This window comes from Ambystoma mexicanum, chromosome 1p (assembly GCF_040938575.1).
Source record: "Ambystoma mexicanum isolate Mex_15411 chromosome 1p, UKY_AmexF1_1, whole genome shotgun sequence".
NCBI lineage: Eukaryota > Metazoa > Chordata > Amphibia > Caudata > Ambystomatidae > Ambystoma > Ambystoma mexicanum.
The window spans coordinates 1,332,537,807-1,332,609,895 of NC_090921.1; the positions used below are offsets into that span (position 1 = coordinate 1,332,537,807).

The 72,089-nt window shown below is 46.6% G+C and overlaps 1 protein-coding gene across 2 annotated transcripts; it reads left to right on the forward strand.

Moving 5' to 3' along the window:
- The first annotated feature begins 17,189 nt into the window (after window positions 1-17,189).
- Window positions 17,190-30,295, forward strand: U2AF2 (U2 small nuclear RNA auxiliary factor 2). Of its 2 annotated transcripts, none has more exons than XM_069606856.1 (12): window positions 17,190-17,418; window positions 22,827-22,962; window positions 23,308-23,349; window positions 23,465-23,568; window positions 24,069-24,220; window positions 25,340-25,456; window positions 26,036-26,174; window positions 26,262-26,341; window positions 27,804-27,926; window positions 29,009-29,095; window positions 29,440-29,688; window positions 29,785-30,295. In XM_069606856.1, exons 1-12 carry the CDS (start codon window positions 17,370-17,372, stop codon window positions 29,917-29,919), a joined length of 1,413 nt encoding a protein of 470 aa, XP_069462957.1. In that variant the 5' UTR covers window positions 17,190-17,369; the 3' UTR covers window positions 29,920-30,295. The 2 variants fall into 2 exon arrangements, with proteins under 2 accessions (XP_069462957.1, XP_069462950.1); XM_069606849.1 differs by having other exon boundaries at window positions 17,207-17,418; window positions 27,804-27,929.
- The last annotated feature ends 41,794 nt before the right edge of the window (window positions 30,296-72,089 follow it).

Below are 72,089 nucleotides of genomic sequence, written 5' to 3' on the forward strand. Positions count from 1 at the left end.
AGGTTTCTTACATGCTCCACAGCTCCGGCTGTGAGCACACGACCAAGGAGGCTCTGGCAGTGCTGACCCTCTCATGGCCCGCTTGGGCCCTGGCATCGCAGTCTCTCCTTCACAATTGCCAGTGTCCTGTCATCCAGGTAGGACCCTCCTCGGCAGCCTCCTTCATAGCAGGATTTATTCCCTCTACGGCCTGTAACAACCGCCCTGGCTTCTATCCTGCTGCTCTCCCTCTCTCATCTGGTGACTACACCTTTTATGTACCTGTGATCTGTTAACAGGTTGGAGGTGCGAGCCCTTCCACTCAATAGCTTGACTCTAATTACTTATGTTCTTGTGACATGCCTGACATGTAATAGTTTCTAAGACTTTTCCTCATTTCATTACCAGAGTGGTGTAATTGAGTGTTAGTGTGCACAACTCCCAGCTGCCTCTTCCTCGTCCCAGTAATAGAGTGGTGTGCCTGAATGTCAGTGTAATGCTCCAAGTCGTCAATTCCTCGTCCCAGTACTAGAATGGTGTGACTGAGGGGAAGTAAGAGGACGTGATTGGCAACAGCCTATAAAGGAAGGTGGAGGGTATGGTTTGGTTTAATAAAGGAAAAGAAGATACCCTGCCTCGCTCCCAGACATCCTGCTATTCAACCTCTTCCTAGAGTCAATATTTTATGGCATTTTCTAGGATTATCCTGGAAGGAAGAAAATGGAAAAGGGTAACAATATCTCATGAAGGCTGCTGTGATTGAAGGTTCATCATGGAATGGAAATGGGGGATACCATGTCTCACCCAAGCACACTCCTCCTTTTCATTCCCCAAGTCTCCTCTACTCGGGTGATCCTCCCTCACATATCCACCCACAGAGTCGGATCGGAATGTGATGGTCCATCCCTAGCCACCTGAGCAGAGGATATTGGGGAGAAGGAAGTGAGGACGCCCTCAGGTTCATCAGATATCCTTCCCCTATAAATATGGCCTCCCGCACAAGGGACACATGTTGTTAGTCTTTCAGGGGGTAGTCATTTTGTGACTCTTCAGGAATCGATTTCCAGTTCCATACAGAGGTGGTAGGTACAAAAATGGATCAGCCTGCCAGGTCTTCAATGGTGAAAATTTAGACCGGCCTTGGTTGAATTCTTGTAATAATGCTGGAAAATTGGGGAAGCCTGTACCGATAATTGTTTCTGCTGGATGACCTGGTTGGCAGAAGGGAAATTGGTGGTGGTCCTTTGTACGTGCATGGGGATAGCTACCTTAGGATATACTTCTTGGTCCCCATGGACACAGTTGATCTTTACTGAGGATGCTCCATGTAGGTGTAAGAGCTGCTCTTATGGCGGTTTGTATGCTTCCAGAAACTATTAGGGCCTGAACCGGGATCCCATTTACAAGAATTGGTCTGTAAGTGGATTTTGATGATGTTCCACAAAAACAGTTACTGTGTTTCTACCAGTTCATATGAGTCTGGATCTTCCCACTCATCTCCTACCATACACCCGCTTTCCATCGGCTCCTCTCTTTTATTCTGGGGACAATTTCAGGCTAAGTGTCCTGGTTCTTTGCATGAAAAACAAATCGTGTTATAGGTTTTGTTGGTTTACTATCGTCTCTCCTCATTTCTTCTTTGTGCTTGGGGCCTGATCTTCTTTCTATCTTTCCCCTCTCCCCACTATTAAGGTCCCTTAATCGATTGGAAAAGTTGGTTCATTATTTTGGGAATTATTTTGTCGAAGAGCCCCCTTATTGTCTTTCTTTTCTTTTGTCCGATGTAACATATGAAAGTGTTTGTTATATCGGCAAAGTTCTACGCTGTCTCAATGGCTAGAGCAAGGGTGGGTTTATTTAGTTGTAAAACTGCTTGCTGAATTGTGGGGGGTAGGGAATGAATACATAGTTGTATACTTAGAGTCTCCAACCACAGAGATAGTGTATTCTTAACTCACTCTCCCAATTCCACTGGTGTTTCCCCAGGATTCAATTTCAAGCTTCTTCATTTTTTAATGTAAAAGTTGCAAGTTTGACCTATATGCTGTAAGAGTTCCTCTTTGATGTCATTAAAAGAGGCTGTTACAGGAAGATTTAATAACTGGTAAGAAGTCTGTAATTCTCCTTTGAGTAAGGGACCTAGGTAACCCAATTTTAGTTCATCCCTCATCGGAACTGACTGGAAAGGATATGGTGTCACTTGAACTTCTGTCAGAGTTAGACATAGAAAATAATGTTTATCTGACCTCCACTTCAACTAAACTGATAGATGTTAGTTCTCCTTCACTACTTACCTCTTTCACTAACTCTAAGGGAGAGGGAGGGGAAGAGGCAGATGAGCACCTCTGTTCCAAACTTATGGGACCTAAAGCCCCAGGTCTAATAAAGGTTTGTGATTTTCTAACTGATAAAAAACATGTGTTCCTGTGCTTCAAATGACAGGTGGCCATGGGAAGGGTATCAAGGTGGATCTCGGATATATAGAATAAATCTTGACACTTATCTGAGATATGTAGTTTCAGGGAAATTGATCTCTTTAGTGTTGAAACTCGATCTTGATCCTGAACCTTTACAATTGTATCCTTCCCTGAAGTTTGTTGAACTACCAACCACATAGGGATGCCTCAGTTTGTATCATTTGAGTGCATCCCACTCCTGCCACCATTTGTGAAGGCATCATGAAGCAAGACACAGACAACAGATTCAAAGTTCAAACAAAATATATTTATTAACTTAAATGTCAGGATGGTGTAAGGCCTAACCTGCACTATGCTAAGGTTGGATTTCCCTACCTAAAGAAACTAAGGATAGTCTGAGTCAGTAAGTTTAACTTAAAAGTATGTCTGTGTCCAAAACATATACTTGCCCTTACAACTAAAGCTAAACACTGTGTAGGGATGTTGGCAACAAAAGAAGTAGTGTTCCATCTGCATGGTTAATGTGTGCTCGCCTGGGCTTTTTAAAACATTTTTAAATAAATGGAATGATGGAGACCAACCTCAGGAAAATGTGTGGGGATAATCCACACACATTTTCATATGCTCATGTCACAACCAAAGCATAGACCTGTGTACTCCAGGCTGGACAATGCCTACAGGCAAAATTTGCCCCTGTCATATTTAGTTGGAATGTGACAGCCAATGAGGGCACAGTGTCATCTCAGGAAGGGGAAGGCCAAACTTCCCCCTGCCATGGACAGCCTGATTAACTGGCAAAGGCTCAGTGGAACCGCCCTGCTCTTTTGTTAGGCCTGGCAGCTGGTGGCAGTGATTAACATACCAACAGAGGGTACTTCAAACAGACCCCAGGGGGGCCTGGCTGCAGAGGATAACAAAGGAGACAGGAAACCCAACAACCTTTCATGTGCAAATGTGTTAGCCTGAACCCAGCTCCCGCCTCTCAGTATCAAGGGCCGTGAACTGTCATGTCTGGGTCTGTTGTTTACAGTAGGCCTCCCCGCCAGGGGGGACCCCATTCATAAGGTATGAGAATGTGGTTTGCAGTAGGCAGAGAGTATGGTCTCGCTGCAGCTTCAAGGGAGACCTCCCACTTTACCAGGAACAGCACACTGAGAACCATTAACAAGAGAGACTCTTTGAACACACCAGACAGGAAGATGGGTGGGACTTAGCACAAGGGAGTTAGCCCAGAGCTCTTTCTGTTGAGAGGAGGTTTCCACCATCTTGGTTCTGGGACATCTGGGATCTTGTTCCACCCATTTACCTTTTCCTGTTGCAAAGCACTCTGGTTATGACCTCACGCTTAGAGAAAATGTTTGGTAGGGCCCCAAGATTGGTACACTAAGGCACACTGTGAGGACTGGAGTCCCTATTTAAGCAGATCATCTGCAGACTTCACAAGAAGTAAGAAAGAACTGTAACTTGGACCCTGGCTGACAGTACAGTATGCCTTACATCTTCTGCAAGTGAAGGAAGGCCAGGATATCCAAAGAGCAGAGCAAGATACCTCCCCTAAACATCTCCCAGAGAACAGAGGGCGATAGAGAACTCAGAGGACTCTCCAGTTGCTACAGAGTCGGTACCCAGCCAGCACACAGCATGCCCTAGTAGGCTCTGCAGCACATTTCCAGTCTAGGAAGTTCTCTGAACCTACAACCAAGGACAGGGCAGCTGCCTGCAACACACTCCACGGCTGTGGGCCTTCCACCTTAAACGACGGCACAAGCCAGTTGAAGAAGCTGGGACTTGACAAGTATATACCGACGTCCGCCTAAAGGACATCTTCAAGCTAGTCGAGTTCCTCGATCCATAACAAACAGCAAGGCTTACTGTTGTCAAGCCGCTGTCGCTAAAAGTCATCTGAGACGTCTCGAACAGTGCTTCAGAACCGCCAATCAGCACTGAGTCAACAATTCCTGACCCAGAGTCACTGTGTAGGCCAGCCTGCAGCCATTCGTCCAGCTTTGGTCGCCGAACCGGCTTGCCGTATGATACCTGCAGCTGACTCCTGTCTTGAACTCTGTCACAGAAGCCTGCAAAACACCCGGAAGTCGACTCGACACCAATAACACCTACAGCACAAGGTACATTGTGGTTCTGTTCCCCTGATTCTTCCCAGAAGGCCCCTAGAGACATTTTAAGACCCTTTGCTCCTTTGTGCTGCAGCCAAGAAAGCATAACAAATTGTAGTCGAAAGAAGGACGGAGAATGGAACAGATCAAAAGTGTATTACCAACCTCCTGATCATTGTTCCATTGTTTCATTTAATTGAGCCATTTTCCCTTGTAAAAGCGAGAAAAATACATTTGAGATGCTAGTAAATTGCAATTGCTGTATTATTTTTTCAGATTCCTTCATACTAAATGTTCCTTTGGCATACATGCCAACATCCAGATGCACCTGGGAGGGAGATTTCCACAGGAAATCGGGAGATGTACATTTCCCCTTAGGAATGCATTGGGGCTACAGTTATTTTCGGTGTCTAAATAGGGAGGGTTGGCATGTATGCTTTGGCATGAGAGTGTGTACATATGCCCGCTCTGTTAACCTAGGGTGGGGTGCCTACGCTGGTGATACGCATGCGCGAGTGGCAACGAGACTCGCGCATGCGCTGTGTGCAATAAAGACGGTCACCCGGCAGTTCGAGCCGGGGACCCGAGCAGAACACATGCGTCCTGCGTGGTTCCTTGCGTGTGTGTGCTGGCGTGCGTGTGAGTGCCGGTGGGGGCCCTGGGCAGCCCCCACCATCTAACACTGGTGACGAGGAGGCGCAGGAGCATTCCATCACCGTTCCGACGGCATCGGAGTCGGAATTGATGCTCCGTGTCAATTCGAAGTCGCGTGTACGGCCGGTGGCCATTTTGTATCATTAAGGATTGCAGCTGTTGCGGCCCAGGAGTCTGCTCGTGCGTCGGCTGCGATCCTCATTGCATTACAAACAATTTTTGGACCCTCCCACAGCCCTAGCTCACTGCAGGGCTGTGGCTTCAAAAAAAAAAAAGAAAAACATTGCCTTGAAGAGAAGAAGATCTACAAGGGTGCAAAGGACTTTCCAGGCTTGGCATCTACAGGCCTTCCAGGTGCAGTCACTGGTGTTTAGAGTAACATCATCCCCTCTGGTGCCTGGATCACACCTACACTGTCAAGTACCATCAACCTGTGAGTAATCTGCCTGATCATCAGCATGGGCGAGGAAGGAGAGGTGGAAGGTGCCGTTGCGCCCATCCCAGGCAGGATGCACAGCACACTGGCCCCCATGCCTGAATTTGACACCACGGGTCCACCATCCCAGTTGGGGCCGAAATGGCTCCTGTGGGTCAAGAAACTAGAAATGTTTTTCAGGGCCTCTGGGGAGGAGGATGATGACGCCAAAATTGCCATCATGGTGTACTCCGCAGGCACGGAGGTGCACAGAATTTATGACTCTCTCAATATCCCGGTGGTCACGCATGACGCTGTGAAGCAGGGCCTACGAGATCATTTTCTGCCCATGGCCAACGTGGATTTTGACAGATTTGTCATGTGCGCGGAAAGGCAGCAAGAAGAGGAATCGCTGGAACAGTTCTGTGCGCGGCTGAGACATCTGGCAACCTCCTGCAGGTGGGTGAATGAGGAAGAGATGGTCTGAAACCAGCTACTGCAAGGGTGCAGTTCAGGAAAGCTAAGGAGGCAAGTACTGAGAGAGCCTGGTCTGACTCTACAGTAAATCCTGGACACGGGGAGAGCTTACGAGCTGGCGGAGGCCAGGGGGGCGAAGATGGATGCAGCCACACACTCTGGCAAGGGCGAAGAGGCATTTGCCATTGGACGCTCTACTCCAGGGAGGGCGAGATGGACACCAAAGAGAGGAGATGGCCCTCCAGCGCCTGGTGCTGCTCAGTCGTGCCCCTACTGCGGGTATGACCTGCCACACGTGGGGGAGTGCCCAGCAAAGTCGAGGGTCTGCGGCCGGTCTGGCACACCAGGACATTACGCGAGGGTGTGCAGGGCAACTGTCATGATCCGTCGGTCATGCCCTTTCTGGTCTTCCTGGTCCCTGGCACATCAGGGGTTACTCGCTGTAGTACACCCAACATGGCCGTATACACGGAACGCGGTCTATCGACCTTTACGTCCTATGCAGCACGTTCTATAAATTAGCCACTCCCCTGCGGTTCCGCGTGTCTCAACGCTAACGACAGCTGTGGCCTGACGTGCTCCGTAGTTCGTTCTCCTGAACTGTGTTGCTCCCTGGTTCCCGGACCTTCCTCCTTCTCCTTCCCTACTACCTTCCTTGATTCTGTTTCTTCTGCGTTCCGCGCAGACCGCCTCCGTGTGCTGCCTCCATTTCCAAGCTTCCTGGAGTTTCCATTGATCCCGGACGAAGAAGCTGAACGAATCCTGGAATCCGAAGACGGCCAAGCGGGCTTGTACAAGACCTGAACTGCTAGGAAGAAAACCCTGACAAAGGACTCTGTAAAACAGAGAAAACAGGTGAGAAAAGGGGAAACCTGTGATAGAACCTGTGACAGATTGAGATGCCACCTGACCATTCTCGATACAGACATGGAAGCGGCCGTCCAGGATCTTATGCGTGGCATGCAAGAGCTGACGACCGAAGTGCAAAACTTAAATGCGGAAAATGCTGCGTTAAAACAATTGGTGTTATCCCGTGATTCCGCCACAAAGGAGAGTGTAATTCTAGGCGGTGTCGTTCACAATTACGACGGTTCAGCAAAGAGCCTTCGTGGATTCCTAGATTCTTGTTTGGTCCACTTTACATTTAAGCCTTATTATTTTTCTACGCCCAGGGCTAAAGTGGGCTTTATTATTTCGCATCTTTCCGGGAATGCCTTGACCTGGGCCACCCCATTGGTTAACTCTGGTGATGCTCTCCTGGATGATTACGACGGCTTTATAGAGGCCCTCAAGACCATGTTCGAACTTCCGGAACAAGTTTACAGTGCCCAGGAACGTTTACTCGACTTTCATCAGGGTACCCAGGATTTGCTCACGTATGTCACACGCTTCAACCAGCTGGCTAAGGAAGCAGATTGGTCCTCTGAAGCTTCTTTTACTTTATTTCGAAGAGGGTTAAACGAAGAGATTAAGGACGAACTAGCCAGAGTGGCACGCCTGGGTTCCTATCAAGCCCTAATGGATCTCGCTCTACAGATTGACTTTCGCATTCAGGAGAGAAAGGCAGAAAAAAAGAAAACCAAGTTACCACTCCAGAAAAACCCCATTGGAACCCCTTCGAGCTCAGAAGGCATTTCTACTCCAAGCAATGTGCCTGAACCTATGCAATTAGGGGCCTTCCGTGGACCCATTACTCCCCAAGAGAGGGTTCGAAGGATTCATACTGGATTATGTATGTATTGTGCATCCGACAAACATTTAGTAAGAGAATGTCCGATTGCCCCCCCATGGCGCTCGGGAAACGCCAGCTCCCGATCCTAAACGGAGCGCAGGTTCGGGAGAGAGATGTCTGCTCCACCTCTATTCCATCCTTCAACTCTCCTGGACAAAATTCCTTGGTAATCTTACAGGCCTTCTTGACAACATCCAAGAACGAAATATACCCCATCCTGGCACTGGTCGACTGTGGAGCTATGGGGGTATTCATAGATCATGAATGGGTCCTAAAACACCATATTCCTTACGAATCCCGGACTATCATGCAACCTGTAGAAGCAATTGATGGAAGACCCCTTTCTTCTGGACCTATAACCCTACAGACCAAGGAAATCAAGCTTGCTATACATCAACATCGAGAAAGGATAAGATTTGACATCATCAAGTCAGCCCGTTACCCCATGGTTTTGGGAATGCCCTGGCTTCAAAGACACAACCCCTATATCAATTGGGCAGCGGGATCCTTGTTCCTGGGTTCTGAGTTCTGTATGTCCCACTGCTTACATCCAGACCTTGATCCTACGCCATCGAAAGGACTTCCTACAACTCATCAAAACACAATCTCAGTCTCAAACATCATCCGGGTTCCGGAGGCTTACCAGGAATATTCCGATGTTTTCTCCTCTGCCATTGTTCAAGCCTTACCTCCCCCACAGACCTGAAGATTGTGCTATTGAAACGGAACCTTCCGCAGTGATTCCCTTTGGAAGGATGTTCATCCTATCAGAACCTGAAAAGAAAGCCCTTCGTGAATACCTGGATACAAATCTCGCAAATGGCACCATACGACCATCTAAATCTCCATCAGGGGCCTCCCTGTTCTTCGTTCTTAAGAAAGACACTAAAGAACTCAGACCGTGCCTGGATTATCGAGGTCTAAATCAATGTACTCTCAAGGACCGTTATCCGTTGCCCTTGATCTCAGACATCCTGGAGGCAGTAAGAGGCGCAGTTGTATTCATCAAGCTGGATCTCAGGGGCGCCTATCATCTGGTTTGGATCAAGGCAGGTGACGATCGGAAAACAGCCTTTAGAACACCCTTTGGGCATTTTGAATACTTAGTCATGCCCTTTGCACTTGCTAATGCCCCAGCGGTGTTCCAACGTTTCATGGATCGAGTGTTCTCGGACATGCTGTTCCTTTTTGTGATTGTCTATCTGGACGATATTCTAATATTTTCGAAGGACCCTCTCAAGCATGAAGAACATGTTAAAGCAGTATTACAACGCTTATGCGAAAATAAACTCCTGGTGAAGCCCGAGAAATGCATCTTCCATACTTCTACTGTTCACTACCTAGGGTTTGCCCTTACTCCCGATGGTATCGGTATGGATCAATCCAAGGTTAAGGCTATTTTATCCTGGCCTAGCCCCGCCTCGGTGAAACAGATACAATCCTTCCTGGGCTTGGCTAATTTCTATAGGAAATTCATGCCTTCCTTTTCCGAGATTGTCCAACCACTAATTGCCTTATTGAAAAAAGATGTTCCCTTCCTTTGGACCATGGCCCAAGAGAAAGCCTTCCAACAGTTAAAGTCTGAATTTACACAAGCTCCCATTCTTGCTCAGCCTGATGTTAATCGACCATTCATAGTGGAGACAGACGCCTCCAATTACGCCATTGGAGCCGTCCTAAAACAGCAATTCGAGGATAGCTTGGAACATCCCATCGCCTACCTTTCTCGGACATTAACTCCTAGTGAAACCCATTACTCCGTCCTAGAAAAGGAGCTGCTAGCCATCCGTCAAGCCTTCACAGAATGGCGTCATTTACTTCTAGGAGCCAAATTTCCGGTCCACGTCCGCACGGATCATCGAAACCTACAAGTGTTGCAAGCCCTGGAATGTAGGAATAGTCGCCAAGCTTGGTGGGCCTTCTTTTTTGCCCAATATCAGTTTCAGATTCACCACGTCCCTGGAACCCAAAATGTAATAGCTGATGCACTTTCTCGTCGTCCAGACTATGAACCTCCGGAATATCGGACGTATCCCAAGATGTTTCCTCATTCCATATTCGCAGCTCAAGCAAACAACCTCCTGGAAGAGATTTGTATGCAAACTCAGTCTTCGGAACTTTTGAAAGGAATTTCAGAAAGGAATCAATGGGGCTTGAGAGTCAAGGACGGATACTTGTGAAAAGATACCAATCTGGTCATTCCTACACAAAAATTACAACAAAGAATAATAAATCTCTGCCATGATACTCTTCATTCTGGTCATCGTGGTATTTCCAACACCCTCTGTCTAATACAAAGACAATTTTGGTGGCCCAAGATGAAGACTGATGTACAACTGTATATTCAATCTTGTTCCGTCTGTAATCAGAACAAACATGATAACCAGAAACCAGCAGGTCTCTTATTACAGCCTACACCACCAACCAGACCTTGGGAAATCATTGCTACAGACTTCATTGTGGAATTGCCGCCTTCTAGAGGTTATACCACTATCATGGTCACCATTGATCTATTCACTCATATGGCTCACTTTACTCCTCTGTATAAATTACCATCCCCCTCAGAACCTGCTGGTATTTTCCTGGAACACATCTTCCGACTGCATGGACTTCCTTCCAAGATCATATCGGACAGAGGACCCCAGTATATCTCTCAGTTCTGGAAACATCTCTGCAGGATACTAGGGATTCAACGAGCTCTCTCCTTGGGATATCATCCCCAAACCAACAGTGTCACAGAACGAGTCAATCAAACCCTTGAACAATATCTTCGTTGTTTCTCTACCAAAGTCCAGGATGATTGGTCACTTTTAGTACCAGTAGCCGAATTAGCTTACAATAATTCGGACCATTCGGCCATTAAGACCAGCCCTTTTTTCTGCAGCCAAGGATTTCACCCTTCGGTCTTACCTTCTGTTCTTCCACACCCTACACCTGTTCCTACTGTCGATTTCTGGATTGAAACACTCATAAATGTTCAGAGAGAAGCCAATGAACATCTCAAAAGAGCGTGATTCCAAACCAAACACTATGCAGATTCAAGGAGAAGACCAGGGCCTTCTTACTCCATTGGGGATAAAGTATGGCTATCCTCAAAACTTCTACCCCGACATCTCATACCGAATAAGTTGGCTCCCCGGTATTATGGACCCTTCTCTATAAAAGAGATCATCAATCCTGTGGCCTTTCGACTCCAACTCCCGGACTCCTGGAAGAAGATACATCCAGTTTTTCACAAATCCCTGTTGAAGCCTTTCATCCAAACTACCCGGACTACTCTTAGACCTAGTCCTGTGCTTGTCAATGACCAGCTGGAATATGAAGTTTCTCGTATTTGTGATCCCCGATATAGACGAGGCAAACTTCAATACCTGGTGGAATGGAAAGGTTATCCACCCAGCGAACGTACCTGGGAACCAGTCTCAAATTTGAACTCCCCCAGATTGCTCAGAAGGTTCCACCGAATACATCCAGGTAAACCCGGTGGAACGGGTTTTAGAAGGGGGCATGCTGTCATGATCCGTCGATCACGCCCTTTCTGGTCTTCCTGGTGCCTGGCACATCGGGGGTTACTTGCTGTAGTACACCCAACATGACCGTATACACGGAATGTGGTCTATCGACCTTTAAGTCCTATGCAGAACGTTCTATAAATTAGCCACTCCCCTGCAGTTCCGCGCATCTCAACGCTACCGACAGCTGTGGCCTGACGTGCTCCGTAGTTCGTTCTCCTGAACTGTGTTGCTCCCTGGTTCCCGGACCTTCCACCTTCTCCTTCCCTTCTACCTTCCTTGATCCTGTTTCTTCTGCGTTCCGCGCAGACCGCCTCTGTGTGCTGCCTCCATTTCCAAGCTTCCTGGAGTTTCCATTGATCCCAGACGAAGAAGCTGAATGAATCCTGGAATCTGAAGACGGCCGAGCGGGCTTGTACAAGACCCGAACTGCTCGGAAGAAAACCCTGACAAAGGACTCCGTAAAACAGAGAAAACAGGTGACAAAAGGGAAAACCTGAGACAGAACCTGTGACAGCAACCACAACGGTAGCAGCCTCGAGAGGACCAGCAAGAGTTGGGGGGAGCAATACCCAGAGGATGAGGGGTGTGTCAGCTGTCGAGCAAGGCCTGCAGGACCTAAATATCGCAGAAGAGGAGGAGGAAGAGGAGGAAATCTTTATTTCAAGCATTGCCACAGGCCCCGGAGGAAGCCGACAACCAACATGCATGGTAAACATCGGAGAAGTTCCCACCCCGGTCCTCATAGATACGGGGGCGTCTGTCTGTGTGCTAGTGACTGAACATTATGAAGCACTCCCAGGCCCTCCCGAATTGGCAGAATCCAAGGCGTGGATATATCCCTTCGGGGGAGACACGCTACTCCCCATCCGAGGGGTGTTTGTGGCACCTGTGTCTCATGGACTGAGCAAGATAAAAGCAAGATTCTTCGTCACAAGCGTGAGCCCACACTCCCTCCTGAGTTGTGCTGCCTCTGAAGCGCTGAACATGGTGCACTTCACGTTCGCTGTATATCACACAGACCTGGAACGCCTGCTCCAACGCTTTGACATGATCTTCCAAGGGATAGGGAAGTTAAAGGCCGACCCCATACGGTTCCACATCGATGGGTCGGTGAGACCAACAGCACTCAAGCATCGCTGCTTCCCGTTCCACCTGCAGGCACAGGTGGAGAAGGAGTTACAGACACTGGTCGACTTAGTCATTATCGAGAGGGTGGAAGGCCCTACCCCCTGGGTCTCCCCGATCGTGGTCGCCCCAAAGCCCAAAAAGCCAGGTGCAGTCCGCATCTGCATGGACATGAGGTTTCCAAACATGGCGATCAAAAGGGAACGTCACCTCACGCCCACCCTTGATGACATTGTTGGCGAGCTACAAGGGGCGAGAGTTTTCTCTAAACTGGATCTGAGGTCTGGCTACCACCAGCTGGAGCTTCACCCCGAGTCAAGATACATTACCACCTTTACGACTCACGAGGGGTTATACCAGTTTAAGAGGCTCAGCTTTGGGGTCTCGTCGGCAGCGGAAGTCTTCCAAAATGCCATCAGCGGGGCCCTGTCGGGACTCAAAGGGGTAATAAACATGTCGGACGACATTCTGGTGTTCGCAAGGTCAGAAGCGGAACACCTGAAGCGCATGGAGAACACCCTGGAAAGACTCTGCAGCCTAGGACTGACCCTGCACAAACAAAAATGTGAGTTCTTGAAGGACCGACTGGAATTCTTTGGGTTTGTGTTTCACGCCGGGGGCATCTCCCCGGATCCGGAGAAGGTGAAGGACATTCAGGAGGCCACCCCACCGGGGTCCCACGCGGAAATAAGGAGCTTCCTGGGGATGGTCAATTACTGTGGAAGATTTATTCGCGATTTGGCCTCCCTGTCGGAACCCTTGCGGGCACTCACTAGAAATGACGTGGCCTGGACCTGGACCGGGAAGGAACAGAGGGCGTTCACTGCCATCAAGAACGTCCTGTCGGGGCAAGAGACTATGGCCTACTTCAATCCTGATCGGGAATCAGAGATCGTGGTTGACACAAGCCCGGTAGGGCTGGGTGCGGTCCTAATGCAGGCGGATCCTCAGGGGACCATGCGGACCATTGCTTACGCTAGCAAGGCTCTCACCGAAACTGAGAAGCGCTATTCCCAAATTGAGCGTGAAGCCTTGGCCATCTTATGGGGCTGCAAGCATATTCGGATTTACATCATGGGGAAGCCTGTAGTTGTTGTGACGGATCACAAGCCCCTGATCCCGATCATGTGGGGGCATCGTCCAAGCCACTGCCTCGCATCGAGAGATGGATGCTCTCGCTCATGGAGTACGGGGTCAAGTTGCTGTATCGGCCTGGCACGCACAACCTAGCGGATTATCTGTCCCGTCATCTGGGAGCTGGGCGGCCCAGGGACTTGGAGGAGGTGGCGGACTGCGTGGAAGCTGTGCACCTGGTGGTGGAATCGGCGCTGCCCGTCGCCCTGGCGCGCCACGAGATTGAATCAAATGCTGACGAGGTATTCCTGAGAATAAAAGAAGCTGTGGCCAGCGGGGAATGGCGCTAAATCCTCGAGAACAATGCCCGGAGGGATGACGGCGCACAAAAGGACTTGCAGGCTCTCTGGAGGGCACGTCACAGAGGACGGTCTCCTGCTGAGGGGCCACCAAATCGGGATCCCACGGACACTGGTGGGCAGAGTGCTGCAGCTCGCCCACAAAGGGCACCAGGGGACGGCAAAGACGAAGGCACGCCTATGGTTAAAAGTTTGGTTCCCGGACCTGGAGAGCAGGGTTGACGAGTTTGTGAGGGCTTGCATCCCCTGCCAAACACCGAGTCCAGTGGAAAGAGGGCCACCCATTCAGGCCATAGTGAGGAGTGAATGCTCTTGGGGGACAGTGCATGCTGACTGAGGGTCCACGGGCCGGGGAATGTACTTTTTGGCAGTGACAGACCAGTGGTCGCGCTATCCCGAGGTGGAGCTGGTTGAGTCCAGGGCCTGTGATCACACCATCCTGGCCTTGGAAAAGATGTTTGCCACCCATGGATTTCCCCTGGAGATATGCTCAGACAACGGAGCGCCGTTCCAGGGGCAACAGTTTGCTCAGTACTGTGAGGAGAGGGGGATAAAGCATCGGAAAGTCACCCCGCTCTGGCACCGAAGCAAAAGGGGAGGAAGAACGCTTCATGCGAACGCTCAATAAAGGTTTCCGCATATCGCTGAATGGAGGGGAGGAACTCCGGCGCAACCTGTTCGACTTCCTGCGCGAATACCGCACGACCCCGTATCAGTCCACTGGGGTCGCACCGGCGGAAGCCCTTTTCAAGCGGGCTCCACGAGGACTACTACCCGAAGTTGAAGGTCGAATTCCGGGAGAGATTGATAACAAGCTGCCCAGAACGAGCGAGAGACTGTCCGGCGAAGACTACCGGAGAAGGTGATTGCAGTGGGGGACACCGTGCTGGTGCGTAATCGAAGGCCGGAAGGGAAGTTGTCGTTACCTTACGAAGCGCAGCCGCTGGGGGTGACCCACGTCAAGGGATCTATGGTCACCACAGCCAATGCAAGAGGGACAGTCACCAGGAATGCGTTGTTCTTCAAGCGCATAGAGGCGGCGCCGAACCCGGCAGAGAACGACATGCAGAGGCCAGAGGAAGACGCAGGATCGACGCCGAGAGATGATGGACCGCCAGAGGCTCCAGGGACACCAGAGGCGCCCGCATCCGAGGCACGCAGGTACCCGAGCCGGGCAGGGCGCAAGCCGCCGCAGAGGTTCCAAGATGTTATTATGGACCCTGCCTCGTAACTGGTGGAAGACTGTCAGTTTAAGTTTCGATTGTTACTGTTGAGTGCATTATTTGAAGTGGTTTATTGTTTGGGGAAAAAGGAGGGATGTTGCGTAGTGCCTACGCTGGTGGTACGCATGCGCGAGTGGCAATGAAACTCGCACATGCGCTGTGTGCAATAAAGACGGTCACCCGGCAGTTCGAGCCGGGGACCCGAGCAGAACACACGCGTCCTGCGTGGTTCCTTGCGTGTGTGTGCTGGCGTGCGTGTGAGTGCCGGTGGGGGCCCTGGGCAGCCCCCACCATCTAACAGGTGGGGTGAGGTAAGAGTTTACATCACTTGTAATGTTGCGAGGCGTGCATGAAAGGCAGGCCACAGTAATCTCAGGATTGTTGATTTTTAAATATAGGCAGGTCTGGCTCATAGCTCTCAACCATTTTTGTCGCAAAGGCGAGTCAAAACATCCCATTTTGTTTTTGGCGGGTGAGAGCCTATTGGAAAGAATGGGCGTGCAGGAGGATTGGCGTGTGAGTCAGCTCTTTACAAGGCTGGTGCCACCCGCCAAAAGCGTGTGAGTTGAGAGCTATGCTGGATAAAGTGCACACACCCTCACACCAGTGCAGAAGACATGTCCAGGCCGTCTATCCTTACAGTTACTAACCTTATTTATTCATAGCAATAATCACCAAGCCTAGATAGCCTCTGGTCTACTTAACAAGCCTAGATACCCTATGGTCTACTTAACACTTCCATCATAATTAGGGTGTTTAACTGTCCCGTAATTTGCATGATTGTCCCACAATTGTGGCCTGTGTCCCGCAGTTTGCTGAGTGGATCTGTGGGAAGCAGGTTGTCCCGATTTGCTCTGGAGAGCAAGTCAGGAGTCAAAATTAGGCATGCTGGGGCCGGCCGCTGCAGGCCGCTGTCTCACAGACTAGCTGCCACTTGCCTGCCACTGTTATTCCCATTTGCGGGAAATGTATGTATATGATCCCTCGTAGGGGGTCATATACATACATTTTCCACATCTGGGAATAACAGTGGCTGGCAAGTGGCATCTAATCTGTAAATAAGAGTCCCATTGCATTACATTACACCTGTGCAATGCATTGATTCTGCCCGGTGAATGATGCCCTGACGTCATCACCAACTTGTGTCCCGCAAAAAGATCTGACAAAGTTGGCCACCCTAATTATAATACTCGCTCTTGCCAGTTAATAGATGCACCATTATTAAATGTACTTATTAACTTAGTTTCTTTGTGTTTCATTCCCTCTCCTAGCCCACTGAGGTCTTGCTCGTTTTATTAATGTGTCTCCACTGCCAAGCCTTGTTAGTTTCTTTTATTTCTTATTTATTTTATTGTATTGGTTTTTTTAAAGTACACAAAATAAAAGGAAAACAATATACAAATCCTAATAATACATTTTTCCTAAAGGGAAAAACGAGCTAAAAATTCAGAAGAATAAAGAAAATTCATTCCGTTGTCGTCTTCAGGATGAGAAAGCGGCCATGTTGGGGGTGTGTAACCTGGACACGGTTCTTCCAGTTACACTACTCTCTTTCTAGTGTTCATATGCTACGTTTCTACCCGGAAGTGAAGGCTCGCCCCCTCGCTTTCTAGTGTTCATATGCTACGTTTCTACCCGGAAGTGAAGGCACGCCCCGTAAACGATAGTCTTTCCCATCTCCCCTCCTTTCCCTGATTCGTTGTTCATTGCGGTTGTTCGTTTAGCCCCAACTGGTTCTTTTCAAAGCAGGAACTCCGCTGGGTGTGCTTTCGATGGAGGAGCCTGCGGGCCCAACCAATTTTTTTGCGCGTGTCATTTGCACGTTTTAAAAGCAATTGACGAGTTTTCGGGTTGTTGTTGTAGCATTTTCCCCCTTCAGATCCTTAGTTGTGTGATATTTCTTTTTTAAAGCATTTTTTTTTAGTATCTCCTTTGTGTAAAGTCACGGCGGCCGCTTAAAGAGAACCTTCTTATTTCCTCACCTCTAATTGGACATTGAGAGACTCTAAATGATTTGGTACTTGAGTACGTAAGAAAAAGACGTTTTGATTGGCCAAGAAAGCGGTCTCGCTTGCTCAGTGGTCGCCTCTTTTCTGCTGTAGTCATTTATTGGTTGAGAAAGGTTCGCTGAGCAGGGCGGGTAGCTTCGTCTGGACTCCACCCCTTTTTTTCTCCGAAGATAGCCGAGGAGGCGGATCGGGCTGCCGTTGTCTCTTTCTCTGGCCGTGGCGCGAGAGGGAAGCTGAGCCCCCGGTAGCGGTTTCACCACCATCATCCCTACCAACATGTCTGAGTTTGACGAGTTCGAGCGGCAGCTGAACGAGAACAAGCAAGGTAAGGCTTGCTTCCTCCGGCGGTTGCGAGACTGTCTTTAAAATCGAGTCATGGCCTATCGTGAAAATGGAGGACAGGCTAGGCCTAAAGCCTGTTAGTTACGCGTGGGGCAGTTTTTTCGTATGAGAGCCCTCTTTGTATATGAAGATTGTGTGGGCGTTGTGCCCCCGAGACGGAAAACGTTGATGAAGTGCTATTTGAATGCTTGCTTTCACCGATCTCTGGAAAAGGGGCGCTCTCGCCAATGTGCGCGGGCGGAATAAGAGCCGTGCGAATTTACATGTTCTGACTGCTTCACTCGCCAATCCCGCTCCTTACGCCACGCAGTTTCGCTCAATCAATATTTCTCCCTATTTTCCGTGAAAATATCTTTGTTTGGTGCGCGGATCTACAGCACCTTTCGCCTCGTTGCTGGGAGGGTTGCTCGTCACTTTATTATTTTACCTCCTTTTGTGCAACTAGCACACCGTGAACCGAATTCACCGGATTAGCCATATAGGTTTCAGTGGCCTAACCTCTTCCTGTTTTGTCAAACTAAAGAGCAAAAGTCCCCAACCAACGCATGCACCGAAACGGTTCACAATGCATGGATGGTCTGGACCAGGAGTCCCCGACCACGCGCACCATCCTAGATTCGGCAATCGGGGTTGTCTGTTAATTCATCGACAATTTCAATCGTTGAAATATTTCGGGGGGTGGGTTAGACATGGGCGATCTTATGTCGCCGTGAAAGCAAATCGTGTGAATATGGGCTTGCTCAGACGGAGCGTGTCTTGTGCCGCTTCCATTTTTTTTTGTGCTTTCCTCCGACCCCCCCTTTCCCCTGTTTATTATTATTTCAAGAGCCCCGCAATTGGGAAGGGTGTTTGCCCACCTTGGCTCACAGACCACCAATCTCGTATTTACTGTAGAGGACGAAATCTTGTCTTCCAATATTCATGTTAGGCCTTGTTTAAAACAGACTGGTGCTTGGTCGAGAGCGGGTGCAGCCATCACTCCCGACTTCGGGTGAAATCACAGGGACTTGAACGAGTAGATGGTGGGATTACATGCTACAAGTTCAGATCGGACTGGGTGTGAACAGGCACGAAGGGCTGTTTATATGGTTTGGGGCGAGGTTTGTATTAGTACCTGGACTGGTCACTCGGGGTGAGGTGGTGTTGTTTTCCTATTTATCTAATCCACCTCGAAGGCCAGAAACATTTTGGATTTCCAAATACTCTAGACATGAGCTACATTTGTGTACAATCATTGCACGTAAATATTGAGGTATGCCCTAAAAAACCGCCGGGATTCCGGGCCTGTATCTGAACGACCCTGACTAATCGTGCGCATAATAATAATAATAATAATTAGGCTTTTATATAGCGCTACAAACCCTCAGGTATCCGAGCGCTGCTTATTATTACCCACGGTGTGTGGTGCTCATTTATCGACCTCGGAAGGATGAAAGGCTGAGTTTGGCCCCGCCGGGATTCGAACCTGCGTTAACACTCTGCACGGGTGTCAAAGCGAGCGCTCTACTCGTTGTGCCACTTGACCGGCATGTATCTGCAAAATCGTGACAACCATTGGGGGTATACATCGAGCTTCATCCTCTACATCAGTGGTATTCAAACTGTGGGTCGCGACCCCCTAGGGGTCTGCGGGTGCATCGCAGGGGGGCCCTGAGAGCTCAGCATGAAAAAAGATTTTTTTTTTTTTTTTTTTTTTTTTAGATTGGAAGAAATGGGCAGGGGTGGCCCACATGGGCGGGCTGAAGCATGAAACTGTCTCAGGCAACAATGAAAAAGTGGCCCACAGTTGTAAATGGATATTCATTCCTTTAGTCACAGACTGGGCCTCATTACTACTATGGCGGACCAGTAACAACGGTGCTGGTAAGCTACCGGCACCGTTGCTACCGTTCCGCCATAGTAAGAGTTGTGCTCGTGGGTGCTTGACAGCCCCCGCCAGGTCTGACCTCAGCTCGTCGGATGCACCAGCACCGTTATTAACAGTGCCGGTGCATCCGAGCTCCCCCTTCCCATTTGAGCCATATGGGGCTCGAATGGGGATCTACCGGCACCTTCGAAAGGGCAATTATCATGTCCGCCTAACTCGGCATGACCTAGTAATTGCCCATTCGCGGGTGCCAGACCCGGATGCAACTCCAGTGTCAGCCGTGCCGGTTTTACCGGCACAGCTACCGCCGGAGTAGTTATGAAGCCCACTGTTTCAATGGTACCCAAAGGGGTGCTTTGTGTTAAAATGTAAGTAAATTGTGATATATTCAGCAACAATGGTCAACATTACTAACTGCATAGTGGCCCCTCACCCATTATGGAGAAGCTAAGGAGCCAGCCCAATGAAACAGTGAGCACTCCCTCAGCTGCTTTATCCAGTTAATGGAGTGCTCCTGGGCTGGCTGGACTGTCAAAGGGAAACACTGTTTCCCTTTGACAGTTCAGTTTAGTTCCCCAGCCGCACATGCTCACTGAGCCATGCAAGTGCTGGGGCGTTTTGCTTTGCCGGCATTGCATAGCTCATTGGAAATGCTGGCTGGGGCACTGCATGTCTGTATGTCCGAGGGGGAGCTCCTGCGCCTCCTCGCACATACGGACAGAGCAGCTGGAGCAGCACCCACACACAGGCCAATGCAGAAGGTACGTTTATGTTAATTGTTTTTATTTAAACGTGTATGGATGCGTTATGAGTGAGTGTATGGTGATGGATGCTCATGTGAATGAGAGTGATTGCTGTATGAATGTGCAGCGCCTTGCATATACACATAATCATGTTCATTGTGTTAGGACCAGTGGGGCCCAGGGGACAGGGATGGCATCTTTTTACCGGACATCTATCATTCAAAACCCTCTGCCTTGTCCACAAGGCTTTCTGGGGCCTCGGTCCAAAATACCTTCAGCTATTCCTCCGCAAATACCTCCCCTCTCGAGCTCTTCACTCCTCTACCTCCAACTCCCTCAGGGTCAGTCGTTTATCAAAGAAACGAGCTGGGGGTAGATCTCCGTCTTCGGCTGGGGCCTCCCTCTGGAACAGCGCCCTGCCACTCTAAAACTTGAGGAGAACCATCTTTCTTCCTGCACTTATCAGACCTACCCTGTCTGCTGCCTTAAACGTAGCACTTGCAAATTGCTGGCTGCACTACCACTGTTTGTTGCCTTTATTATTTATTTATTGTTATTTATCTGTTTCTCCTCTGCTTCGCACTTTCCACTTCTCCCCCTTCCATGCACTTTTCCCCTCACACTTGCGCGTTCTCAATGTCACTGGGCTTAGTAAGATCGCTGTTTTATTCTCCTCTGTTCCCCTCCCTTGCCTTGTCACGCTCTGAAACACTTGTGTACGAGCGCGATAGAAATAAAATATCAATGCCTGCCCCCTGGACTCCCAGCAACAATTGCAAACTGTTTGGCTATTTACCCATTTTTTGTTAAAAGTATGCTCTACAATGCAACATTTTAACCTATTATTTAAAAAAAAATTCACAGGGGGAAACCCCCCCCGAACCTCCCCTTAATGCCCCTCCACTTAAAAAAGATTCACCAGCCGCCACTGGCCCTCAGACTGTGTTGGGAACGGGATGGGGGAACCGAGGGACTATGGTGGGAGCACAATGGGCGGGAACCATGGGATAGTGATGGGAGCAGAGTGGGGAGAGCCCTGGGTGTGTGATGGGGTGGGGAAGAGACCAGCGACTGGGTAGGAGTGGGATGAGGGAGCCCAGCGACTTTGATGGGAGCAGGTGACGGCGCGCAATATATACTGTCCCCTGGGTGTGTGATGGGGTGGGGAGAGACCAGCGACTGGGTAGGAGTGGGATGAGGGAGCCCAGCGACTTTGATGGGAGCAGGTGACGGCGCGCAATATATACTGTCCATTTGGCATTTCTGGGGGGTCCCGACCTGCCCAAATTTTGCTCAGGGGGGCCCTGGCCAAAAAAGTTTGAAGATCACTGCTCTACATCCAGAGGTCAAATTTACTACTAGCCAGCTTTAAAGAGGGACCTGTTACCTCGGTTCTACACACGCCACTATAGCAGGAAATGCAGCCCTACATTTAAATGGTCTATTCGCCACTTTACTCCCTTTAAAAAAGGGGGGGGCTGGGGACACTTCCAAAAAATTGTTCCCAACGGAATAGGAAAAGCATGGAAACCTGTCTCCTGCCCCCTCTCCCCCTTCCTTCGTCCAATGCTCTCAATGGATATTGGACCAGTAGTACAAAGCGTGTCACAGGAAGAAACTATTATAATTGCCTGATCTGATGGAGGTTAACATATCTTTTAATGTGCACGAATAACTAGTTATACTTATTACAACACATGGGGCCTCATTAAGAGTCCAGTGGTAATCCTGCCGGTGGGTTGCTGCCGGACTCTTGGTAATTTACTGGTGCCTGACTTCTAGTGGCATGGGAAGTCGGGCACCCATTCTAAGTCCCCATTCCTCTGTGTCCCCCACTCCCATAGGACTCTAGAAGTGCCAAGGGTTTGCCTACTGTGGCTGCTGTGTAACCGTCTTCTTTAAGCCCCCTTTTACCTCTGGGTTTGGAGCGCTATACAAATACTACAAACATATGTAGTTTGTTCCGGAAACAAGGGTGCCATGTGGCACCCTTGTTTCCGGACTGGACACTTAGAATGAGACCCGTGGTTTTGTGAAGTAAAACACATTTATTTAATACTCCCCTTGGGGACGTGACTTTTCTTAAGACAATTTTACTCTGTGTTAAAATACTTGCACTTTAAATCTTCTCTGCGGCACTGTTTGAGCCCTGATAACACTATTTAACTAAAGGACAGATGTTCTGTTTTTTTGGTATCTGTCAAACTGAACCAAGTGTGGCCATAATCTATTCACTTCCTTCTAGTAAAAAAAAAAAAGCTGGATTCTTAATTGGTAGAGGATGTTGGTCTGATACCCAGCTGCTGTTGTATAATGGGCAGGTCTGAAAGTTTAAACTCTACTACCCAGTGATGACTGAATCTTGGCTAGGCGAAAAGGTGTGCATGTCAGTATGTGGAGAATTGAAGCAGCAAGGGACTTTATATGAAGTCCGATTCCCAATGGCCTAGTTACTCATGCACATTAAGATGCATGTTTACTTAGTCAAATCAGGAATTATAGTAGTAGTTTCATCCTGTGGAACAATGGCACTACGTAGGAGCAAATGGTTTTACGTGTTTGTTGGGGGTATTTTTACTCCCGATTTTACAAATTGTTTTTTTATTATTATTAAAAAAGAGCATTTTCCTTTTTTTGGACAGTAAAAGTGGCCGATACACCCCTTATCTGTAGGTCTGGTTAGAAGCTTGCAACTTACGTTTTACCCTTGATGAAAGGTTTCTCTCTCCCCCCCCCCCCTCTCTTACTGCAACTACTCACATGCATTTCCACTGTCTCTAGAACGTGACAAGGAGAACCGGCACAGGAAGCGAAGTCACAGCCGCTCTAGGAGCCGTGAACGAAAACGCCGCAGCCGTAGCAGGGAAAGACGTGTTAGAGAACAGCGTAGCGGCTCACGGGATCGCAGACGACGCAGGTATGAGGGAGCGGTGCACCGGTTTAGACCAGTGAAGCGCTTGGTATATTCTTGTAAACTTGCATCCCAATCGTTTTCAGCTGCACTTCCCGTAGTCCCATTTTCCTAGAATAATAGCCTGTTGGGCATTTGCATGTATCCTACACAACGTCTGTTAATCCTTGAAATGCCCCCCATCCGCCCGCCCCCCGTTTTGCGCACGTAATTTATACTCTACCTATTTGACTTATTGCTTTTACCTGCCCTGCATCACGTGTTGTGTAATTTTGCATTGTATGCTATGTGGCCCTCAGTGGCAATATGGATTGTTAACCATTCCTTTTACTCCTTATCGATTTTGTCTAGGGATAACCTTGTAGAACACATACAGCCATCGTTTGATAAGAGGTTAGCATACTAGTTCTTGACTCCTGACATAGTTGGGTGCTTTACAAATTTCATCTTTTTATCATCGGACACTGCACACTGCAAGTTTATATTTTTGTCTGCCTGGTATTCACAGCAGGTCTCCCAGGCATGAGAAGAAAAAGAAGATCCGCAAGTACTGGGATGTCCCACCTCCAGGCTTTGAACACATCACGCCCATGCAGTATAAGGCCATGCAAGGTATATATATATATGTATATATGATTTGGCGCATCCCTCAAGGACCTTCCTAGTGCTTGTGCTGTATAGATGTACATGTATGTATACTACCACCACCAGCAGCAACTTCATTTTGGGATTTTTTGCACCATTGGGGTGGTATTATTCTTTGGCTTAGTTAGACCCATAACTAGTTCAAACATGTAAACGCTTGAAATGTTGCTATGAAGCAGTTTGTTTACTGTAAGGTAGTGGAAGTGTATATATGTGTACAACAGTACACTCAGGAACTTAATTTTGTATTCTTTATCCCAAAAGTGTATAGATTACGTATAAAATTGCTGTCCTTTTTTGAATGTAAAAGGTTTACATCTTTCAATCCATCCTCTCCTCGGCCCCTCTCTCCATAACAGGTTGTTTTTTAGCTTTTTTTTTCCTTGCACCCTTGGTCAATCGTATCCACATCTGGAACAGGTATAGTTTTTGTTTTGAATGTTTGGATTGGTGTTTCTCTCTCCTAGCCGCGGGTCAGATTCCAGCAACAGCTCTCCTTCCGACCATGACCCCAGATGGACTGGCCGTGACCCCTACCCCTGTACCCGTCGTCGGCAGCCAGATGACCAGGCAGGCCCGCCGACTCTACGTTGGAAATATCCCCTTCGGAATTACTGAGGTACTCGCGGTTTCCATATGCCGTCCTCCCTTCTACCGGGAAGCTTTGTGTGCAGTACTGAATTTGGTCACAAGACTAACTACTTTTTTCCCCCATTGTTTTCAGCTCCATGAATTTTATATTTCAGGTTATGTCACTGAGTCATTTTAGGGTTCTGTCCTTGTTTCACAGCCTCTAGTGGTGAACTTTTTTTATAAATTGGGTCATTGTGCCTGGGTGTAATTTGCTTGTTTCTGCTTTCCCACTTGTCCTCCCGATCAGTTGGCACTTCATGACGTAACTTGTGCCATTTTTCGAAGCTGTATCATAACTTACATTTTCTTTGAATAGAATGTCAATTTTGGACTTCCTTTTAATTACAAAGCTACAATGAGCTGTCCCAGTCAGATGTATGCTCCTATTAAAAATGGCAGTCTAGTTTTTTTTTGGCCCTGTGCATGGTATACTCCAATGTTTAATTGTAGTGAATCCTTAATGCTCTGAAACTGGACTCCTTTTACTTCTGAAGTGAACCGGTAAAGGCCGAGAATAGTTTTTTTTTTGTGTGTGTGTGGTTACATTGTCGATATTTGTCCATACACCATTCAGACGGTTATTTTTTAAATTTGTAGAGGAGCCCACTTGGTGACGCCTGCTGGGTTTAAGTGACGGTAAAATAAAGTTATGGGCTGGTGCCTTTTTGAATTCAATGGTTATTCCTTTTTTGCCATACTATGGTAGCAGGCACCATTGTAACCATCTGCATCAAGAGGAACTTCAAACTTAATGGTTATAACCGTTCTGCTGATTTGAACTTCTTTTTCAGCTAGCAAAGTGCAGGGTTGATTGGGGGTCTAATTTTATTTTAAAAATGGATAGTATAAAAATAACAATTTGACTCCCAATAAATAAACCAAGATCAAAGAGTTGTTTCCATTTCTTTTTTAAGTGAAAAAATGTGGGGCTGAAATCCCTTCGTAGCAAAATAAGTTTGCTACCATCATCCAAGGCAAGTAGGAGCTTTAGATATTACACCTGCTCTTTGCTGTATGTTGTGTCAGCGGGTTGGTGCCACACACACCTATGTCACGTTGGTGTCATTTTTGTGTTTCCCTCTACATTTTTTGCCTCCTCCTGCAGGAAGCCATGATGGATTTCTTCAATGCCCAGATGCGTCTTGGAGGCTTGACCCAAGCTCCGGGGAACCCTGTCCTAGCCGTGCAAATCAACCAGGACAAGAACTTTGCTTTCCTAGAGGTGAACATTGCACACTGTCCGTTGTCTTTAAACCTCCTGTTTATGGCGAGCCAGTGTTTTGTCTAATGGGTTGACTGCATCACAGCATGATGTAGCCCAGCTCCGTGGGGATGCGTACTTGCCACTTTTTAGGGGAGTTTTGATGTGGAATGTATTTTCAGTCTTAACTGAATGTCCGTCTTCCCTTTGAGCCAGAGCATCAATTGAGCGTAGTGCATTCTTTTATTGCCACTGATTTTATCCATGGCAGCCAATCTTTTGACCGTCATTTCCCCATAAGACTTCCTAATATTGAATATCAATGGAGATCTCCTAGTGGTCCATCTTGGATATCTCCATTATATTTCATCTCCCACCGCAAATATCTTCCTTAATATTCAGAACTGTTCCGATCTGGATTCAGCTCATCTATTCAATGGTTTATGAATATCGCATGACAATTATGGGATGACTGGGATGCCTTTTTATTTTGTTTGTTCTCCAGTTAATGCCCGTTACCCTTGTGTGAATGTGATTTTCAATGTTCATGTGTTGGAGGAAGAGTTCAATCATTTACCTTGTTTCGATATATATACACAGTTCCGCTCGGTGGATGAGACGACGCAAGCCATGGCTTTTGATGGCATCATTTTCCAGGGCCAGTCTTTGAAGATCCGCCGACCACATGATTACCAGCCTCTGCCTGGCATGTCTGAGAACCCTTCTGTATATGTACCAGGTTAGGCTAGTAATTACATGTGAATGTATTTTCGTATGGTCCTCTAACTTTGCATTTGCTTGCCTGACTGTGAACCTCTTATTACAGGTGTGGTTTCAACCGTTGTTCCAGATTCTGCTCACAAGCTGTTCATTGGCGGCTTGCCTAACTATCTTAATGATGACCAGGTAAGAGTTTGCACATAGGCAATGGCAGATTAGTGGTAACCATGTTTCTATGGGTTGATGGACTAGTTTACTGATGAAACGGAGTGCTACGACGGCAAAGAAACTAGACGACCGACCTTCCCTGCATCCCTCTGCACAGGAATGAAGCAACTTCTGTGTACACGTTGACCTAATTGGTAAAGTGCGTCTTCAATACCCAAGAGCAATTTGGAACCATGTCAAGGCATACTTGACATTCAGAAAATTCGAGGTTACTCTTGGCAGCCCTCTGCAATACATGGTCTCTGTGAGGCTGTTATCAGTGGCTGAATGAGGGGGCAGTGTGACCCACCCAGTTTCGCTTTTTGCTGTTTTTGTCCGATACCAGCAGGTTGTGGTGCATCTTGCATTTGTATAGCGTCTACGCTGTAGTATATGGGGATGTCAGGTAGATGGTTGGGGTGAAGGCGAGGAATAGGTAAGACGCTCAGGAAGGTGTGAGATTGAAAAGGTGGAAGAATTACATGTACAATTGGGCTGAATTTATCGTGAGACCCTGCGATTCTACAGGGCTCATCGCTGAAAGCAGAGTGAGCTGGAGAAGGTGTTCACTGGAGTCGGAGGGTATTTATGCCTAATTTATATTCTCCCACCCCCTCTACCCTCCTGCTGTGCTGGGGCATGTTTAAACCATGCCCAAGAAAATAGAGGCTGCAAAACCCTTCTACTTTCTTCCATGGAGCTCCCAGGCATTTGGCTGGGGTTGGTTTGAGATGGAAATCGAGTCTTCTGTTCTTGCCTGTGCAATAGTTGCACGCACGTTGTGGTTCTTGAGCAAACTGAAGGCCGTTGCCTTAAAAGGGCTATTCCTGCCAGGATCCACAGTGCAAAAATGCAAAATTCTAGATTTTGCAGTGGATTTCGCAGCATTTATGTGGCTAGTGGTTTAGGGTTGGGCAATCAGCAGATTTTGACAATTTTTCAATATCCTGCCCGTTTTTACCATTTTGCTTTGTTTTACACTGCCTTTTAAATACCGGGTGGTGGTAGTCCCCCCCCACTGTGGTGATGTGTGCTGTGTAAGATGAATTGTTGAAGGCAAAGCCATTCAACACTGATAAGCAATGGCTGGGGGTAACATTTTGAGTCGATATCGTGTCTATCCTCTTCTGGCACACCTGTTTTTGCTATTGTGTTCAAAGATAAAAGCAAAGCCCCTCTCCAATGAACTCTAAAGTGATGTAATGCAACATGCTTATTTTATGATTTGGTCATCTGGAAGAAAAGACCAAAGCTATTTTCCAGCAGGGTGTTGCTCTTCAAAAGCGAATTGCTTCAGTTTTTCTTTTCTCAGAATCTATCCCTACTGAGACTCTGGTGCAGAGTGGATAAGCTGGCAGTTTACTGTCTTGTCGGAGTAGGTAGTGTTGTGTATTTGAGAAATTTCCATGGCCTTATTTTCTTTTCCTGTCTTTCTATCTAGGTCAAGGAACTGCTCACTTCTTTTGGGCCTCTGAAAGCATTTAATCTAGTGAAGGACAGTGCGACGGGACTGTCTAAAGGATATGCTTTCTGCGAGTACGTTGATATTAACGTGACAGACCAGGTAGGAGTTTCTAACGCCATTTTGTTTACCTTAACCCCCAACTTGTTGGGGTTTTAGTCCAGTGAGTGGCTAAGAACAGTGGTTTGAGTTCATCAAGGGCACACTACATAAAATTGAGCAGCCACTCCCCTAGTGACAATTAATTATCTCTGACCATATCGAGATCTGCAGTGGTAGTTTTAGTTTTGGGTAGCCCAAGCGGCATTAGTCCATGGGTGTGGCTTCCTCATAAAGGTTACATTAAGAACTGCGTTGACTGTAGCTAGAGGCCTATTTATAGACTTTTTTTTCAGACTCTCACTATAATGGATTCTCTTCTTCCCGCTGTGCTTTTTGTTATAGCGGGAGGAGGAGGAAGAGGCTGATACTGCTTGGTCTGCCCCCAGCGCTAGTTGTAAAATGCAAGTATATATTTTGTGTATTTCTTGGTTTTGAAAAATCCTAGTACATTGGGGATCAAGTGTACCTTTAGCTTCTGGGGTTTGCGCAAATGAGCAGCGTTCAAACCCAATCCGTTGGTGGCTATAAAGCCACGTTACTCAGCTGCCTATGAACCGTATGTGGGATTCGTGGCTAATTTGCTGCAAGCCGTCAGTCTTCCAGTAATTTCTCAGTGTAGTTACAGTGCGTTCATGACTCCTACATGGCTGTATGGAGTCCATGTTTTTTGGGGGCTTCCTAAATAATGCGGGTTAATGGTGACATAAAGCAATTGTGGTTGAATCCTGTGGGAATTGCACATCTGACTGGTAATTAAAAGTAACCAGTCTTCTATTAATGTGCACGCAACTGAAGTGCGTTATGGGTGCTCCGCCCATGACATTGTCTGTAGGCCCAGAGTAGCTTGGGTTTACCGCTCTGGTTCAAGTTGCACCGTGCTTGGCGGCTCAATTTTCTTTCCCGAGTTTGAGCGAGATTTTACTTCTGTACATTACACTTCTGCAAAACTCTTATTTAAAAGTTGAGAATCCTGTTGAGTTAGCTTTGGCACTTGAGGTTTATTAGGGATAAATTCGCACAGTGGGCTATCCACTGTGCTGTTATCTGTTCACTATAATAATCGGAATTTTCTAAATGTACAGGCGATAGCTGGTCTCAATGGTATGCAGCTTGGAGACAAGAAGCTCCTGGTGCAAAGAGCAAGTGTTGGAGCAAAGAATGCCACCCTGGTAAGTGCCACGTTTCCAGAGACTGCATCACTTTTAACGAATTAATCTGGATGATATCATATGCTAGGCCAACCAAAATTGAGATTTGTCATGTGAGCTGCATTAACCACTTAACTGCAGGAGCCTGCGATATTGCTCATGGAAGTTTAGGACAAACTATTTGCCCATAACGGGGTTAAATTGCCCTGATGCATGTTTGGCTCTTAACCTTTCTCTATCAAAATTTGCTACCATGGCAGCCGGGTTGGTGGGGAAAATAAAGCTTGATTAGGTAGGGACCCCCCCCATGCAGTTTAATTGAATATAACTTATGGTCTTATTCGTCCCCCCTTTTTTGCTTTTAGAGTACAATAAATCAGACACCAGTGACTCTACAGGTCCCTGGTCTGATGAGCTCCCAAGTGCAAATGGGTGGCCACCCCACCGAGGTGCTGTGCCTCATGAACATGGTGCTGCCTGAAGAGCTATTGGATGACGACGAGTACGAAGAGATAGTGGAAGATGTGCGGGAAGAATGCAGCAAATATGGAATTGTAAAATCTATAGAGATTCCCCGCCCAGTGGATGGTGTGGAGGTTCCCGGTTGTGGCAAGGTATGTTCCTAGGATTCTGAATATCTGTAATGTTCTAGGTAACCTGACTGGTTTTTAAACTGAATAATTATTCCTCCATTACTTTCTACTTTATAGATCTATGTGGAATTCACCTCTGTCTTCGATTGCCAGAAAGCCATGCAGGGACTTACAGGCCGCAAGTTTGCCAACAGAGTGGTAGTTACAAAATATTGCGACCCGGATGGATACCACCGCCGAGACTTCTGGTAGATGCTGGTTAAGTAACAGAACTAGACTGCTGACAATGGGGGTGCCCTGGGGCAAACTTTGAAGAGGGAGGGGTGGGAGCTCCCGCAAGACCCGACTGGTCCTCTCTGAACAATGTGTATATTTTATGGCCAACATTTTTTTTTGTTTTGGAAAAGGTCTGACCTGCCTGTTATATCCATATATTTTAAAATATTTCTAGCCCTTGGCGCTCCACTTGAAAATTTGCAATACCCTGGTGGGTGCCCCTCCCTCTGAAGGACCATGAAATATCTGTGGTGGTTATACTGTAGTGCAGATGTTGTTTCCTTAATTTCTATCTGTGACAGTTTCATATTTGCAAAGACAAATTGCTCATTAAAACACTTGTTGTATTTTACATTTCTTTCTAGTGTGCAGGTAGATTTATTTTAAGGTGTCCAATATTCAGCGTTTTTGTTTCCATGAGTCTCTGATTTTACTGTTAAAACATTCTTCTTGCCTAAAAAAAAAAAAAACCTGCATCCTCTAAAACGCTATCTAGCTGAGCCGTTACCATTGAGTCAAATTGCTATTTGCCAAACGTGAGGGAGTTGTTTTAAGAAATGGGTACTAGAAAATGGCCTACTGTGAGTTGATTTTCTTGAACTCTTGCCAAGCTGCAAGAGTTCCCATGCAGTTGGGACAATCTGTCCTGTACACAACCATGTGGAGTAGGTAATTTTCTGTTGTGGGTGAAAGGGAGGGATGTGCTGAGATCCCAATTAGGCCTATACATTTTACAAATCTGTTAACATGAAGGTAACCTGGAAAATTGACCCCCCCCCTCCCCTTTTTTTAATATTCAAATGTACTGTTGCCAGATTGGATTCTGCGGATAGAGGCACATTACACCAGAGTTTAGTTTGTTGGGAAGAGTGCATTTGGAAAGCTGGGAAATTGAAGTGGGGGAAGCATATGACTCTTTGTATAATGGGTCTGTATTGGTCGTAGTGAGGTCCTTCATTCCAGATGTGCGCGCACACAACTTAAAAAAAACTTTCTCTTACCTGGACTGCTGTCTGCCGATCAACCTGCAGTGCAGCATGTTGGGACCATACCAATTGTGAAAGGTGCTATACCAATTTCATTACCTTTACATAGAGCGATGAGGGTAGGTCTTGATCCATGGATTGTTACCAAGGCTTATTTGGAGGCTAAATGTGTACACGGTATGTTGAATATACTTGGCAATCCTGCAAGTGTGGTGGCGTTTTATTTTGGGTCTGGTTGGCTTACTTGCCTGTGTGCATTTAGTCAGTGTTCTGGGACTTGAAAAGGTCCCAGTTGACAGTTTGATCAATATAATCCGCCAGTTACTGAAGTAAACTTTCTAGGCACAAAGTGTACTACAGTGATTTTAAAAATGTTAACTGGTTTTATGGGATATTTTTATTTTTTTAGTAAAACATTTCGGTCTCGATCCTCAATTTTCTTTACTGAACTGTCCTTTTTTTTTTTTTTTTTTTTTTTTTGAAGTTACAATTTCAAATGTGCGATAAAACTGATGTCCATGGTGATACAATGGTTACAGGTTTTACTTTACGATGTCTTGGGTGAGGCATAGATTAGTGCATACAGTTGGTTTTCAGTTGATAATTTGGTGCGAACCATGTTCTGAAATCAGAAACCTATGACCCACTTGTCTATCCAGTATAGGCCACGTGTGAAGGAACGTATTTGCCAGGCCATCGGGTGGCCCTGCAGTTTCACGGCTCTGCCTCCATCCTGTTTCAATTACATTTTCCAAGTAGCTATTACTTTGTAAACTAGTTCTGACTGAACATATGTGCTTCTTTAAAAAAAGAAAATGCCGACAGATTTCAGTTTGTATTTACAGCCTACCCGGAGCCCTATCTGTACTAACTGTTACTTTCTAAAATGCCACTGCCATTTGGGCTTTGTGTGAAGTCTCTATTCGGCGAAGTACCGTAGTCTCTAAAAGGAGGTTGTTGCCAGAAGTTCCCCCATTGGAAACAATAGGACCAATACCATGGTAGTAATGAGTAAATGGGGCTTCAACCATGGTGTAGCTAAACTTTGCGCTGCCACCATACATACTCTAAACACTCTTTAAACGTTGATGGATCTCACCCGTTGGATCTAAACTAGGTGCTTTAAAAAAGTCTTAACATTGTGTGGATAATGGTTATTGCCTGCGTTTGCTCAACTCTGTTAATCTGTATTGCCCACTAGGTCACAACCTTTTGCCAAAGACACTGCTCCCCCCCCCCGCTAAACATTTCTACCATATGACCTATATCAGAATCCTCCTCCACAATCCCCATATCCCCATGCTTTAACATGCAATAAATGTGAGTGCAATTCGACAGCTTTGAAACATACTCATTGGTCATAGTTTTCAACAAAGAATCTGGGCAAGCCTTACTGCGTGTTTCACTTTCTCTTTTGCAATAGCACATATCGACACAGAAATCCCTCGTTGTATTATAAACCAGTATTGGTGCATGTGTTTACTGTAGTTATTGAAAACGTACCAGGGAAGTGCCCATCTCTATTTCTGAGAGCTTGACTCTAGTTGGTGTGGTACTGTTAAATCTTGACTAGGCTGTTACACTACCTCTACGGTGTACAACTAACTCCGCTCACTCGCACTTCAATATCCTCATGTTTTGTGTCCACCTTGAGGACAAAGTGTATTTCATTATACAGGCAAACATTGCGTTTGTATAGGTCATCACCATTATCCCACAATAGATGCTATAAGGTCCACGAAACGGCATGAATACAATTTGCTCATGGATAAACAATCGCAAATCTGCATATTTTTTTTTTCCAAGCAGTCCTTTTTATTAAGCATTTCAAATATAATAACCAACTACATCGTAGACATCAACAGATACAATCAGAAAACACATTTCCGTATTCCCCCCATAAGGAGGATTAGGAGGCAGGCCAGGGGGACATTATGTTAATGGTACACTTATAGCGCACCGTCACCAACGGAATTGGTCCCCAGGCGCTCTGGAGGATCTGTAAATGAGAAGTTGGATGGGATAGTAAGGTGAAGAGCGAGTAGGAGGGGAGTGGTGTACTGTTGGCAGCTTCAACTAGGTAGACACTGGTTGCTGAGCTTTGGTGCAAGTATTAGATCAGTGTCAGTCCGTGTGTGCTGTTGGTGCGACTTATGTGTTGTTGCAGTGTGGTGAAGTGCGTGCCGCTTGTTGTGCGAGAGATGGTTGTGCGTTTTTATAAGTGTGCAGAGTTTGAGTTTATATTGGTTGGTGGGTCATGTGACATTTAACATGCAAGCATTCACAGTTCTGTCAGTGTAGCACCCGCTGACCTACACAATTCAGTCCAAAGAGTGTGGCACTGATCAATTTTCGCAATATTATCCAGATACCGCACAGGCGAATGTTGACAATTCTATTTAAGTGTGGTACATGATAACATTCTTATTTACTTTTTAGTCTTGTGCTTGATGATCTTCATAATTCCGTCTGTGGCACACACATTCACAATCCTGTCTAGATACAGTGCAGGCTGATCTCAATTCTAAGTGTGGCACATGCAAAAATTCAAGTTCCATTTAGGTGGTACATATGGCAACATTCAGAATTCTGTCTAGATGCGACAAAGGCCCAAATTAGGAATTACGTCTAAGTGTTGGATATGATAACCTTTACAGTTTCCTCTAAGTATCCTGCTTGCTAATACTCATAATCCCATCTAGATGTGAGGCAGAGCTAGGAATTCTAACTAAGTGCGGCACATGCCAACAGTCACATTTCTTACATTTCAATTGGAGTTCTATCAAGTGTGGTGTATGATGAGCCTTCCTAATCCCATCCAAGAAGCAGATGCAACCATAACGGCTTTTAACAACGTTTTTGCAGTGAATTCCTACAACTTACTAATATCACACTTAACCCAATGTGGCAATATTTAATATTTTTGTCCCAACAAAGTTTTACCTTTAAAACTATGCCTTTCCCACTTCTATACAACTTTTTCCACTGTTTGTGTTCGCCAACGTCCATATTGCACTGGGGTAACGCCCCTCAATCCTGCAACCAATGTGTGAGTGGGGGCCTTCAGGTGAGAGCTGGGTACTTTACAGCAAAGTCCATAAACGGAGCCCACAAGCTCCCAGAGGGCATTGCAGTTATCTTTTCGGACACCACCTTCCTTACATTTAGACCACCATAGTGAACTCGGTGGACCCTCTGCACTTTTCCAGACTCGAGCAGGTGCAATTTTGGCAACTAGGAGAAGGTGCGTGCATAAGCACGCATATGGGTTTATCTAAGCTTCCTTCCCCTTCTTCCCCCCCCCCCCCTTGATTTTAGTGATGTGAGATTGTGCTCCAAAGCCGTTAAGGCTCTCGCCCACCTTTCCTTCACCGTCCTATGCGAAGTCCAGTGCTGAGTTGGGTATAATGATCTCTAACTCTGGGACTCCACATTTCTGGATAAATTAAGAGTCCCTCCACCATGCCATGTGGGGAAATCCTGGGGTTGAACTCCGGATTGTTCCACATCTGAGTGGGCCCAGAAAAGATGTGCAACCCCACTTGCGAGCTGCTATCTTCCACTTTTGCACCGTTTTCCTAGTAGCCACCAGGGGGTCCTGATTGACTTGAACTTTAATGGGCAGCAGGTGCCGGAGATCCGACAACGGAACCGGGCTCAGGCCTCCATTTGCCTCCAGAGAAGATGTCTGAATCGAGAACTCGTGCAAATGCTGCGCTGCTAATGCGTACCTATATACATCCGGAGCACCTAGGCCGCCCACCCCGAAGCAAAATCTTGGCTATTCTGTGTTTTCTCTGCCCACCGAGCCCCCACCCCCCCCCCCATACATTTTTGAATATTTCTCTGCAGGGATTGGGGCTCCTTATCAGGAATCATCACAGGGAGAGCCGTACAGTGGTATAACAGCCTGGGCACCAAATTCATCTTCACTGTGGTTATGCGGCCAAACCAGGACATTTCCTGCGATCGCCAGTGTTCCAGATCACAAACTTTCCGAACAGTAGCCGGAAGTTGCACTGCTATGTTAAAGGATGGGTCTTTGGGGGATATGAATTCCCAGATACCCAATGGAGGAAGTAGTCCAGGGGATTGGTAGTCTGCCTTGTGTTGCTTGGTGAGATTGTGTACTCCGGATTTCCCCACAGTAAGCCCCCTAATCCCCGAGTTTTGTCAGACCCTGTTCACAAACAAATCCATAGAAAGAGCGAAGATCGGTGGTGACGGGGGCCAGCCTTGTCTGGTGCCCCTTGAGATGGCTATTGTTTCCGACCTAATACCATTCATCTGCAATTGAGTGGTGGGGAACTGGACATTAGCCATGACCCATGTTTTATAAAATTCACACCAAAGCCCCAGTGCTGCAGAGTACTCCGAATATAGCCCCAGTCCACTAAATCAAACGCTTTGAGCATCTGATATCGCCAGCATCCCTTCCCCTGTTCTAGTTGCTATTCAATGAGGTCTATAGTGCGCCTGAGTTATCGTGCGTCCCCCCTCCCTGGGATAAATCCCGTTTGATCTTGGGCTATAATGTGTGAGAGATGCCTGTTCAACCTCGCTGCCAAGACTTTAGAATAGAGTTTACTATCATCTATTCAATAGAGATTTTGGTCTGTATGAAGCTGGCTGTTCAAGATCCTTTCACAGCATAAGCAAGAGAAGCGTTAAGGATTCTGCCATCGATTTAGTGATGGTCCCCATGTCGAGAAAAGAGTTAAATGGGGCAGTTAGTTGCAGGGCTAAGATATGCGAGGAGGATTTATCAAATTTAGCCGATAGCCCATGTGGGGCAGAATTTTTCAATGATTTAATGGCGTTAACCGTTTCTTCCTGTGTGATGGGATCATTTAAAACACTTAGCCTAATTTATAGTCCTGGGTTTTGCTAGCCCAGAGATACTTGAGCAGCCCATCAAGGACTGTAGGCGGGCCAGACGTTTATGGTACTCAAAAAGCACCTCCATCTTGTCCCGATCTCTATAGTGAATTTGACCCTTCTCATCCCTAAGGAAATCTGTTCCTAGTGTTGCTTTTGAAGATCCTAGTGTCTGAATTGGAGGGGACAGTAGCCTTGCTGGAAGAAGACCTACAATATCACTGGTCTAGGAAAGGGTGCTGCATAAAGCTAGAATAGCGCTGGAGTTGCACTGGGTGCATCGGCTGGCGAAATCCCTGGCTTATACAAGTTTTACTATAGCAAAACCAATAAGGCTAATCGCATGCTAGCATACTTTGCATTTATATAGCGCCTGATGTATCATTGGTATGATCTCAAAGCACTGGTAGGTTGAACGCCCTCGGGAACCGTAGCTCAAGTCAGTTGAGAGATGTAAGGTGCACGGGATGTGTGTGCATATGGTGTGACACTTTCATGATGGCTGCTGCTTAGCGGTAGGTGTGGTGGTTGGGAGGTCAGGAATATGTGTTTAGTTGTGGAGGGTTGACACCCAGACTGGTTTCTGGCTGTTAGGCCTGAGGAGACTCTTAGGCTAGCAGTGTGTGTTCAGCTAGCTGTGTTTAATCAGGATGATGTGTCGTAGTATCGCTGTGTTCTAGTTGAGTGGTGGTGTATAGGAGAGAGTAAGCGTGGTAGTGTAATATGGTGGTTTTCCGTAAGGCCGTTATGTGCACTCAATCTGTCCAGCCACTCCAGTGGACTGGATGTTTATGGAAAGTAGTAAAAAATAGTTCAATCTGTCTGTACATCTACAGATCTGCCACAATACCTTACTTTGTAGTTAGCCTCAGAGCTCGCTTTGCTCGGCGATTATGATTGCTTTATACATTAGCAACTGTGAGAGCTGGCCAAATTGCTTTCAGATCCTTTTTATCACATCCATTTGTTTGTGTCCATTCATGCATCTACCCTTTTACACTTTACAGACGCTCATCTAGGGCTCAGTCTACTTGCTCACTCGCAATGGCGAGTAATTATCACACACGAGTAGATTTTGTGAAGGGCGAGTACCATTTGCAGCAGATGTTTATAGTTTTTATGTAGCATTTACTTGCAGTAGGTTAAGTTTCACTGTGTGGCCTGCCTCTGGGTGGCAGCAGTGTGCCAAACAAAGCGGGTTTGTGGCGACATGCACCATTATACAGAAAGCACACTTACATTTTTGTCATCTGTTACAATGGGTCAAGTGTATTTTGTTTAGGTCGAGTAGGTATACTAAATTACTCGACCTGCAAGTCTAGTGGAATTTTAAAGGCCCGACTGTTCTCAATGTCTTACTTCAGTGGTACACACAAATGGATAAGTCTCTGCTCAATGTTTTTTTTTGGAAACTGACAAATGTACATGTGGGAAGCATAGCGTATTTTGAAGAACCACTTAATGGCAATCAATGTCACCATATCTTGATCGGTGAACTATCCCACATGACGGAACAATAACAAGATTAGAGTAGCCCAGTGAAGAACATGTATGCCAAAACTTAATTGGGCATGTCCATAGTAATACAGCTGTGCTTACTTCCTATTGCAAACTGAATCCCAACAGTGGCTATGGCACCACGTAATGTGCAGCTTATCAAAACACTGAGCATCAACCTGACTCTGGTGAGTCTCCTTAGGAAATGCCCCCTCCAGCTGGTTAAGCTTGTGCTCCACTGATCTCCGCTTCCCCGGAAAATGAAGGCCCTGGACATTCCATGAAAGGAAACGAAGATCTTTCGTCAGCCTGCCCCATATATCATATCATATATAATAGATGTAGCTTTAGTAATGGCTGACCCTGAGCAGGCTTCCAGTGAGATGTGGTTCTGACAAAGTGTACACCGTGAGTGAGCATGTGGATGTCTGATTGCAGTAACATTTCAACGCATATGAGAGTATTTACTTATCCCCTTTTAGAACTGACCCCACCCCCAACTGAAATACCGGAGATAATCCTACCCCAACGGGGCAACTGGATGGGCTCAACCACAAGCCCCAATGGCCAACCGGGCCCAACCTGACAACGAGACCTCCCACAGAAAGGCCTCCTGAGGCATAGCAGAGCCGATAATCGGCACAAAAACCTAAGCGGGAACATGCAAGCCCTGGAAAATGGAAGTGGCACTAGGCCCACCCCCCAAGAGAGACCCCAATCCAGCCTCCTCAGCTGGGGATCAAGTACCTGAAGGGGGGGTGGAGACTGCCCACCAGATCCACACCCAGCGGACCACGACGGAGTGTGATCAAACACAATCGTACTTGTTCTCAGGGCTACATTGCTGCTCAGTCTGATTGGGTTTCCTTCGCAGGGGACCACGTGGCTTGCTGCGCCTGTTCACCCATGTCCATGACTTTCCGGCTTGCTTCTTGACGCAGTCTCTGGCACCCAATTCCACTTCAGATTCATTGCTTGCTCCCTCGATGCCCATCAATTTCTCGGCCTCCTTCAACAATTGGAACTGATGCTGCACACCCTCCCACGAGAATCTAATAGATGAAGGAAAACCCCAATGATATGGGACTTTCCTTCCACGCAACCAGGCAGTCAGTGGCTTAAAGTACTTCCTCTTTTGGAGGGTGGAGCTTGCCAGGTCTTGATATAGAAGGATATTGGAGTCCCGAAATGAGATTTGTTGCATCGATCTAGCTTCTCTCGCATAATTGCCTCTTTCAATCTGAAAAAGTGAACCCGGGCCAGAAGTTGAGCGGCATGGGGTCGGTCCAGTTCCAATGGAGAATCCCCAATTCACATTATGATGAATGTGCCACAGCTCAGCTACATATGCTCCGAGTCTGGGACTGACGATGGGTTCCCGCGGATGTGGATACTGTTCTGTCTAGACCGATTTTCCGTATCTTTCAACTTCACCTCGATCGCTTTGCAGTGCATTTCCAGTGCTGTTAGTCTTTCTCCAGTTCAAATGCTTGGTCACACAGTACATCCACTGTGCGGTTTTCCACTGCCTCCACCCTTTTGTCAAGGGAATCCATTCTTTTTGTCACGTCCTCTGTGCCCTTTTGGATTTCTTTTGTTAGGGTGGTGTGAGGAGGTACTTCAGATCTGCCCTGGTGGCAACCTGTTCTGGTTCCCTGGACTCCTGGGAGACCCCAGGGCCCTGCATTTGCTCCATGGGCAACACACCCGCCCCCTTTATTTTTTTATTTATTTTTATGCTTGTCTTGGTTACTGTGACCCATCAGTGCAGCAATGTCTGCTTGCCTGGTCGCCTTGCCACTTTTTGCTATTGTTCCTGGCACTTTAGGGATGGATCAGACTGCCGAGAAAGCTTCTTCCTTCTTTGTGCAGAGGGCTGCTGGGAGGCAGGCACATCAGAATATTGGGGACTCCCTCACTCCACCCTGCCGTAGCTGTGGCAGCCCAGGGCCTGCAGTAGCTGACCACTCGGGCACTCCAAATCTATCTGAGCAGTCCTCATTCACTACGTCTGTAACTAAGTGTGGCAGCGATTCAAAGTTGAGATATAGATTAAAAGCCTCCCAGGCCGATTAGGCATGTAAAACCCCCACTCTGGTAATCCTGCGTCCACATTACCCCCACTCAGGAGCCATGGCGCCCACGCAGCAGGCTTGTACAGGGTGGGTGGTAAATGTGAATCCTCACGCCAGGCGGGCAAGCCACAAGCTCTGCTCCGATGACAGGTGGAGGGGAGTGCACCCAGAGGCGCAGCAGGTGCCCTCAGACTATGTTGGTGAATTCCCTCAAGCCAGCAAGCAGCCAGGGACCCAGACCACTATGATGTGCAGGGGGAGGGGGGTGTGCACCACCAGACACCCCTAACCCCCCCGCCCCCCCGATCCTCAGCTGTGAGTGGGGCTGCCGCAGAGAGTCCCGGTGCTGGGTGCAGGCCGGCCGGCACCCCAGTGCGCGACCCGCGGGAGGTGGTGGGACTCAGTCCCAAGTAGCAGCGACTTGATCGGGGCACCCCACAGAGTCTCCGCTGTGCGCCAGCTGCGCTCTGTGATGGTTGGGGCAAGCCACAAAACGGCTTGTCTCAGGTCGATCGCCCCCTTGGCTCCTGCTAGCAATCACCAAAGATCAGCTATGCCGCCGCATTGTTAAAGCCAGGTCGGGAGCAGCTGGATGCTTCATTGTAGGTGCTCCCCTCTCTGCCCACGCGGCTCCGACATACTGGGAACTGCCGCTGCCATTTTCTTTCGGCACCTCATGACCCGTACAGCAATTTGCGGGAGCCGCTGCTCTGCAACCCCCGCGAGTTAGGGGATTATACCGACAGTGACGCGTTCACCAGGCTATACTTGTTTCAATGCTGTGCACCGTGTCAAAAACCAGAGAGAGGAGCCGCCGCAGTTACGCTCGTAGCATGGAGTCAGCCAGGAGCTATTAAGGAGCCATGCCACACGCAGCAGCTCCAAGCCACGCCTCCTTAAACCTATTTTTAGGCATATCACATAGTTTAAATTGTTACCTTCCATAAAACATCAGGTCTAAAAAATGACTGTACATATTCCAATACTTTCCCCCACAATGATATCGGACTTGTACCTCCTAGTAGGAGGTACTCAATTCTTTCTACACAAGCCTCACCACATCTACATAGCTGTTAATTTTGAAGTATGAATTTAGCACCCTCAGTCTCATGTGAATGGGAAATATTACTTGCTGTAAAGATGGCAGGGTAAACTATGGATTGCACAAAACTCCCGCTGTTAAACATTTGACACAAACTTTGTCGCTGTGTTTTTTTTCTATTTTTTACTTGTTTTTTTAACTTTATGGGTTGGCGACGGCTGAAGATGGCCTAACTTGCGACAACCATAATCTTAAGCAGTCCAAAATGTTCCATCTTGTTGTAATAGGAAAGATAGAAATAGTTGCTCTGTTGTTCCAGCAGGGTTTCACAACACATTACCCTTCTCATATGAGTAGTCAGTCCCATTAAATGGAATTCAGCCGCGGAAAACCAAACTACAGTCTTTGGAAGTCTGAACAGCTTCAACCATTCAGTCTTTCCAGAGTTTATTTCCGTGCCATACAGAAAGCTATACAAAATGTGTACAACAAAAGGATGGCTTTAATGGAGGCGTAAAAAAATGTACAGACCGCGTGTCTTCCCCCCCCCCCATCCCCTCAACGTAATTTCAATTTTTCCTCCCAGTATTATTAAATATTTGTAGATACTGTTCTAGCTGTGTAAGTGCCATCCATTTCTTTTTAGGTTTTCTGTTGGGAGGGGGGGGAGTGGAGACATCATTTAAGATTAATCTGTGTTAACGCTTAATCCATTTTCCAGTGCATATTAACCCAAAGCTTCCAATTGCTTTTTGAACCATAGGCAGTGTAGTCAGGAAGCCTTAGAGTGCATATTCCAGCCCCCTGTCCCCCCCACTTTCAGATCGCCATATTTGACTTGGTGTGCTGCCAGGGTAGACACAACTTCATTCAAATCTGCCAGGTACAAATTAAAGAGGGTTGGGACCAAGATATACCCATATTCTCACCCTAGTGTCTGTGTACAGTTGTCACTTACTTTGTGGTTGCCATGTGGAAGGCTGTGGCAGGGTGACCAGTTTAGAAGCATCTTTAGGGGCTGGTTGATGCCGAGTGAGTAGTTTCACAATGATTGTAATCTGTTTTTGGCCTGGTTTATGTACTCGATGGTGTGACTGTTTTTTCAATCTTTTTTTTTTTTTTTTTACATTATTTTTTTTGGGGTGAGCACTGTCTGCTAATCTGGTGTTTGTCTAGTGTTTTTGTGGGTTCTGGGCCTGTTTTTCTGTGCTGGGCTGCATCGAGGGTGCAGTTTGTGGGGTGTAGTCGTTTGTGTCTGGCTTTTTCCCAGTCCCCGCCCTCCAACCTGCCCATTTCACCTGATTGGTACGTCCACCTGGTCATAACTGACCTTCCCAGGGCAGCCCCTGTGGCTAAGGGCCCCAAGGCAAAGGGCAGCTCCTACATTGGCGACGCCAAGGTGTCTGCAGCGGAAACCAATGAAGCCAGCAGCCAACAGACACAAACAAAAACTAAGTGTGGCATGGGTGGGGTGCAGAGTAAATACTCTACTCCAGAAAGCACCCCACACTCTACCTTGCAATAACGTAGACTGCCATAAACATACTTACACCATGCATACTTGGGATTTGTGACCACCACCAGCCTAAATCTATTGATGGCTGGACACACACTAACTCACTTGCCAATGTTAACTAGTGCCACACCTAGAGAGAACTGTGAAGATTGGCCCGTGTCTGATCTAGATAGAAATGTGAAGATTGCCCCGTGTCTGATCTAGATAGAAATGTGAATGTTGGCATGCGCCACACTTGGATGGAATCGTGATCACTAGCCTCCCTCACATCTAGCTAGGATATTGAAGATTAGCAAATGCCACACACAAATGGAATAGTGAATGATAGCAAGCATCACACCTAGACATAATTGCAAGGACAGCAATGACAATTAACCGATCCACTAACAATTTCACCCCTCTGCATATACCTCTCAAACTCTAACCAAACGCAACCACAAGCCTACAACATAACATAATCCGCCAAACCTCACTACACTGCAACAAAACAAACCACACATAGACCTGCACAACAGCACACGACTACCGACGGTAAAACGCACCAAGCCCAGCCAACTGACCCACCGGGCTGAGTCTGCCAACAGCACATCACTGCTCTCTTGCACTTTTCTAGCTTAGTCCCACTAATTCACCCCCTTCCCTTTTTCAGAGCACCAGGGGACCACTCCGATGGTGATAATGTTAAAGTATATTTGTACAGCGGACTAACAGACAGGCCAAGTGCTATGTCATGAAGCACATTTTTGCCACAGCCGAGTCCTAATAAGTCAACCGCAATTTGAAGAGATGAACTAAATCCACGCTCCAAATCTATATTATTGGGTGGCACTTATGCCACCTATTGATTATAATCCCACATGGACCTGCTATCATTTTTAAAAATCGTTTATATTAGTTACATTTAACCATTAACACAAAATACATACACAAATCAAGTACACAATAAGAAATAAACAATGCAACATCAATATATCTAAAAGTCCACATGATGAGAAAGAAATCACACCTATTTAAAAATGTTACCATTTCCTGCTATATATAAAACAGTAAAATTTGTCACCAGATTGTTACTGGGTCCAAATGAAAGCAAGATCCTAGTCCAATCTACCATATCCCTTAAAGTATACTTTGGCAAGCGCTTTACAATAAGTCGCAGATGTCGTGCAGTGTCCAGCTCCAAGCCACACAGTCTGCACAAGCGTTTCTGTATGGGTATATGGGACCAGGTGCGTCTACTGGGCAATCTGGTAAATCTTAGTTGCATCATAAACTTTCCTTTTTAATTTTGTGTTTCTAATATAAGCGCAATGGGATCCAATCAAAGATTGCATAGAATAAGTAGACACACAATTTCTGTCCCAAATTGCAGCCTTCTTCTTGATTTCCCTTTCCATAAGAGAAGAGTTCTCAAATTCCATAGTCGCACCCAATATCAACCAAAAAACGTAAGATCTCCTTGATACAAGGGCTCAAAACAGAAGACTGAGACTTAGCAGCCATTTGGTTAGAGAAATAGTAATACGCTGAGTTGTATATCATCTGCTTGGATTTTGAAGAAAACAATTTTTTAATTTTCCGTTTTTGCAGAGACATTAAGCCCAATGCTATGCATATCGCTTGGAACAATACAACAGCAGTCAGTATAAATGTGAGCCCTTCAAATGATACCACTTTTGTAAACAAAAGATCGAACAGCCTTGAATTTAGCCATGGTCTTTATTATAATTGAATCTGCGATGAGGTCCACTCAAAGTGTTATTAATCAGTATACCAAGATACCAATAATTGGGAACCTCTTGCAACCTAATGTTTTGGAGTGACCATACTTTTCCTGGACTTTTTCAAATCATGATTTTAGTTCATTCAAAGTTTCAAGACCGTGTTGCAGTCCTATGGCCGTCTGAACCAATATCACAACATCATCGGCATATGATAGCCAGGCAATAGGGTGTAAACTAATGTGAGGAGGATTATTAGTTTTCCATCTCACTAGCTGAGTCATCTGTTGGGGAGAATTCTCAGAAATGTGCTAATGCCCTTCTAATTTAGAGACCCACAGCTCTTTTGCTGGACTTTAAAATTACCAGAGATAAAAAGTCCTAATGTGATGTTTCTTTTGACTTTGGAGCCTGACCAACTCCATAGGCATCATCTTTATATGGTGTCACACAGCACCTTCAGTGGCACAGGGAAGTCTCTTAGATTTCCCAAAGGTTTAAGTACCTTCTCTTGGGTAAACTATTGTTTCCAAGAGCAGTGAAGTGAAATTGACTTTACTTACATTTTTGTAACTTTCTAGACCCAACACACACTATCTTACAATTGTGTGATGGAGGGGTTGCTTGGTATCCCCTTTGCCTAGCTTCTCATGTAACATTTTTTGTTACCCTTTCTGCAATTAATGGCTAGTGGCAATTTACTTTTTACTACCATTGTGTGTTTTTACCGCATCCACGGCAAGGCACCCATGGGTGCCAATTTTTTTCAAAATGGCCCCGGCCTTTTTTTTGCCATTTCTTGTTGGAAAGGTCCTTCTTGAGATTTGCTCTGCGTTCCAAACCATGTTTGGTCTCTGTTCGTTTTCTGTTTGTTTTGTCTTTGGTGGGATTCACAAGTGAAGCCCGCCTTTGGCTCCAGTATGTCTGACGGGCAGGAAGTCGGGTAGGTGCCCAAAACTCCCTGTGCTTAAAGAAAGAAAGCCTGAAGTGGTATCCGAGAACTGCAGTGTTACTATTGCTCTCAGGCGCGAGTAGCTGAAACACCAAGACCCGCTGAGTTCAAGTCTACCCATTGCTGCCGCTGACCATCCCATTGCAGAGCAGGAGTCCCCACTCCCCTCTTGTCCCCATGACTGAGACTCGGGAACAACAGGATCTGCAGAGCTGTACTGGAACAGAAGCCATCTGGAACCATTTCTTCTAACCAGAGGTACTGTGAAGTCTAAGAGAACTTACCTCTTGGGTAGCCTTGCTTGCTCTCATTCGAGACCGGTCTTGGTTACCTGGCAGAGTTGCCAAAGCTTTGCCCCTCACAAGCCTCCCAGCTTGTGCCCCTTCCAAGTGTTCTATTTTTCTACAAACATTGTGTAAGACATTTTACCTACCTGCAAAGATCTTCAGCTCCCCTTGACATTGTGCAATTAACATTGGCTGTCCTCGCTCCCAGGAAAGGGTTAATTTACTGAACATTGGAAGGTTTTGTTTATGTGCTATTTGTTAACCTTTGTTTTATTCCTCTATTCTATCTTTTACACCAAACTCAGTATTGCTCAAAATGTATCAGTGATAAATCAATGTCCACAGTGTCCTAGTTATTTAAGTCACCTGAGGGTGTTGGAAGTGTGTGCCATACCCAATGGGTATCATCTGATTTAGAGAAACTAAGTATGTTTTGTAGTATGACCAGTGTTACATGTGTTGCTCCCTTTCTAAGGAAGGCTTGTATAACGGACAGAAATAAATTAATTGTTTTATCAAGAAGTGTTTATTTGGATAACTGTACTGTGAAACTGTGTCACAACATTACTGCTCACATTGACCCCTCTTGAGATGAGCCTGGCTGCTCGACCGCACTACCAACCAGTGTAGTTCAGACTTATATCAGAGGTTGGGTCCCTATTGCCAGGAGGTCAGGGTTATTGTAGTGCACCCAAAGGGTACAGCATACAATCTTGCCTAACAAAGTACTGGTGCCAGCGTGCAGCCTTGTTTGAGACCATGTTTAACCTTAATATACTCAACCCCTCCTGGTTTGTTCTAATATGTACCTCTATTCGGTATAATACAATGGTTTTACAAAGTAGATTATTTGTAGGTGGAGTTCCCATTTTTTCCCCCTCTAGTATAGATCAGTTAAAGGTATGTAAGGCTTTAGAGAAGTCAATGAAGCACACATAGTGTTTAAAAAAAAAAAAAACTCAAATGAGGTTTTTCGGATAGGTTAGTGTCCAAAGATTGTTAATGTTACCACGTCCCTTTCTAACTGATTCTTAAGAATCTTCTCATCTCTAAGCCACTCATTAATGTACTGCAATAGCAATTGAGAGAATGTTTGCACTTGCATCAATCATTGCAAGCAGGTTGATAATTCGCCGGTATCGCTCGTGATCCTTTTTTTGTATACAGGTTTCGGTATGGAACGATTGCAATTAGTAGGTAATATACCTGTGAAAGTTCACAGCCCTTCCTGATAACTTTTTTAAATCTCAGTTTTGCTTTAACTCTATTGCTGCACAGCTTAATTGCTGCTTTTTTGTTGTTGTTGTTATATCTTAGTTCTTTTCTCTTCTTGGCCACAACCAGGTCATGTGGTTTGTTTTGAGCATAACCCGTTCTTCCATTGTTCTGGAGTTTCAAATGACGATCATATTGCCTGTCAATCTCCTGAAACTGTTTAACTCTGTGAACTTGAGGTGATAATTACTAACCAAAAGCCATAGGGTGGAATTGTTACATTTATTGTAATTTTTTGCCCACTTTACTCTGTTTCCTGAATTATTTAACCTATATGTACCTTAAGTTGTACGGTACTACAGGTTAGGTCGCCATTTAAGTGAAACGCCACCATCACGTGATCAAGGCATTAATATAAGACAAGACCGCTGCGCTAGTTGGAACCAGATCTATCCAAGTATACAAATTACCATTAGTCAATGTGTAATTACATCCTTCATCAATTGTAATCAACTTCAGCAACTGATGCAGGAGAATAAGTTCAGCCAACCCATCACCTGTAGCGTGAGTTCCCACTCATCACATATTTCATATACGTTTTACCAAATTGTAATCGCTCAACAAATCCCCAATATTCCAACCATTGGTCTACAATAATTGAAATCTCCCATGACATAGTAAGATTCATGTTATAACAACCACAACTTCAATATGCTTATTGTATCCTGGTGGCGATCACCTGGTAGGTTATAGACATTAATAACTAATATGGAGAAAAGGACCTCTTTGGCAACTCATTGTACGCAGACTGCCAAGACAAATTTACTTGTAAGCTGCTTGGAGAATTCTACAGCCTTCAAGTGGGATGCAACCCCTAGAGTAAGTCCTCCATAGGGCGGGAAGTTGTATTTCTTTTTGTGCCAGGATCTGAAAAGACGCAATCCATCAATATGAAAGTTGCTCCTCATCCAGGTTTCATGCAAAAGAAAAATATCAGAACCTAAAAGGTAATTTGCACTCCACATTCTTCATAAAAGACCTGAATCCTTGCGTATTCCATGATCGAATAGTTAATGATGGGTCACTCCACCTCTTCAATCTCGGAATATGCAATGGGGAACCCATCGACATTGGTGAGTGTTGGTCTTTGCACACTGGGTTTCACAAATCTTTGCTACAATGGTCATAACTGTTTATTATGTCAATGGGACCATAGCAGATTTTCAATAGTCTTATATTTTAAGACTTAACTTTGCATCTTGCTATATTCTTTTGGTAAATGCGTATCTCATCTGATAGAAATAGGCTTGGGCCATAATTCATTCTGATATAATGGGGTATACAAGATGAATCGCAGCCCAATTTGCTCCTAGGGGATAGTTGGGTAATTCCATCAGAGCCAGATCCTATGATGAAATACAGCCCAATGCATAATGTTTATGTAATAATTCAACTGCATTACAGCGATAAGTAAGGGCTTGCTTTACCATTTGCCAGTTCTAACGATTAGATAATATTAAGTTGTTTTACTGCCTCTAATGTGGTTTCTAGCTGTGTGGTAGATACCTGATCATGAGCTATATTGGGAGTTTTTAAGTGGCCCAAATCATTCACATTGCAATGTCAAACCATTATCATGGTAGACTTCCGTAACTGAATGCTGTGTCGCTCCCGCTAGTAGTTGGGTCCCCAACCAACAACTGCTGATTATTACTGACATTTTTGGTGCCCTTCTGCCAATCAGACAGAATATTTTTTACCCTAAATTTATCAGCAGTGATGTTAATTGGGACAATATAAAATCCCTTATTGGTCTCTTGGCAGCACAGGTGTTGGGAAAGTCAAGCCCGAGGCTTAAGTGACCACTGAATTTTTATTTATTTGATTTTTACCCTTCCGCAAGCACCCTGTTTAGTGTTTCTGACTAGTTTTTTTCCGTTTATCGGTTAGGTGTCACAATTATATCACACATTTTCATCTATGGGCCGAGTATCCGGTATGATAACGGAAGGGGGAGGATTTCTCAACCCAATTGCACACATTGATTTTTCCTCAAGTGGGAGTAGTACAACATCAATTAATTTCATCAAACCCTGTAAGATGACTTGCTGGTCGGTATGGAACCTGTTACAAAGTAATGCTTTGAGATAGAGGGCTTCAGTACAGGGATCGACATGATTGCTCAGGGGGGATATGTAATGAAGGTAAGTCTTGATGATGAGTTAAGAACATTGTCCACTATGTGCGTTAATTGGGTGATTTAGATAATCTGGATGGTAAAGCTGTCTGCTCCGAAGAGGGGAATCCTGTCGTCAATTGTATTTGCTGCATTCTGCAAGCCAAGTACTAGATTTAACAAAGACATTGTCAACGGTATTCTCACTTGATAGATCAAGACATGTTTCCAGGATTTCTTTCAATAAGATGTATGTTAAGAAGCTGGTGTCCCACCATACCGACCTACGCCAGCTCTGTATTCCACTATGGGATATGGCTACTAACTATTGCCTATTACCGTGAACTGGTGACTACTGTAAATTGTTACTGCCGTGTGATCACAATGTATAGCAGGGAGCTTGAATATTACTGCATCCATTGCTTATTTGCTGCTGCCGAATGTTTATGCAGAACCATCTTACTATCACTTTGATCTTATTGTACTTCTGTCTCGCCTCTGCTTTAACGGACACACCCAATGCTTAGCGTCGAGTATCCATGGTCACAGGCTAATATTGAGGCTCGCAGCACACGACACACATGTATCTAAGACCAGTACTATTCTCCTTTTCACTGTGCGCTCTATTTCACAAGCAATATGAGAATCCCCGCTCCCTGGCGCACTGACTCACATGTACACTTATGAGCTAAGTTGCCCAGTCCTCTCCCTCTCATTCTCCCTGCCTGACACTTGCCTCCTTCCCATCGGCTGCCTGTTGACTTTACCCCTTTTCCTGGCAAGTCGGCAACCCAACTAGTCCTATCCACCTCCCCCGACCTGCCTAGGCCTAAAATGAGCATTCCAGCCCTGGATTAGCATTCCAGCCCTGGATTAGCTTGGACTTGTGCACCCACCTTGTGCAGTACCACATCTATTCTACCCTTGTAGTCTGCACCCCCTACGGTGGCCCCACCTTTCGGCACAGCCCAAGTACTCCAGTTATTCTACAAATGACTATCTCAACTACTAGTGCCACTCTTTCACCTATTGAATGGATAATGAAATTTGCATCCTGGCCTACTCTGATCATCCCTTGCCCTCTTGGCATCAGGAACATCAGACTCTGATCGAGAGGCGCTATGACCCCGGACTCCCACCTAAACACTCCACATCATAACATAAAACCCCATAATGAGCACAAAAAGCCACCCACATTCATAGCGTCCAAAGACAAATGCTACAGAGATATGCAGCTGCACGCTCAGCCGACTATTTATTCTACCCACAAACCAAATGTGGCTCATACCAAATTGGACACATCACAATCTTAGTGCCATCCTCTCGTGTGCACTAATCAATGTGAGATCTCTTAATGCCCATGCACTGGACATTGCTGACCTTATCCTCACCAATAATCTAGATCTCCTAGAAGTTTCTGAAACCTGGCTGCACGCTGGGCCCACACTATCACTAGCCATTCCCAATAACTATATGATCTTAAGGACAGATTGGGAAACTACCAGAGGAGGGGGTGTTGCACTTATTGCCAAAAAACAACTGGGTGTTGGGAGAACTACTCGCAGTTAAAAGTACCCCTCTCCTCCAAAACCACCTTGACTGTACATATATTGTCCACCTGGTTCTGCATCTGCACTACGGGAGGAGATCACACTACTTCTCACTATGTCAAACCAGGGTTTAAAATATTGTTCTAGGTGACTGAAAACCTGGGCCTCAGTGACCCCAATACCATGGCGTTTGCCAATACCATTTCAGAACTTGGCTTTCTGAATTGCATCACTAGCTCTGCACACAAAGGGAGAACCCTCGATTGGATTGCTGACCTTAACTGCGACATCAAGGTTCTCTCTAACCCACCATGTGCTTAGTCTGACCACCATGTGATCACCTTCACCATTCAGGATACTTTGACTACTTCGAGCCCCAGCATGGCACCACCAGCACCAACTAGAAACCAATATTACAGTGGACAACATGCTCCTGCTACTTCACTCCATCACCAGCCTGCAACACTACAATAACCTAAGTCTAGAAAAGCTGGCAGACTTGTACAACCATACCTTCTCTCTGGCCATAGATGAAGTAGCCCCACTAGAAATGCGGAAAACCAAACAAATGGCTCGCCTCAACCTGTGGTACACCATTAGTCTAAGAGCTGCTGAAGGGGCATGGGGAAAAAGGCTCTCAAAGAGAAATGTGTAGACGCTTCAACTACACAAATGCTATCGACTAAATGAAAAGTGATAGCTACAATCAGAGAATCAGTAATGCGAAATCCGGGACTAAGAACTTTTCTCTATCGTCTGAGAATTGGAAACACCCCTGACCCCCAGATGAACATTGCAACAAAGATACTAGTGGTGCACTGTCATCCAAAAAGCCCTGCCTAGACAAAATCGGGCTCCTCCATAACAAAATTGATGCTATAAAAACTCAGCCTATCCATTGAAGCCAAACACTTCAACCCTACTAAAGTCACTATGAACTTGTCCACTCCTTTTCAGTTTGCCCCTGTCTTGATATGGGCAAAATCTTCCTCGGGGCCAGCCCTTTGAGAGCAAAAATACCCAATTCAGCCCAAAATACAGGTTCTATTGTGCTGAGCAGTGATCTCATGCTAGTGACAAATGACACCCTCAAAGTTTTAGCATATTTATTCTAAGCAGTGAATTTCATATACATTTGGGATTCAAGTTAGAGAATATTACAAAGCATAAAACAAAGAGCAATGCAAAATATAGTGAAACATGGAACTTAGAGAAACATAGAGAAATATAGAGAAACATAGAGAAACACAGTCTTACGTCCCTTAATCTCAGCCCTGGGAGACCTGGGTTTTTCATAGAAAAACAAGGCTGGAGGACACCGTGAGAGCCAATTCCGGGCACCTGACTGTACACGAATCAAGTCCACAGGCGATCTCCCCCTGATCCCATGTGTGCATGGATATTTTATAATCTCTTGCTGTCAGTCACCATGACGCATAGTTCCAGAACTTTCCCTGTGAGGCTGGTTCATGGAAAAAACCCAGCTCTCTCTGAGATGCTCCCTGCTCGCTCCTACCCCCTCCCTTGGTTCCCATCTGCGCTGGCTGAGGAATGTCTTATCAGTACCTTCCCAGAGAAAAGGAAGATTAGCTTGGAGCCAGGGCTACCGTTAGTGAGGCTGAATATTCTACGGGAAGCAGGGATGTATTAACCCCATCTGCAAGCTCTAAAAGGCATGCACTCATAGCTTAGTGTTTATAGCGCTTAAGACTGGCTATCTAAGCGCTATATAGGTGCCATGATGTTCCAAACACTCCAAAAATACCTATTAGCTACATAGCTAGGGGCCCTCCCTGCCTGTCTATCAACAATGCTTAATTTGACCTATTTCATACTAGGCCTGCATATCCCTTGTAGCTCACTACTGCATAATGGAAGTGCTACAACAGACTACTGTCAGCATTTTTAGCACATAACTTGAATACACTATTGGCTTTCAGCGGCTAATGCTGTCATCTAAAGCCCTGATTGGCAAGGTTGCAATTTCGTGTATCACTACAGCCCCCATCTCAGTGTTGGAAAGTGATCACTGTTGATATCCTCAAACCCTCCAAATGTTGGGGAGATACTTGCCCTCCCTCCTTCATCAAAGAGGTGGTAGCTGAAATTGCACCTTTTTATCACGACCTTCATAAACTTGTCATTTGAAACCCGCACAGTCCCCACCAACCTCAAAGATGTATGGGTCCGCCCACTTTTAAAGAAACCATCATTCGACCCTAACACACCCACTAATTATCGACACATAACCACAGTACCATTCCTACTCAAAATTCTGGATAGGGCAGCATACCGCCAAATGCAAAACACCTCGAAACGATTAACCTCCCGGCTTTAGACCAGGTCATGACACAGAAACGGCTCTCATTGACCTTTAAAACCCAAATGGACGAGATTAAGGACAAAGGGAACACAGCCCTCAACCTGGTTAACCATAAAGTCTTATGCAAGCCCCTTACTTCAGCTGCTCATTTCTCGGTTAAAGCCACCTCCTGGTTTCAATCCTTTCTCTCAAACAGGGCCATGAGAGTATTCTCCACCACTTCTACAGCAGACCCAGCCCCAGTCTTATGTGGAGTGCCCCAAGGCTCGTGCATCTCTCCCACTTTGTACAATATCTTTATGAAGCCACTATTTGGTCCTCTAGACAGTTTGAGTATCACCTACTCTAACTATGCAAATGATGCCCAAATTCTTATCACCCTCTCAGGCTCCTACTCTGTGGACTCTCATCTCCTGAACAAAGTCTACCTCATTCAGGCATGGGTGGCCACCCACGACCTCTGTCTGAATGATGACAAAACAGCCATTATTGATTGGCTCCCAAAACCGTCTGCACAAACTTCCCAGCCTATTCCAATCATTCATCATTGACAACGATACAATCCAAGTGGTCAAAGCAGTCAAAACACTTGGGATTTACTTGGATTCCAACCTCAGCCTCACTTAACAAATCAATGCCACAGCCTCTTCAGTAGCCTACACAGCTAAACTTATAACCGCCTGCAGACCTTTCCTGTTGCCCTACAGCTGCATTATCCTAGCCAGAGCACTTATTTTACCAAAACCTTTGCAACACATTATACAATGGAACCAGCCTGCGCAACCGTAACAAACTTCAAGTACCACAAAATAATGCGCTTAAGAGCTGCTGTCAACTTGCCCAAAGCAAAAACAAAGAGGGGATGGCTGGAAGGTTTAGAATGAATCTTAACCACTGGTGTTGCTCTGGGCAACCCTCCAGACCACTGTTCTTCGCCTGCCAAGCCATTACAGAAGGGGAAAGACATATGCAAATCAGACTTGGCCCCACCCCAAAAGGGGCAGTCCAGCCCGAATTGCTAGGTCACATCCCTTCTGCACGAGACCACAAGCATCCCCAAAATGTTTTGCCCTTGTTGGGGCTCATCAGTGAGGAGTATCTTGGGTCTCTAGGCCCAGCAGGCACGGGACCCACGTCTGGGCATACCTGTCCCACTCGGGGTGACAAAGCAAAAACAAAGAGGTGATGGCTGGCCAACCATATCACTGTCGCCAGACAAAATGTCAAGTGGCTCCCTGCAAAGAACAGAATCTGCTTCAAAACCAAGTGCTTAGCTAATCTAGCACTGAAATACCTAAACTGCTAATTCACCAAAAACCTTTCAGACACACCAGGTCTGCACAAAGGAACCAAATCATCATACCTAGATATAAACTTGAAAAACCTGTGGGCAATAGCTTTCCGGTCCTAGCTGCCAAGCTTTGGAATGCTTTGCCTGCCGACCTCAGAAAAGAGTGAGTTTGCTGGTCTTTTTTTTAGAAAAAAAAAGAAACACCTAGTTAGTTGCTCAAGAATAACCTAGGTCCACTGAGGCAAATTTTTAGTTCTTATCCTCCTGAGCACTACTCCATAACTACTTGGTTCTTGACGGATATCCCATCTGACAACCGCCAACCCATATTGGCAAACATTTCTCTGACACTGTGTCTGTTTGTATTGTCTAAATGTAATGATGAATGATGTACCACACCTAATGCAAGGTAACTTACCTGTACCTTGATTGTAACCTGTTATCCTATGTACTTACCTATGTGTAACAAGTAAACCTGCGCCCAGATACTTTTTGGGTGGGGAGTGCTATATAAATAAAACAAACAAATTAGTGCCAACTTCTTCAGGACCTTATGGTGGAGATCGACTCCATCGTCTCCCAAAGTATCTTTGGGTGCTGCAGGGAATTACTGCCACCCATAGCTTGTGCTGGACCTCCAAATGGACCAAAGCATAAACTGAAAAGGGCCTTACTAGTCGCCCTGATCTAGTACTCTTAAATTCGGTCATTCAAAATAAACTGCTTTTTACACGTAAGCACATCAAAACAATTCCAGAAAGTGTTTAAAATCAGACTTTATCGCCAGCTTCTCCTACCTGTTTCTTGTGTCACAAAATGAGACCCCCATTCGAGTTTAGAAATGGGGCTTTATGTCAAGGTTCTCCTCACAGAACATCTCGTAACGTTCTATCAGATGTTCTACAAAGTCTGGGCGTTGTACCGTTGCGAGATTGAGTCTCCGGGAAGGATCTTGCTGGAATTCATGCAGAAGGTTGATCCATAGTGTTACGAGAGCATGGTCAGATTTCGTTACAAGGAGAATCTCACATTGCTAGTCTATATCGTAGTGGTCAGCAGAAGCCAATAGTCTAACCTAGCATACCTTTTATGATGGTGAGAATAAAAGCTAAAGTCCCTTCATGATGGATGAAGTGTCTTCCACGCTTTCATCAACCATAGTCTTCCCATGTGGGACAACAGCACCCTGTTTTTTTCGGGCGTGTACATATTTGTGTCAGCCACGGATTGCCTGTGAGACAGTGACATGGAGATCCCTGTTTATTAATGTTAAGCAGCCCGTGTATAATGCACATTTTGTGAAAACGTGTGTAGAGCCCTGTATTGTCCTCCATTGGGCTATAGATATTGAGCTTGGTGATTTGTTGCCTAAATAGTGTACCCCAAACACATACATGCCAACATTCTGAGGCAGCTGGGAGGGAGATTTCAGGAGGAATTAATTTCCCCATAGGAATGCATTGGGGGTAGATTTACTTGCGGTGGGGGAATCTGGAAAAATTGCAATGTTTTTAATTTCAAAATCGGGAGTCTTCTGCCTAAATCGGGAGGATTGGCATGTCTGCAAACATCGCCCCTCTGAATCTACCGGTGTCACAAAGTGAACCCAGTGGAGAATGAGGATTGGCAACCCTCTCTTCCTGTGATCTGGTGTGTGAAACACCTGGCTGCCCCATTGCCTCTGCAATTTCAACGATTCTGCCCTATCAAGGTGTCTCCTGTAAGAGGAGGTCTCCCTGATTATCTCTTAGCAGGTTCAACAGCCTGCTTCTCTTTTGGGTCGCCCAAACCGTATATGTTTAACCTTACAGACCTGAGTGCAGTTGTTTGTAGGAAGAAGGTAGTGTTCTGTAAGCAATAGTGGCTATGGTCTGGACAGTAAGATAATATCCCATATACGTTATTCCTGCCCAGGGACTAGTGTGAAGAAGTGAGTATGGGTATCAGTGATCCTGCCAAGCACAATGCGTCCCCTGTGTAGTAGTCTCCCCTGTGCATACTGGGGTACCTCAAAATTTCCCATTGTGAAGAGATTTCGTATCGATATTTGTGAAAAATCCCAAAACAGAACACCTAATATCAAACCCTCTTAACATTGGGGACCTTTAGCAGGAGCACAATAAGAACTTGAAACAACCAGTGTGCAGTTGGCAAACTAAATAAATTTGGCCTTGGTGACGCTGCTCATCCATAAATAGCCAATGTAATAGCATTTTTAAAGTCCCTACTAGGGTGAGAAAGATGAGCCACCAAATGCATTGAAAATGAAAAAAACAAAAACAAATGTCCATACTGTATCTATGGTCTGTCAATTAAGCCCTGCAATAGAGTTGTCACGCCAATGAGTAAAGCCATCCCTTAGGCATAACGTGTGTCCCCGGTCTGCTGCTTGACAACAGCAAGGCGCGAGTAGTTCAATATCTAGTGTTTCTGTCCTCAGTCCGGTCAGTCATGGCCAGGGAGCCGATATAATGATCAATTCCATTCACACCACGCATGGGGATGGTGCATATCATATTGTCTGTTCTTGTCACGGTCTGCTGGCCTTCTTACGGGTAGTCCTCTGGCTTTTTTCCATTTGTTTTGAGGACCGCAGTGTCTTGCCATCAGAGGTCAGCATTGGTAGAATGACCCCCAGAATCCGGGGCACGATCTGTCACCACTCATCTTGCCTTAAGAACGGCCACGCATTGTCGGGGGACTTGAATGTATGCCATTGTTTCTGAAATTGAAGGCACCATATTGCTGGGAATTTTAGGTAGTAACGATGATCTGACCCCTTGAGGGCTTCAAAGATTGAATTGAAGTCCGTGCCTCCTGGACAGCTCCATCGAGAAGTTGTTTGGGGATGGCGGTCCGGGTGACATCTTTTTGTGTACTGCTAATTGCACGGTAGGTTTTCAACACGCTACCTTATCCTTGAAATTCAGGAATTTCACTGTTATAGTTCTTGGCTGCTCACCTTTGTTGGGCCTAGGGATGGTTGACCTATGTGCCCATTCTATGACACGTTCTTGCGGGTTAGCAATATGCAAGTCATCCTACCACATAGAGTGCAAAATGCCTTCCAAGCCATTGGGAACACCCACCAAGCATATGTTACTTCTGGATTGATTTTCTTGGCCCTTGATCTTCGCCCCGGAGTGTTGTATTTAATTGCTGAGTCCAGGTCAGTCAATGGTTTCCAGATGAGCTTCAATGGTGCTTATCTGCTGTTCATTATAGGTAGTGCGTTCAGCCTGCATGCTGATGCTGCCATTGATGTTTCATTTCTTTCATAATGTCCTGGACTGTGGTTGGTTTAGAGTATGCCGATTTATAGATTTCCTCTCTCAGTATGGCCTGTAGTTGTGAAGAGGTATACATTTTGCCTATATGTCTTGATCTGCGAGGATTAAGGGATTGTGCGGTCTGCCCCTGACACTGACCTTCCTCTGCCATGTCTGATCCCGAGGAGTGAGGGGGCATGATCAGCGGCACGCCTGTTTCCACCAGCTGCCGTCTACTTGTCATTTCATGAGTAAGCTTGGAGAGATAATGGGCAGATCATTTATGCCACCTCCTGAATACAGGGTTTACAGCGAGTGCCTTGAACCAACAGGTATCCAGAGCCTGCCGGTATGATGAGCAGTCACCACGCTGAGCAAAGTGTAGGCAGACCTCCCGCAGGATGTAGTGCTGCAGGGTCGGGCAGCTCAGCACAACAGGGGTCTCCCAATCCGACACACTGAACACACCAGGGCGGTATAGGTCACAGATCAAGGCACGAGGCAGAGCATTCTCATTGTGGTGACAGGGCCCCACCATGCAAGCGATTAATGTTGGTCAATGCCCTGCAAGCTCTCACAGCCAATCTAACTACCTGTGTGAGTCGTGGTCTCCGGACACATTATTCCTGCTGCGCGATATCTGCACAGTCGGTGGGGGAACCTAACTGCTTGTGCTAAGAGAACTGTCCAGGGGCTGCAGCGCAGTACTGTTTGACTGCCACACTATCCAAAGCCCCTCCACATAGGCATTAACCTTGGCATAAGCGAGGACCTCAGAGATATATCGAAGCACATGTTCGGTCCTGCAGCACCATGGTCCAGGCACAGATCATGGCGGCAGCATGCATCTATCATTCCACGGCAGGGACACAGATCTATGGTGTCGTGGCAGTCGGCACACTCCAGGGATGTTTGTTCATAATTGTGTATGGTGTTCTAGGGCATATATGGGCTGAAGTGGCATCATCTTGGTGTAAACGCCTCCTCTGAGCTGTGTTATTCGGCAGCCATCTTGTTCAGGTTCTCCTGCATTGTCAGCTTTTTGAATATTTACTGTTGCTATACCACAATCCAAATAAAAACGAGAGGAACAATTCTGAAACTAAGAGATATACATGAAAACAAAGGGCAGATGGTGCGGGCAGACAGAGCAGAGACGATAATAGACATACCAAAACATTGGATATCGTAAGAATACCAAGAGAGACCAAGGAGTTACTAGCAGCAAATAAAGTGAGTGTAAGGAAATGAAGTTAAATAATGGGAGAGGGACACAAACCCCAGCAATAGGAGTGAGGGATATCATTGGAACAAAAGAGAAATTCTAGGACAGGACAATGAGGAAACGGTGATGGATGGAAATGGAAAAAACAAGTCAAGTGAAAGGAAGGCCAGTAACAAGAGAAATGGAAGAAATATCTCAATGGGAGGAGAGACCACAACAGAGAAAATAAAAGCAAGAGTCAGAGTGATTTGCAATGAGGGAGAAAGGGAATACTAACAGGAGTGAGAGCCAGAGGAGTTAAACCAATGGAGCCAACAGGATAAAGGAGAGAAACAGTAATAGTATTTGGAGAGGGGGGGAAATGCAGAACGCCACAGGGCAATTCACCATAACGGGCCTAGCAACACTCAATAGTGAGAGATTGGGACATCGAGCAGCAATGGGAAGGAGTGAGAGCAAAAATGTGATGGCGGCAAGATGAAGTAGTGGTGCCAGGCAGCAACAGTAGCAATGGGAGGTAGAGAAGTGATGCAGATGGAGAAAGGGACTTAATTCATGAATACCCTATGTAACTAGCTGGTATCTGTATCTGTAGTAATTCTAAACAGAGTTCCTGGGTGTGTCATGAAGGTGCAACTGGGTAGCAGGCACATACAAAAATTTGGAAAAAGCTTTTTCCACAAATGTAGTACATTATTTGAAGTCTGGTAACTTTGATATACAAGTTTTATTTCTAATGGTTTTGAAAACGTTGTAACCTTATTCATACATTGGATGGATATCCAATAACATGTATTCTCTTGTGAAGGAGTATATACATTTGTACTCTTAAATTTGGATTTACTCTCTAATTCTAAAAATAGGGAGTAACGTACTCCCCCTTTAAAATTCCTATCTGGAGCACTGACACTAAGCTGCACACAGCATTTCCATAAGTCGTTCTCTTTGGTGTGTATGCCACTCCCATTCCAATTTTGCTCTTGGGACTTGTTACATCTTCTTTGTCCTAGTACTTGCCTTAGAAGTAACCATCCCCAATCCATGCACTATATGCCAGCTTTTTATCTAGCCCTGCCCCTCTCGGAAGTTGGTAGTTTATGCACCTGTACTGACCCACAGTACCATTTTTGGGAAAGGGTTGTCTCCTGGCAGACTGCAACAGGTAAGTGAAATCGGAGGGAGAGTAAAAAAAAAAAGGCAGGGTCGGTGGGGGGATGATGGCGGGCGGGGGAGCTGGCCGTCAGGTAGCATTGAACGCAGGCTTTCACTGGTAGTGTCAGTCCGCATTCCTAGCCACCTGATTGGCTGGCTCCCCCACCCACGGTGCTAATGGTTTTGGATTGGAGGTGAGGTGGTTACCTATAAAGTAAGTACTGTGACAAGAGTAGGACTAGGAGAAATGTAGATTGCTGGCAAGTAATTCACTCATTATTCTTTCTGCTGCACATCCCTTCAACTATCTGCAGGCCCAGGACAGAATGACCAAAGTCTGCAAACAACCTGTAGCTGCAGGCCCAAAACTCTGGCTTTCTGATGCTCTGGCATCATCTCCCCCCAATCTGAAGACAAAACAGGACTCTGCCAGATCACATTGGGATCACTGCCTCTTGTCTCTCATCCCTGGTGCCTGACTCTGTCACGACAAGTCCTCACCCCATCCCTGACTGCCAGCTCGCTAGGGTCCGTCGAAGGTCTAAAAATGCAATGTGGAAGTATGGATAAGTTAGAAGTCTGGGGGAAGGGCCTCAAGGTGCCATCTTGTCAAGCCCCAAAATGTGATCTAAGGCACCCGTCACCTGTCGTGAGAATCCCTTCTGTGCCCCCAAGCCTTTTAGACGGGATGAACTACTATGCCCCGCCTCTCCAGCGTCCACCGCTCTCCAACTCAAGCACCTATTGGAACCATGGTGCCTGCCCTCACAAAACCTCTTCATAATTACCGGCCACTCCAGACCGAAAGACCAAAATTGCTCACAGACTGCCACTAACTTTCCCTAATCATGAGTTCCTTCCACCACCTCTGAGTGGTATTTCATCTCATTCCTCCGAACAGCACTTTGATCGAGACTCTCCATGTACCCCATCTCCTCCCTCCCTCCCTCCCTCAAGCAAACTGTGTCTGTGTGTCTCTCGACCTCCCCTCCAAAGCCCCCAACGTATACTGGTGCATCCAAATTACTCCTCTTCTGGGCAAGATATTAGAGTAAACAGGTCCCTCTCCCTAAGACACTCAACACACTCCTTCTTGGCCAATCCCTACGATCCCAGAGCAAAATAATCCCCAACATCCAAATAAGCATGCAGATTTGTAAGCTTGGAGAACCAAGCAGCCTGAAGTGTGAACCCCTAATGTTATGTTATTGGGATTTATACTGCACTGTACTGCCATTTGCACTCTGGCAGATCTGAAAGAGAAGGTGGTGGGTGAGGTTAGTGGGGAGAGAGGGGGAAATACATGATAGCTTTGTAGTTGTTTTGGTGCGGCACAAACCGAAAGTGACCTGAGCACTGCGTGGCCATTTCTTGGTGTTCTGTGTCAAGAGCAGATGCTTTTGTGTCCGAAGGGGAGTCTTGTGTGCCAGTGGTACTTGGATGCACTGGCCCAAAGTTAGTTATGTATGTTGGTTGTAGAGGTGTAGTGTTCTGATGCTTGTTGCCTGTGGGAAGTGGCGTTCAATTGCCATTTCTGGGTGGCTTGGTTGGTATGTACATTTTGTGTTGGAACATAGAATTTGAGTATGTTAGTGTAGAGAGCAGTCAGAGATCTTGATGGACAAACACACCTGCAATTTCATACATCAAATCATTTCATAGCAAAGCGGCATAAAAGATAACGCAAGGCATTGGAGGTCATAGAAACACAGCTAAACGGTCTTACAGCCTGGTTTCCTCCCTGTGCTGCTACCACTGGTCTCTTGCTGACAGCAGGTCCCATTTCACTTTCACACATTGCAAATATCGGACTTTCTCTCTCTGTCTCTCTCTGACACTCACACACACTTGTCATGATGCCTACCTCCAAGGAGCCAGACCAGGCCCAGCTACCCCAGAGGCAGACATCATATCCCCGAGGGAAGTCTCAGCAGCCCCAAATAGGGGCCCTTTGGACTCAGTCCTGGCGCCTATGGCACCAGGCTCATATTGGACAACAGTCCTGGCGCCATAGGCGCCAGGCTCATAAAAGATGACTTTGTGTAGAAAGGTGCTTGGTGTAAACTTACCTGATGCAGACCATGCTGCAACATCCAGGCCATCTAGAGGCCTGAATGGGACTACTTTATCTTTGGGGACTACGTAACCACACAGGTGTGGCCGGAGGAAGAATACATACCTGAGAGGAAGGATACATACCTGGAACTACTTTGAAGGCTATTTAAGCCACGCCCAAGCAGCAACTCGCGCTTCGCGTTGTTCTGCATCTAGCAGCTGGACGTTCACCGTGTCTGCTCCTGCATCCTGACTTCTGCCACGCCCGCCAGCATCCTGGAACACCTGCAAAGGGAGAAGAGAAGAGAATAGAAGAAAGAAGAGTCTTTACCTGCTAAATCCGCATCCCGGAGACATTTCGCCGACGATCCTGAAAAGGAAGACATTCATTTTAAAAGCACATCGCATCGATCGCTGCAGCGCCGCATTCCACTCACCTTTACTGGACGCCTCCATGTTCATCAGCGACCATCTGGATCCGCAGCCACATTTCTGCGCCTAGGGAGAAAAAGACAAGAACAAAGGTGAGCTAGGGAAGAGAATAAGAAAACCTTAATTTCCATCATAAGACTTACCTGTTGGGTCATTCCCACTTCATTTCGGGTCGGTGCCGCATCCTGGCATTTCCGGACCCCGGCCCCTAAGGGGAAAAAAGAGACATCAGCGTTAGTGAGCGAATGCTAAGACATTACCTGAACGCTCATTAAACACTTACCTGATATCTACTGGAACTGCACCTCTCACTTCGGGTCGGTGCCATATCTCCGGCATTTCCGAACCCCGGCCCCTATGGGGAAAAAAAAAGACACAAGGATTAGTGCATTAATGCAAGGACACTAAAGGAACCTCTCATCAAACAACTCACCTGAGTTTCCTTCGTCGGTTCCATTGCTCATCTCGGAATCTTTGTTCTGCACCTGAAATAGAGACAACGGACAATTATTATTTCGGGCTCATACTTATAAACTGAATTCTCACAGTATTTTACCGGGAAGGTCAAGCAAACTTGAACTCTCTACAATCCAAGATCCAGTGAAGTAACTGGATTACAACGCGCCCCTGCATCAGAAGCAGGATGGAGAGCTCGTCCTTTTAGACCCCAAGAAGGATAATTCTGCGAGCCAGACAAGCCAGATTTGAGGGTCCGGTCCTGTCCATCTTCCGAGTCCTGCGCTTCACCATAGACGAGGCAACAGCACTCCAAACCAGGCCTGCGCCTCCGTGGGAGTCAGGTGAGCGTAACACACTTTATCATATGTACAGCACGACTCGGGACATTTGCAGATTAGGGAAGAGGAGAGTCTTGAGACTCTATTACCATAATCAAGGTATTAGAATTATGGGTGACAACATTTGGTTCCGGGAAATGGCTCATTGAGCTCTTAAAGGAATAGTGCGCTCAAAAATATTATTGTCCCGAGGGTTCGGCATGTATTTTTAAGCATACGTTGATCGATCGTACAAACATTTCCTATGCACCTTACCATATTTTTCCTCTTTTTTACACATGCAAAATCAGGCAGCAGTGCGCGGCCATCGTGTGATAATCTTATCTGTTGCTGCATCGCCCAAGGTGGACTGCCCTGGCGGCACTAAGTCATCTGCCCCGCTCCTGAGGTTGACATCACCAAACCTAATGATATTCTCTGCCTATCTCTATGACGTTACTGGGCAGCATAGCCAAAAGTGCCCAGTCATCACTTACCATTGTCGTTAGTTGACGCAGAACCCAGATTATCAACACACATCATCTCACAACACAGCGCATCCCAATTTTGAATATGAAACTATACTTTTATTTCACAATAAATGCTCAGAGAACATCTTGCGATTGCCATATCCTAGCAAATGGGTAATTTTTTTTCTTTGTTCTCGATCCACAAATGTTTCGTGAGTCATGCAGTGTTTCTTTTGGGTATAAGAAGCGCATTGGACGCACCGTGAATTGCAAGGCTTTGGCATCAGCTTGGTGCTAGGCCACCGTAAACGATATCAGGTTGCGCCTTATCGCTGATACCGCATAAGGGCATATCGGCACATGGCGATCGTCCCAAAAAAGCACCATTGTGATCCAGCCAGTCAAGTGTATTTGCAGCTGCCTGTTAAAAAACCCGTCAGTTAGTATTTGGAATCGATGACAATCACAGAAAGGCAGGATGTAGCTGTTTGAAAAACATAACAGAAATGTGTCTCAGTAGCCGATCTTTATTACAATTGATAATTTTACCCATTAATTCGGCCCCATGTTAAAACTAATGATGAACACAGACGTGAAACAATGGGAACACAGAGAAAACAACGTGGAAAGTAGTCTACAATTTGCTTCAGAGGTTAGTGCCATGGATTATGTTCAGCTCCAAATGGGATGCGGAAGCTGACGCTACAATTCGTAGAACACAGACAGCATTTTAATTAAATATTAATGTTGAATTAGGCATTTGTGGAACCTGGGGGAACCCAGTGGTGGACTGCATGCATCTCAATGCTGGACTGCCCATGTGCCTGGACAAAGAAAAGTACACACACAAGTTGTATTTGCGTGTCGTTGCAATATGCCACAAAGAACAACCCAGTACAATGTAAGCCAGCAATAACGGTCGGCTAATGATAAGTTGATGTTACTCACCGAACCGGAAGGTGTACTTGATTCCGACCTGGATCGAGATGTGAGATGAGCCGTAGAAGTCTTCACCCAGGTCCCCTGATTTCAAAGATTCAGGCTTCCTCTTAGAGAGGGGCTCTTTTTCACGACGTACCACTCTGCTATTATGTAAAACAAGACAGAGTAGTCTATAATGCAAAAGAGCGGAATTGAGCGCACCACCAAGCAATGCTGCAAAAAATACAAAAGCTGTTTTGAGTATAATGCCAACCTGGTGTGATAGGTGTATACAACTATTTAACACCATAGAATCGCTGGTACCTGAGGTAGAGGAAATGAAGGCCTTGAGAGGAAGTCCCGTATTAGTTCAGTAAAGTGTTCAGAGTTCAAATGAGGAATGACAATGAAAGGATAAAATAACAAATGGGAAGGTTAGTATAGGTAGGACAACCGGAACGGCACGAGGGACACACTAGGACCGGGTTGGTGCAAATCTGGAAAGCGTTCGTACTGCACTTTAGTGGAGAATACACATCATCTTCACAGGAAGTAACACAGTCAAATAAGTAGGTGAGGCGAAGTAAATCTTAAATTAGGCAGGGCTGGAAAATAGGACTTAACTGATAGCGCACGAGGAAAAGCAAACAGCAAGTGACACTTACGATAAAGGAGGAAGTTCCTTAAGTGTTGTTGAAGTAGCTCACAACAGGTCTGAGCATAACGCCGGTATTCCGCTGGAAGGCTGTAAGACGAGGACTGAATTCCGCTGGAAGCAGGGGCGCTTCTTGAAGACTAGAATTCCTCAGCGGGGAAAATGGCGTGCTGCAAACCCGGCAGAAGGACAAGCTGAGCGGGGAGCTCAGCAGGAGCTCGGCAGTGTAATTGAGACTGCAAGCGGATTCAAAACCAAGGCAACCAATACCGAAGGACAGTCCAGGAAGCAAAACAGGAAACAGAAGCCAAGGTCTGGTAACGGTAGATCAAAATCAAAGCAGGATACACGGAGAGTAATCCGAATGGAAACAAGCCGTAGGGAGGCCACGAAAAGGAACACCATAACGATCAATTAGCAGCAACGAAGCTCCCGCGGCTAACCGATTTAAGGAACAAGGAGGCGTGGCTTCCTTGTAAGCGAGGCATGTCTGATCAGCTGACTAGCAGATCTACGTGACCCAAACAGTTTCCAAGGCAACTTGTAACGCTGCCAGAGCGAATTTCCTGTTTGCAAGATACTCCGTGGGAACGATCTTTTTGGTAATGTCCTTTTCTGCTGCCGTAGCGTAACAGTTGACTCGTTGGTCTATTAAATCGTCAAAAGTAAAACTTACATAATATTCGGCATTTCCATTCTCTCGGTGTAACGCAGAGATTCCGTTCAGATTAACGAGTTTTCATAAAATGAAATTACATGTGCCTTTTGTCCAGTTTTGGAATGGTGAACCTTATCATATTTGACAGTATTACACCCCTCCCTTCATTCATTCCTTTCGGAATCCTCCCTTTCTTTCAAGGTCAAAAAACAATTGAACCTTATACTGTGTACGATGCGTGGGTTTGCTCAGCTCGCAAGCAAAAATTGAAAGCTGCTGACCTTCACTCAGAATGGGAGCCAATAGCCCTTCAGACCATAGTGGCATTAGAAATATTTTTGAAAAACATATGAATTGTTTGCTGCCATCCACCAATGGCGCGCAACATTTCTAGTGTTTTACTTTGTTCCTCTGGTGACTCCCACAGCCAGCTGTCATAAATCACCCAAGTATCTTATGTAAAAGGAGACAGGTATAACCATAAAGGATACAATTGGTAGGGTTCTTCCGGATCCTTGATGAGGCAAACGGCTTGAAAGTAGTGAAATCAAAATAGACCTTCCAAATGATACCACTCTCTGACTAATAGAACAGGCAGAGGGAGGAATCACTGGAAAGGGCGTGGGAATACCATTGGAAGTCAGCCTAAGATACAATAAGGTATAATGAGGAAGTGTCCCAACATTAACTCTCACTAATAGCACAGCAATAGCAATCAGTACAACACTGACCTGTAGATTCTTATAACTGGAGGCTCCGCCAACAAGTCTCTGAAGTAATCCAAATAAGGAAACAATGACAAAAGGAGGGAAGGTTAGTAAGGGAAAACGTATCCCGGACGGCACGAGGCTCACGCTAGATACCGGGTTGGTGCACCACAGGATAGAGTCCAAAGTACTGTGCACAATCACCTTCTAATTAACAGTTGTCAGCAGTACTTCCTTTCCCACGTAGAACAGAAATAAGGAGTAGAAATCCTCCTGTTGTTTCATTACAGGTGCCAGGATTTAAATCAAAAGTGTAGCACAACTTGCGTGTTGAATTACACGTGCACAAACTTACACGCAGCTGATAAGCTGCACGTGAAGAGTTCAGGAAACCGCGTGTGGCTTTACACGTGGCAAAAGTACACACAGCCGGGACAGCCAGAACTTGCGTGTACAGGAAAAGCCGTCCGTTGGTCTTCTTCTAGACGGTCACCTACGGTAGCGTGTAGAAAGATACACGCGGACAGGGAAAGCTGCCATATCTTTTTGGAAGCAGCTACAGGAGTTTGCGTGTGGAGCTAACATGCAGGAGGAAAGCCAATGATGTTGCTGAAGAGATGCGAGGACGCAGATCAAAGTTTCAGCTACAAGACACCATGTTGGTTAAATCAGAAGCAGCGAGTGATGTCAACACGCTGCTTATAAACGTAATGCAGAAACAGATGTGACAATCTCTAATCACGTGAATTTAACGTGAATAATGCAAACTTCGTTTTCCAGGCAAGATATCGAACAACTGCCATTTAGAATAGAAAGGCTTAGCAGTTCTATGGGCATAACCAATTCTGTATGAAGACAGTGTTACAGGTCCTGAGGTAATTTGCCTGCCATGCATGACAGTGTCCCCCCCAAAGGGGCAGCCACACCCCTTGTAAAGTGAAATTTACGTAACAAAGCGGGTGCATGGGGGGGCGTGGCTTAGCGGCCGATGTAGTGAGACACGCTGCCGAGGAGCTCCGGAGCGATCCTGACAAAATCCAATAAAAACTAGCATAAATTGGTTCCAGAAGACTGCCAAAGTCTCCCCCACAGAGACCGGAACACCTGCTGCCCACCCGGCGAAGCCCCCGGAGGAAACCGAGTGGTGGAAAAGGAGATAGACCGCCGGAGGGGAATCGTCCTGCGAAATCAAAATGGCGGACGCGCGAGCTGTGGGAGGACCCAGGCCGCGTAATACAGAATGAACCGGTGAATCCACAAGAGAGGGACACATCACGCGCATAACAAAGAAACCAGTGCGGGGTAGACCCGAGCCTAAGTCAACCCTGAGTCAACCCCACGACGTGGAGATCGGCGTGGAAGTGGGACTTGGAAATGGGAAGGCCCCTGACACGGTGAGGCGGCATACGCAGCAGGCACGGGAAGGCCCGAGCCCGAAGCGACGCATGCAACGAAGGCCTAACGAATACACCCGCCGGAAGAGTGCAATAATCCCAATATAAGGAGAGACCCGTAAACACTGGGAGCAGGGCGGCGGAAGAAGCAGGGGCTACGGCACGTGGAGCGGAGCCAAGACTGGTACTGGCGACGCAGACAGAGGGCGGAACCGCCGCGATGCCGAACAAGAAAGCGGAGGGGAAAACCAAGCAAGCAAGCATGGAGACTTTTACGACGGCGTCCGGACACAAACTGTCGCCGTCAGCGGACAAAGCAGCAGCCGCGGATGACACGTCGCGCCCAGTGGAAGCCGCCAACGATTGCACGATACTGGAAGCAATCGCCTCCATGAAAGAATCGCTCGAAAACAAAATGGACACAGCAATCGGGTCCCTGAAAGCATCTCTAGAAAATAAACTGGATACAGTAATGGTAGATGTGGGCCTTCTTCGCCAGGACGCGAGGAACCTAACAGATAGAGTGACGGCGACTGAACAGCAGGTGCAGCAAAATACGGCGGGGGTTGCGGTAACACAGACACAGATGTCGGAGGTACTACAGAGAATTAAGGTTCTAGAAAGGAGAGCAGAAGACACAGAGGGGAGAGCGCGGAGGAACAACATCCGCATAATTGGAATTCCGGAAGGTGAGGAGGGCAAAGACCCCACTGAATATGTCGAGAACATGCTCCTCCAGGAGGTCGGAGTAGATGCACTATCCCAGGGCTTTGTGGTAGAAAGGGCACACAGAGCCCTGGAAGACCCCAACCGGGTTCCCCCCCACCCCCCCGAGAGCGATGATTGCTAGGATCATGAACTACAAAGACAGGGAGAAAATACTAGCGTTCTCAAGGAGGGGGGGAAATCATCAGGAACTCTTCCAAGATCACAATGTATCCAGACTATACAGCCATGGTACAGAGGCAATGGGCACAGTTCGGCCCAACAAAAGAACGCCTTAGGACCGCGGGGGTGAGATACATGCTCCTGTTCCCCACTAAACTCAAGGTGATACACCAAGGCAAAACATTTTTTTTCGACTCCACTGAAGAGGCCCACAGTTGGATGGACTCACAAGGCTTCCCCCAGCTGAGGCAGAGAAACGCTAACAATCCTGGAAATAGACCCCGATGAGAAGTAACAAAGGCAACCTGGAACAAGAAAATAAGAATTACGTAAGTTAAAAGAAGCTAGCATTAAGCACGGAGGAGCAATCGGCCCCACTTTAGCTGCATTGGCTGAGAGAAGCGGCGCCCCCGGGAAGAATGAACTATCAGTTTGGATGTCAGTTTTAAGGCATCACGCTGCAGCGAGTCTGCGCCCATCACAGGAGCATGGCGAGAGAAGCGGCGGAGCCCGAGCAGGGGGAGGGTGGCTGGGCGTTAGTTTTTCAGTTTTTGGTGAAGTTATGGACGTTGAATGGAGTGAATGGGCAGTACAAGGCACAAACTACTGAAGGACTATTGTAAAGAACACTGAAATAATACAGACAATAAGCGACCGGAGCAACATGGGACAGGACCCATGTGACAGCAGCAGCCGCTGCATCAAGAGGCATAGATCCAGGACCAGGACACCGAGGGAGATGGGCACGAGGAGAATAAAACACAGGGTGCAAGGACATGGCAGTGGGACAATGAAGCCAAGCAAACAAAGGAGATAATGGGACCGGATGAACTGACGATAGCCACCTGGAATGTGAGAGGACTCAATGCGTATGTCAAGAGACTTAGGGTTTACGCCTGGCTAAACCGGATGAAAATCAAGATAGCGATGTTACAGGAAACACACCTTACAAGAGACAGGCAGGCCATGGTGGACAAGAAATGGGGAGGACAGATTTACAGCGCCACATATTCAAGTTATGCACAAGCTGTACTAATATGTATTGCCCCGGGGGTCCCGTTCCAGCTACTCAAGCAGGAGACCGACATAGAGGGACGGCTGGTATTGGTGCACGGCATGCTAGAAAACAAGGAGGTATGCCTGGTCAACACCTACGCACCGAATACTGATGCAACGGACTTCTTCAGAAAACTAGCGCCCAAGTTAGCGCAATATAGGGAGGCAACGTTCATCTGGGCCGGCGACTTCAACTGCACCTTGAATCCCCTCCTCGACAGAGCTGATAATAAATACAAGAAGCCTGCGCCTCCAGCCAAAGAACTGTGTAGGATCCTGGAGCAGCTACAGCTAGAAGACGTATGGAGGCAGGTACATGGGGATGGGAGGGGTTATATACACTACAGCGCACCACATGGAACATTCACACGAATAGACTATATATTTGCGGGCAGGGAATCACCATTAAAGCACTCGCACTCTCTGATCATGCCCCAGTAGTGGCGACATGGGCACACATCAATAGGAAAGCCCCTATACCAACGTGGCGACTTTGAGCAGAGGCCCTGAGGGAGGGTGAGTTTGAGGAACACCTCCATGAGGTGATCAATGATTATTTTGAGCAAAACGAGGGCAGTGTTCAGAGTGGCGCCGTATTATGGGACGCATTCAAGGTGGTAATAAGGGGAGCGGCAATAGGCAAAACAGGAGGATTGACGGGGGCGGCCATGAGGGAATTGAATGAACTCGAGAGGGTGATCGAATTGAGAGAACAACGAGCGGGACTAGAGCGGGAGGAACCTGGAGAGCTGATAGAGCTCCGGACTAAATGTATGTTGCTCTGGGAAAAACTAGGGAGGCTAAACTATGGGAGGTACCTACAGCGGTTACACGCGGAAGGGGATAAACCTAGCAGGCTCCTGGCCTGGCTTACCAGACAAGAGAATAAAAAAGATCCCATAACGGTGTTAGAAGATCATACCGGGACAGAGATCAGGGACCAAGGGCACATTAACGCAATGTTTGCGCGTTTTTATGAGCAACTGTACGCCCCGAATCCGGAAATAGACCCGGAGGACATAACAGATGTATTGGCAGAAATAGGGTTGCCGAGGCAGGAGGAGGAACAGGCCCAGCTGCTGGATGCACCCCTCACAGCGGAAGAAATAGAGATGGTGATCGCAGAGCTTCCCACCGGCAAAACCCCAGGCCCGGATGGGCTTCCGGGGGAATTCTACAAGACGTACAAGAGCGCCATTGCCCCGAAACAGCTTGAGACATTCCAAGACGCATATGAGTCCATGTGTCTCCCGACAAGCCTGTCGGAATCGATAATTGTCCCGATTCTCAAACCAGGGAAGCCCACCACAGAATGTGCCTCCTATAGGCCAATATCCCTTATTAATCAGGATGCCAAAATACTAACGGCAGTCCTAGCCAACCACTTAAAACAGGTAATACCCACGCTGATCCACCTGGACCAAACGGGCTACGTTCCGGGAAGGAACACGTCCTGCAACCTCCGCAGACCTCACCATGTGATAGATGAGAGAATCGACTGCAAGACGAGAGTGTAATAGTGTCTTTGGACGCTGTCAAAGCTTTCGATTCTGTGCATTGGGAATGGCTGATGGGTGTACTCGCCCACTCTGGTATCGGGGAGGGGTACTGCCGGTGGATCAGGTTACTATACAAGGAACCCAGAGCAAGGGTGAAAACGGGGCAATTCATTTCCGAGGAGTGGAAGATACATAGGGGAACCAAGGAGGGGTGCCCGCTATCGCCAATGTTATATATCCTGGCTCTAGAGCCATTTGCGGTATTCCTTAGAGCAGAATATAGAGACACCGGACTGGACATAGATGGGGTGCTCCACCAAATCTCGCTATACGCGGATGATATGCTCCTATTGGTACGCGAGCCAACCACTAACTTACCCTGCCTCCTAGAGGCGATCGGGGCGTACACTAGGCTTTCGGGCATAGCGATTAATAAAGAGAAGTCCCTCCTCTTCCCCTTGGCAGGACTGAAACACGTCCCCCCCCATTGTTTTCCAGACCTGGGTCTGACGTGGGCGCCCCGCACTTTTAAATATTTGGGTATAGGGATACATCATAATACCGCTGATACCCATGCATCAAACACGCTTGTCGCTCTAGAGAGAACGCAGCGGTCAATGGCTTTCTGGGGGACACTACCACTGGGAATGATGGGAAGAGCAGCCCTCCTGAAAATGGTGGTGCTGCCCCGCCTATTATACTTCCTCACAAACATCCCATACAACATACCGAGGGCCTTTTTCACCAAACTAAATACAATAACGCGTTCATTCCTATGGGGGGAGGGAGAAATAGGATCGCAATAAGGACCCTGCAGAAGGACTACGAAGAGGGGGTAACAGACTACCGGACTTTGAGAAGTACTATTTATCAGGGCAGCTGCAATTTGCAGTAAAATGGCTGGGGGAAGACGAAACAATAGACACTCACATTTTCCAACCTGCAATGAAACAGTATTACCTAAGGGAAATTCTATGGCTCGATAGACCCCGGCTCAGAACCCTGCCGAACATGCTTAACATCGCAGTGGACTTATGGAAAAGAGTGTGGAATCTCCAAGGGGTAAAGGATCCGCAGTCAACGCAAATCCCTCTAGCGGGTCTCCTGGGAGGGAACACAAATACATTAGCAATAAACCGAGCACACTGGGAGGCTAAAGGGGTAGCACAAATTGGAGACCTGAGAAGGGAGGGAAGGTGGGCGGACTTCCACAAAATGGTAGATGAATACGAAATACATATGGGTCAATTCATCCTATATACCGGCATGCTGAGAAACATCACGGGAAGATGGCCAGATTGGGAAGACCAGGACGAGGAAACAGCATTAGATGTATGGTATGACATTGCAGAGGGGACGCACACAACCTCCAGGTTGTACGAACAGCTACTGATGGCCAAGGACCCACAGGAACAACGCACAAGGCAGCCTTGGGAGGAGGAGTTGGGGAGGCACCTCAGCGATCAAGAATGGACTAGGGCCT

Excerpts from the sequence above, each read along its gene's own strand:
- U2AF2 (XM_069606849.1), top strand. The coding sequence starts at position 17,370 with ATGTCTGAGTTTGACGAGTTCGAGCGGCAGCTGAACGAGAACAAGCAA. Across the intron at positions 25,457-26,035 it reads AGAACTTTGCTTTCCTAGAG|TTCCGCTCGGTGGATGAGAC; the intron begins GTGAACATTGCA and ends ATATATACACAG. Across the intron at positions 27,930-29,008 it reads TTAACGTGACAGACCAGGTA|GCGATAGCTGGTCTCAATGG; the intron begins GGAGTTTCTAAC and ends CTAAATGTACAG.